General features: G+C 52.8%; 3 protein-coding genes across 5 annotated transcripts; 1 reads left to right on the forward strand and 2 right to left on the reverse strand.

Annotated features, from left to right (window-relative positions):
• The first annotated feature begins 5,878 nt into the window (after positions 1 to 5,878).
• CFAP410 (cilia and flagella associated protein 410) lies at positions 5,879 to 11,538 on the forward strand. 2 transcript variants are annotated; one of them, XM_074189965.1, is made up of 7 exons: positions 5,879 to 6,084; positions 6,419 to 6,437; positions 6,709 to 6,755; positions 7,188 to 7,417; positions 8,691 to 8,865; positions 9,293 to 9,494; positions 10,590 to 11,538. In XM_074189965.1, exons 1-7 carry the CDS (start codon positions 6,008 to 6,010, stop codon positions 10,716 to 10,718), a joined length of 879 nt encoding a protein of 292 aa, XP_074046066.1. In that variant the 5' UTR covers positions 5,879 to 6,007; the 3' UTR covers positions 10,719 to 11,538. The 2 variants fall into 2 exon arrangements, with proteins under 2 accessions (XP_074046066.1, XP_074046067.1); XM_074189966.1 differs by having other exon boundaries at positions 9,293 to 9,383.
• Positions 11,539 to 18,435: 6,897 nt separating this feature from the next.
• LOC141489577 (gamma-crystallin B) lies at positions 18,436 to 20,052 on the reverse strand. The gene is made up of 3 exons (XM_074190133.1): positions 20,016 to 20,052; positions 18,935 to 19,260; positions 18,436 to 18,723 (listed from the first exon to the last, which is right to left on the reverse strand). The coding sequence occupies exons 1-3, from the start codon at positions 20,050 to 20,052 to the stop codon at positions 18,436 to 18,438; spliced, it is 651 nt and encodes a 216-aa protein (XP_074046234.1).
• Positions 20,053 to 22,851: 2,799 nt separating this feature from the next.
• On the reverse strand, positions 22,852 to 43,823 carry PFKL (phosphofructokinase, liver type). 2 transcript variants are annotated; one of them, XM_074189967.1, is made up of 22 exons: positions 43,641 to 43,823; positions 41,371 to 41,444; positions 39,695 to 39,772; positions 38,185 to 38,374; positions 36,834 to 36,999; positions 35,729 to 35,773; positions 34,965 to 35,073; positions 33,867 to 33,962; positions 33,427 to 33,519; positions 32,142 to 32,267; positions 31,841 to 31,905; positions 30,589 to 30,652; positions 29,198 to 29,344; positions 29,020 to 29,090; positions 28,511 to 28,598; positions 27,687 to 27,839; positions 26,736 to 26,900; positions 25,872 to 25,933; positions 25,248 to 25,359; positions 24,645 to 24,744; positions 24,310 to 24,415; positions 22,852 to 23,716 (listed from the first exon to the last, which is right to left on the reverse strand). In XM_074189967.1, the coding sequence occupies exons 1-22, from the start codon at positions 43,747 to 43,749 to the stop codon at positions 23,569 to 23,571; spliced, it is 2,367 nt and encodes a 788-aa protein (XP_074046068.1). In that variant the 5' UTR covers positions 43,750 to 43,823; the 3' UTR covers positions 22,852 to 23,568. The 2 variants fall into 2 exon arrangements, with proteins under 2 accessions (XP_074046068.1, XP_074046069.1); XM_074189968.1 differs by lacking the exon at positions 43,641 to 43,823 and adding an exon at positions 42,960 to 43,144.
• Between the last annotated feature and the right edge of the window lie 6,912 nt (positions 43,824 to 50,735).

Here is a 50,735-nt window from a genome sequence, read left to right on the forward strand (position 1 = left end):
GTGGAGATACTTATATGGGTCTGGGTTAGACCAAGTGGTTTTGGAGGTACCCATACCACCAAATATGGTATAAAAAAGGCCTCAGACTGGTCCTCTACTGTCCAGTCTTTTTCCCCATCATTTCCCATGTGATCAAGGCACTCTCTGTATGGATCCTGACCCTGAACCCTCCCCTGTCCAATAAAGCTTCCTCTAGCCTGTTTTTGGGTGGGTTATGCCAGTGCATGGCAGACTTCCTTAGGTCACTCAGCTGGCCAGGCAGCAACAGCAGGCTCCCCACTTCTTTCCCTAGAACTATTCTGGATGCCCTGGGAACCATCTGTGCCAATAAGGTCATAATCTAAGGAAGAAAAATGAGTACTTCATAACCAGGGATCCCAAAGGGGGCAGTTCATCAGCATAGGCCAGGCCTGGGAAAGCACTGTTGGAGAATGAGTCTGCAGGGCAGGAAAGTATTTCAGAAGCCTGGCTTAGAGAGCCAATACCTATGCCCTTGGGCCTTTTGGAGAAGACTGGCAAGGTTGAGAAGAGAGTGTTCCTTCAGCTGGGCCTCAGCTCCCAATGCTGAAAACTCATCATCCTCTCACTCCATTAGTGGACTGTGTGTGGACCAGAGAACAGGGCCTGCTCTGCTAGTCTCAAGGCGATGATTGAAAGTTCAAAGAAAGGAAAATTAAGCCAGAATGACTCTTTTACAAGTTTCAGAAACACCATAGGGGCCATTATCCTGAGGTCAGGAAGACCTTGGTCAGCACTGGTCAAGGCCTGCTCATGAAAAACGATTAGAACCAGAAGCAGAGTCTGTACCTTCTGGTCATGAATAATAAACAGGAGCCAAAAAAAACCCAAGCTTGCAGAGAAAATAGGAGCTGGGGTGGAGGGAGAAGGAAAGAGGGGGAAGGGGGTCAGCCCAAGGCTACAGAAAGTATGGAAAGAAGTCTCAAGCAGGTAGCCAGGCTGGGCTTTCTTCTCCTACTGACTCCTTCAGGTTCCTGCCAAAAGTTCTCACAAATAGTTCCTCCTTCCCATTCATTTCCAATAATTTACTTTCATGAACACTCAGCAGTATGCTCCTGAAAAGCCTCCAAGGCTACCCAGTCAGGTGTAGAGCCCTTTCCAATGTTTTCTGGCCCAAAGAAGGAGCTTGGGGTCCTAAAGTAGATAGCAGTGTCTCTATTCTTGTAATCATCTCCTGCCAAGAGATGAATGGACTATGTATCAATACAGGTCATCCTCACTTGCCTTCCAGGAATGCATAACTGAACAATTGACAGGCAAGGCACTGGCACCCATCCCAGGAGGGTGGCATCTGTTTTGGTCCTGCTGCCATCACTGACACCCCCTTCATACTCCCACTTCCCTCCACCCCCACACACCTACCTCAAAAGAGGAACAACAGAGACCCACTCAGAAGTCAAGAACTCCAGGATTCATCTGACTGGCAAATAGGGTTTCTGCTGACCATCTCTCCATATGAGGCTGTCCCCAAGTCATCCAGGCTGGTCTCCTACCCCAGAGAAAAGACAAGTCTACACTGGTATATGAATGAAGTATACACCAAGTTCATCATCTCCCATCTCTCCTGCTATTGTGCCTCAAATGCTACCCTTCCAGACTTCCAGCAGTTCTTCCAAAATCACTGCTATATTTTCTAGGTAGTTTGCATATTCCTAGGGAGGTGTGTCTTCCCCATAGATTGTCAGCTCTCTGAGGATAGAGAAGACTTCACTTCTGGTCAAAAGACTCTCCCTGGACTTAGTGAAGAGACAATCACTGCTAAGCCTCTCATGATCTCGCTTTGGAGTAACAGAGGTTAGACTGGTTGCTGATTACAACTACAAAAAGCACTGCCATCCTGGCTTACAGCCTTGGAGTCATCTTCATGTCCCTCATTCAATCTGGTTCCAAGTCCTGTTTGTTCTAACATCTATCTCCCTGATGCAAAGGAAATGTTAAGCAGTATAGCAGAAAGAGAATATGCTAGCAAATGGTTAAATTATGTTGCCTTTCTATGCTGACCTTGTATTACATGATAGAACAAATTGTCTTGCCTCCATAACTAGAAAAACTTGCCTCCCTGTACCAGGATTGATAATTATCTTGGGTACCCTGTACCTTGCCAGCTAGATAGGACATTTGCCCTTGCCCCTGGGAGGACCCTCCAAATTCAATGAGGTAGAGGCCAGAAGCCAACAAATGAGTATCAAGATACATATTGTAACTCAAAATGAGCTAACTGCCCTTGCTTTGACCCTGTCCCTTTTCCAACAGGGACATCATGCCCTTCATGCCCTTTTCCTATATAAGTCACAGTATAACTCCCAATAGCTGCTTGTTCCTTAAGAATTAGCCCGGTTGCAAAAACCTTGCAACTGTGAAATAAAACTGATATGTCCCTCATATTTCTGAGTCTTGAGTCTCTTTGGCAAATTCATTCACCATCTGAACCCTAATTTCATCACCCTCATTATCCAGGACCTCATTACCTTTCATCTAGTGTTTCAGGTAGCATATTGACTTAGATAAGTATAAATTAACATTATCTACATTTTATTGAACATTTTTTCCCATTATATTTTAATTTGGATCTGCCCTAATTCATTCTCCATTATATGCCAAAGGGAGATTGAATGAGCTTTATCAGTCATCTCACCTGGCTCAGAAGTGAGGGCTAATTCTCTCACCTGAATCCCTTTATCAAGTAGGAGCAAGACATATGTTCCTTCTCCCCTCCCCCCACTTCTGACTCAGAAAGGCCTTGATTTCTTTCAAGATTCAATTCAACCATCCCTTTCTATAGAAAGTATTTCCAGATCCCCCTCCCCTCAAACTACTTTCTGTTTTACATTTGTCCTGCATATGCTTTTAGAAGTCCCCATCATCTCAGGAATTGGTTAATTTTTCTCTTTATATCTCCAGTAGGCACTTAGTAAGTCCTTATTATGGTCCTGCCGCAGCTTCCCAATAGTTAAGAGGCACACTACCAAGGGTTAGGTCTGGAGACCTAAGTTCAAATTTGATGTCAGAAACTTGCTAGCTGTATGACTCTGAGCAAGTCCCTTAATTCTGTTTGCCTTAGTTTCCTCATCTGTAAAATGAGTTAGAGAAAGAAATGGCAAACCACTCCAGTATCTCTGCCAAGGAAACCCCAATGGGGATAGTGCAGTGGATAGAGCACAGGCCCTGGAGTCAGGAGGACCCGAGTTCAAATCTGACCTCAGACATTTAATAATTACCTGTGTGACCTTGGGCGAGTCACCTAACCTCATTGGCTTGCAAAAACTAAAAAACAAAACAATGGGATCACAAAGAGGTGAGCTGAATTGAGCAACAAAAATTATATGGTTAACCAAAAAGGATGAGCATTCTTTTTTTTTTTTAGGTTTTTGCAAGGCAAATGGGGTTAAGTGACCTGCCCAAGACCACACCGCTAGGTAATTATTAAGTGTTTGAACCCAGGTACTCCTGACTCCAGGGCTGGTGCTTTATCCACTGCGCCACCTAGCTGCCCGAGGATAAGCATTCTTTTTTGAAGAGGCAAAGAATTGGAAATTGAGGTAATGCCCATCAACTGAGGAACAGCTGAACAAATTATGGCATAAGAATGTGATGGAATACTATTGTTGTGTAAGAAATCAAGGGCAGGTGGACTTCAGAAAAGCCTGGAATGACTTGCATGAATGGATATTGAGTGAAGTGAGCAGAATCAGGGTACCATTGTACACATTAGCAACAACATTGTGAGATCATCAACTATGACACAGTTCAATTCAACAGTTCAGTGATCAATGACAATTCTAAAACACTTATGATAGAAAATGCCACCCACATCCAGAGAAAGTCTGAGTGCAGAGCAAAGCATATTATATTTACTTTTTAAAACTCATTTTATGTTGTTTCTTTCTCCTTTTAGTTCTGATTCTTCTTTAAAACATGGCAAGTGAATAGAGCCCTGGCCTCAGAGTCAGGAGGATGGGAGTTTGAATCCAGTCTCAAACACCTACCATTATCTAGCTGTGTGACCCTGGACAAGTCCCTTAACCCTGATTGCCTTGCATCCAGGGCCATCTCCAATTGTCCTGATTCCTGTCTGGCCACTGGACCCAGGTGACTCTGGAGGAGAAAGAGAGACTGGTGTCTTTGCACATCCAAATCATATGCTTGCCATGGCATCACCTCCCCTGAGGCCATGGTTGAGAATGAGGGACAAACACTGTCAATAGAGTAATATGTTAAATATATTGCACATGTACAACCTATATCAGATGGTTCACTGCCACGAGGAGGAGGGATGGAAGAGGTGATAGAAAAATGTGAAACTCAAAAGCTTATAAAAAGATGAAGATTGAAAATTATCTTTGCATGTAATTGGAAAAAATAATATAACAAAATGAAAAAAATGATGGCCAGGGTTTAGATACAGTTCTCAAGTTTGCAAAGGAAGCTCTCATGGGATCCCCCTCACAGCCCTGGGGAGTGCTCCAGATGAGGAAGCTCTGGGGTCCTACGGCTGGAGGGGTGCAATTCAAACCCAGGCTTTCCTGGCATCAAGACCAGGGATCATCCAAGACGCGAGTTACTGAAGAGGAGCAGAGGGGAGTGGAACAGCGGGGTCGGTCAGTCCACTGGCCCTTCTTATCTGCTTACTGTTTCCCGAGGCGGGGGATGGGGTGCAAGAACCTCAGCAAGACTTGGGCACCGCTTGGGGCCCTACAACTGGCAGGGGAAAGGCCGGATGCAGAGGGGGTGACCTGGGCGCCGGCAAAGGGGCAGAGGTCTGCGCAGGCCCAGTGGAAAGACTTGGGTCGGGTTGCTCGGGCGCCCTGGGGATCAGAGGCAGCAGCTTGGGGGGCTCCTTGGTTGGGCTGCGGCCCCCCGTCCTGGTCCGCTCTCGGCGCCGCTGTGGCCCTGGGGCACCCGGGCCGTTCCGGGCCGGGCCGAGAGGCCGCAGAGGCGGGGGTGCGGCATTGCTTCTCGTCCCCAAGGGGCCACCCGAAGGGCTGCTCTCTGCCTGGCAGTGCCCCCCGGGCCCCCGGGCCCCCGGATCCAGCCTCGGCGCTTCTCCAACTATCCCAGGAGGGGGTTCGGGACTCGGGCAGGCCGCGGCGGGCGGACGGACCAGGCGGGTCCCTAGGGCTCGACCTTGACTTGGGTCGGCGGGGTGTCGGGCCCGTCCCGCGGGGTGACCTGGCGCCCCCTCCGCCACTGGGTGGGGCGCGCGAGGCGGCGGGGGCGGGGCCTGGCACGTGACCCGCAGGACCCGCCAATCCAAGCGAGCCGCGTGGTCCCGCCCCCTGACGCCGCGCGGGCACCGCCCCTGACGCCGCGTGGTCCCGCCCCCTGACGACGCGCGGGCCCCGCCCCCTGACGACGCGCGGGCACCGCCCCCTGACGACGCGCGGGCCCCGCCCCCTGACGACGCGCGGGCCCCGCCCCCTGACGACGCGCGGGCACCGCCCCTGACGCCGCGCGGGCACCGCCCCTGACGCCGCGAGGGCACCGCCCCTGACGCCGCTTGGTCCCGCCCCCTGACGCCGTGTGGTCCCGCCCCCTGACGCCGCGGGGCACCGCCCCTGACGACGCGCGGGCACCGCCCCTGACGCCGCGCGGGCACCGCCCCTGACGCCGCGAGGGCACCGCCCCTGACGCCGCTTGGTCCCGCCCCCTGACGCCGTGTGGTCCCGCCCCCTGACGCCGCGCGGGCACCGCCCCCTGATGCCGCGCGGGCACCGCCCCTGACGCCGTGTGGTCCCGCCCCCTGACGCCGCGGGGCACCGCCCCTGACGCCGCGGGGCACCGCCCCTGACGCCGTGTGGTCCCGCCCCCTGACGCCGTGTGGTCCCGCCCCCTGACGCCGCGCGGGCACCGCCCCTGACGCCGTGTGGTCCCGCCCCTGACGCCGCGCGGGCCCCGCCCGAGGGTGGCGCCGGCCGAGCCGCGGACCCGCGGGTCCGTGGCTTCTTGGCTCGCTCGCTCGCTGGGCCGGCGGCCCGGACCGCGGACGGCCATGAAGCTGACCCGGAAGATGGTGCTGTCCCGGGCCAAGGCCTCGGAGCTGGAGAGCGTGAGGAAGCTAAACTGCTGGTAGGGGCGCGCGCATGCGCCGTTCCCTCGCCCGCCGCCAGCCGGCCTCCCCCTCCCCGGACTGCAGTGCGCCTGCGCCCCGCCTCTGGGGCGGCGAGCGGCGGAAGTGCGCCTGCGCCGGGCCCGGGCCCCCCCCCGGGGGGCGGGGAACGTGGTGGCCCCGCCCCGGCCCTGCCTCAGTTTCCTCCTCTGTCAGTCGGCACTCACCGGCGCTGCGCCGGAGGGGGTGGGCCCCGGCCACACGGGGGGGCCCCGGGGGGCCCAGGATGGGAGGGGCGAAGCTCTTGACGCCCAGTGTTGAACAAACGCCGAGTTTTTCTCCGTTGTGTTCCAGGGGCAGCCGCCTGACCGACGTAAGTGCCCGTGGGGAGGAGGGCAGCTTTGGGGCAGAAGCGCCCCCTCTGCCCCTGCCCGGGACCCCCGAGACCTGAGGCGCCCCCGCCCGGGCGGGCCCTCGCCCCCATGGCATCATGCTCTGAGATCTTCCCTGCGGTGGGGTCCCCGACCTGGGGGCCCGGGTCCGGGTGGGGAGCCCCGAGGGCCGCCTCTGAACGGCCCCTCCCTTGGGTCCTGGGGAAAGGGCGGGGTGATGGGGGTCCTCATGAGCATCCTCCGGGCCCCCAGATCTCCATCTGCCGAAGCTTGCCCAGCATCGAAGTGATCACGTTCAGGTAGGTGCCGGAGCATCCTCCAAGGACCACTGGCACCCCCAGCCCCCCACCGTGTACCCACCAGACACCCCCCCACGTGTGCCGGTCCGTCACTCCAGCAAGCCGGCCTGGTCGGAGAAGTCATTCCCCCTTTTACCTGTCGATTGGAGCTTTGAGGAAATGACCCCACCATAGTATTAGAAATCCTTGGGCCTGGGCCGTGGCCCTGGGGACCCTCTCACAGCCTCCCCTTTGGCTCCAGAGAGGCTCCAGCTACTCTCCAGAGAGGTTAGGCCGGGCCCCTGGGAGCCCAGTGAGGCCTCTAGCCCCCAGTCAGGGAAAGGGTGGCCGGGGGACTCCTGGGGGGCGGGAAGAAGTTGGTGTCCCTGGAGGAAAGAGTCCAGGCCAGAGGGGACTGAGCCTGGGGGCGCCTGGGCCCTTTCCTCTGCCCAGTGCCAACAGCATCTCCAGCCTGGAGCCCATGAGCCACTGCCTGAATCTGAGCGAGCTCTACCTGCGGAAAAACAGCGTCCCCAGCCTGGACCAGCTCTTCTACCTGAAGGACCTGCCCCGCCTGAAGGTCTTGTGGCTGGCGGAGAATCCCTGCTGTGGCCCTGATCCACGGCATTACCGCATGACCGTGCTCCGCAATCTGCCCAGCCTGCAGAAGCTGGACAACCAGAGTACGTAGGACCGGGGGCAGCCCCCCTTCCAGGGCAGCCCCTCCCCTGGGGACCCTGCCCCTCGTGTTTAGTCATTGGCATTGTGTCTGACTCTCTGTGACCCCACGGGGGGTTTTCTTGACCAAAAATACTGGTGTAGTTTGCCATTTCCTTCTTCAGCTCATTTTCCAGATGAAGAAACTGAGGCAAGCAAGGAAAAGTGACTTGCTGCACCAGCTGCCCAGAGAAGGGAAGGGGGTTTGCTCAGGGTCACCCGGCATTTTCCCTACCCTCACCCCAGTTTCTTGGAGGAGCTCCTGAGGGAGAGTTGGCCGTGAAGAGATCCAGGGGCAAGTCACCTGGTAGCAGGGCTGCACTTCCATTCTGGAGACCTTTCCCTGGCAGGCATGTCCCTGAGCCTCAGTTTCCCCATCTGAAAATGGGGACAAAGGGATTGGTTGGCCTTGAGGGTCCCTTTCCAGCTTTGGTTTGAGATCCTGTGATTAGAACTGTCACTACATCAAGGTCTGGGCAGAATTTGGGTGTTTGCATAAACCCAGTTAAACCTGGAAAAAGGAAATAGATCTTGAAGCTTCCTGGGCACTGGGGGGCTTCCCATCCCAGGGTGAGTGGTCTGTATTCCCAGCAAAGATTGGAGCCTTCCCTTGATTCTCATGGTCTGACTGCACCCAGGCTCCTAGGGTAGGCACCTTCCCTGGCTTTGGAGAGCTTGGGGTGCTTGAGGGGAAGATCCTCAATACTATGCTGCTGCTCTGACAGCAACAGAGGGAAGGGTTGAACCTGGGGAGGTAGGAAACCTTAAAGTGCCCTGCCCTTTGGTTCTGGAAGTGGGGGAAGGAAGGGAAGGCCAGGAATGGGGGCTCTTCACAGGGTCAGGGAGCTTACTCGGGCTCATTCGGGGCTCATGGCCTTCCAAGCTCCTGGGAGGCCCTTGGGTGGGGACACCAGGACAGCCGTGGGCCATGTTCCTGCCTTAGGGCCTCCCCCCACCCCCCACCCCCCAAGACATATATCTGCTGACCTTGAGAGAATATTAGACTTAAGACCAGTTCAGGGCCCACCCAAAGATCATTGGGATGACCAGGCAGGTGCCTGGTTTCTCCTTGGTCACCAAGGCAAGGGGGGAAGGACTATGGACACAGAAAAGGACGTGTGGCATCAGGCTGGGTCACTCCTCCAGGAAGGGCCTGTTGGAGGATGGCTTATTCTAAGTGGTATCTGGGCCTGAGACAGGACGGCTCCGAGGACATCCTGTCTCTGCCCATCCCCGCAGCCGTCACCGAAGAAGAACTGTCTCAGGCCTTGATTGAGGGCAAGGAGATCACGGCTGCTCCAGCCAGGCAGACCTCTGAAAATGGTCATCCCGAGCTCTCCTGTGAACTGAACACCATCGAGTCTTCCACGGACATGGAGAGTGACCTGCTTGATGATAGCATGGAGGAGACCAAGTGAGCCTCTCCCTTAGTTCACCTGAGGCCGGGGCACCAGGGAAGGGCTGGCCTGGGAATGGAGAGCACCCCAGGGCCCCCCAGCTCTGCAAGGCCCCACAGGGACCCTTGATCATGGGCATGTGCTCAGGAAAGGTACCTGCGATGTCACAGACATGTAGGGGTACACCAGGTCCCCTTGAGCCCCAGAAACATCAGAGACTTGACCCGCCTCCCTGGGTGCCCCCTCTCCAAGCATGCTCAGCCTAAAAAAGAGTAAAGAGCAGCCTTGGTTCTGGGGGAGGGAGGACCTGGAAGAAAAGAACCTAGATCAGAGGCCTGGAGGGTGGGAGCAGGGGTCAGGGTTTGGGGGGCTTTCCCTGCTCTCCTCACCTCTGAGCTTCCAGACATCCCTGCTACAAACTTTCCATTTTTTCTCTTCCACCAGCAAAATCCGGGAGCAGCTTGGCATGAAACCCCTCCCCAGGGACCGGTTTCCCTCCTCCCCAAGTGCATCCATCAGTAGCCAAAAGAAGAGGGTGAGTGAGCCTGGGAAGGTTCTCCTATGCTCCCAATGCAAGGACCAGCCTGGGGGAGCCCCGGGTCTCCCCACTCATCTGGAGGCTGGACTTCTGGCAGCACCCCCTGAAGTGAGTGAAAAAGCATCTGAGTTCACTGCCACAGCCAGGCCCTATAGGTTGACACCAGGCTGATGGCCATTTGCAGAAGACCATGGCCCAGCGTGGGCCCTCAAGAAGGGGCAGCAAGCAGCAAGGGGGTGGAGAGCCAGGGATGCAGAGTTGGAGGGTCAGGGCGGGGGAGCTGGGAGGCATTTTGGAAAGACTTTCTCCAGAAAGTTAAGAATCATCCAAGTAATAGAGACAGAGCAGCTGCCATTCCTCGGTTCCAACAGGTAAGTCAATTATGGGTGATTGTCCCATGACCTTTTACTGGTCTCAAGTGTCTGTCATGGGTCATCTGTCTTTAAGGATGTATAAAAAGAGAGTTTGTGTCCTGGGGCCAAGGCTTGACTCCCTGGCCCTCTGGTTGCTAGTCAGCCGAGCCTCCCCCCACATCCACAGCCATGCTCTGAGCTAATTTCCGAGAGGCTAGGCACAGTTGAGCCTTAGGGTCAGCAAAGGGAGACGAGAGGCCAGCAGGAGGCTTGCACCTTCCTGGCCAGTCAGTCAGCATTTATTAACCACCTTCTGTGTACTAGAACTGGCCACAAAGAATCCCCATTGGGGCCCCCAGAGCTGTGGGGGAGACCCTGGATCATCACCTACCACCATCTCTGCAGATCTGGGGGCACCTCCATTGGTGCAGATCATCATCCATTCTGAGAGGGTGGCGTTGTCCATGTTTTCTTGTACAGAGGAGGCCACCCCAAAAGTAACTTCCTGTTACAGGAAGTCGGCTTTAGACAGGAGTCCTGATCTGGGATAGGTTGGGCTGGACGGTCACAGCCACGAGCACCATCCCCAGGGCCACTGGGATCCCCAGGGTGCACTGTCTGTCTGGCCTGTGGCTAAAGTCAGAGACCGTAACTTCATGATTGATGAAAAACAGGGCAAGAGCAGTCATCGGCAGTGGAGGAAGGGGACCCTCTTCCCACCCCTGTCCTCTGCATTCATTTGTCCTACAGAACAGTGGTTTGGGCAGAAGGGCCTAGGGATGGCCACAAAGAACCCCTCACAATTGGAGGGGAGGGGAAGGTGTTTTGGTGCCCCTTACTGTTTCCACAGAACAACATCCTGAATGCTGTCCTTCTGCTCCTGAAAGAACTGGACACTAAAGGACTAGAAGTTGTCCAGCAGACAGCTAGCCGTCGACTCCAAGCCCTTCGGAAACTGGAGCTGCCTGAGGAACGCTAAGGTCCCAGCCCACTGTGTCCAGCCAAGATGGAAGGGGCCAGGGCGAGGCTTTCTCCCTTGGACAGGCCTGTATGGTCAGTCTGTCCAGTGGACCTCATGACTGCTTCCCACTCAGTGGCCAGTGGCCCAAAGAGACAGACTGCAGGATGTGAATGTTTGGAATCTGCATTGATGTATTGGCCAGGCTTTGAGAAAAGCTTTCCCTTTGGGTGATAGGAGAGTCATCTGATAATGGGAGCCTTAAAGGTCATTTTTCCTTAGAAAATAATTTTCCAAAGCCAGTCTTCCAAGTCCATAATTTTCCAAATGACAGTAATTGTTTGAAAGTGTCCTTGTATTCAGCATGGCCTTGCCCAACCCATGGTACTGGAGAGACCCCCGGCAAGGACCCTCTCAGAGCCAAGCTTCCAGGGAGAATTCTGGTCACAGGGTTTCAGGTGGGCCCTTGTCCGGGTCCCTTCATCTGCACTGACCCATCCTGCTAGGCTGACTAAGAAAGCAGCAGCACCCTCAGTAGAGTCTCCATGCCCCTAGGCTATCAGGCAGGAAGAGGGACCTTTTCTTTGCCAGAAGGTCTGAAGGTCTCAGAGGCAAAGTCTGTCCTCCAGAGGAAAGGCCCCCAGCCTGAGAGTCTGACCAGGATTTGCCCCTCAATGACTGAGAATTGCCTAGCATTTGATGGGAACAACAGCTAGCCCTCGGACCGTCAGAAAGAGTCACCTTAATAGGGTGGGAGTGGGGAGGCTTACAGTTTTTCCTTTCTGCTGGCTTCTCCCACAATCATCTAAATCTCAGTAAAATAAACCATTTTTCAAACCGATGGGTGGTTGTCATCTCTTTCGTGGTTAAGATTACTTCCCGCAGGACTTCCTGAGCTTAGAGTTCCCACGTGCCCTTTGTCCAATCCTCAGCTTTGCCCTTAATTTGAGGGCATCCATGTGACCTTGGGATTCTGAGGGCAGAGCATGTGTTCCCCTGGCAGAAGGAATAAAACAATGGATATTCTCTCCTCAGAAAATCATCACTTGTATGAATGAGCATTGGTGACTGCAGTTTCCTTGATACCACAACCTTGTCAGACAACCAGAGCCTTCATCAGAAAGGGTGATCAGCTGACCACAGTGAGCTAATGACTGGGAAGGCTCCTCTGTTTTACCTCTAGTAATCCCAGGTTAATTGGTCACCAGCCAAGACAACATGTAGACCCGGACCCCATCAGTAGCCCATCTGACTGGGCAAAATGGGCCAAGAAAGAGGCAGCCAGATAGCTGTTGTCACTGATCCTAGTTGATCCTAGGCATATCTTTCATAATGGGGGGCACCAGGCCCAAAGATGGCACTGCCCAAATTGACCAAAGAATTTGCAATGCAATAGCCATGTTGGTGATGTCTGCAGACAGGAAAAGAGGAACAAAGTCATCGCTGTCCTGGAGATCCATAAGCAGCTTAGGAAGCTAGACTTCAGCTCTCGAGAGTCTCCTAGACTGTCTTGTTAGACACATTAGAGCCCTTGGACTGACCAAGGAGGACCCTGATGTCGGCATGATGTAGGTGTGGATTTCATTATAGCATTTTACCACCTTACTCCTGATAACCTTGTGTAGAGCTGGAGAAAGGACCAGACCCATGATTTCTTAAATCCAAGGTGCCCAAGGACTCACCTATAGAAGTCAGCCTCCAATGTCCAGGGAAGCATCCCCGGTTCCTTGTTTTTATTGGCAGTTTGAATAAAGGTATTGGATGCTACACTTTTACAACAGAGGTTCTCAAATTTTTTGGTCTTAGGTCCAATTACAGGCTTAAAAAATATTGAAGATCCCAAAGACTGTTTGTGTGGGTTATATCTTGATATTTACTATATTAGGAATTAAAATTAATAAAAATTTAAACTATTCATGTAAAATTCTAAATCTGTTACATTAACAAATAATTTCTAAAATAGTGAGATACCATTTCACATTTTGCAAATCTCACCAATGTCTGGTTTCATCAAAGACAGATTTTAAATTTTTTTCATATAAAGAAAAGTCAGGCCCACTGAGACATATGTTTGGCAAGGGAAGAAGTAAATCCATCAGATCATGGACTCCTAGGATTTACATTAAAATTCATCTTTCACTTTGAAATGATCTTTCACCCACAGGTCATACTTGGGTCATTTCGTGTCTTGTTCATTTGGAAACTGAGTTCACTGAGTTTCATAGATCTTCCAAATGCTGAACCATTTCAGGGGGAGAAATTTGTTAATTTGTTAATAACAGCACAATCGGGAAACTCTTTCCTGATTGGAAGCTTAGGAGTACAATGGCAAATGCAGATTTTCCAAAGTTCTAATTTTCATTTGAAAGTTCCAATTTTATCATTGATAACAAATAGGGTCAGTTGTTTTCCCTGAAGTAACAGACTCACTTGGTTCATTTTGCAGAAGATGTCTGCCAAATACTGAGACTAACCATAGTTTTTCCATCAAGTAAAAATGATGTCTCACCACAAAAAAAAAAGTGTGCCTTTTTTCTTTGTTAGCAGAAGAGATCTTCCCACAGCTCCCATTCCTCCCACAAATGAGTTAAGGCTTAGAAGAGTATATCACTTCCATTGCCCAATCAAAAACATTTCTTTTTTTGGCAGGGGGTGGGGAACAAGGTTGTGGGGTTAAGTGACTTGCCCGTTAGGTAATATTAAGTGTGAGGTCAAATTTGAACTCAGGTCCTCCTGATTCCAGGGCCAATGCTCTAGCCACTGTGCCACCTAGCTGCCCCTAACCAAGGACATTCTTAAGTAAAACTGGAATTTGGGTTTTTTCTGGGACTGTGTTTGGTGCCCCTGCCTTGACTGGTGGGAGGGCAGCCCCAGCAGCTTGATGTACCATCAGGCACTGAATGTACCATTCAACACTGACTAGTTTGACTCCCTTGGTATTTGTCAGACATAGCTGAAGATGGGTTCATTTGTTAAGACCACAGAACCATTCTTTAAATAAAAGGTTTGCTCAGTCTTCATATTAGTAACCAGTTGTTCATTCCCAGCTTATGTTGCCTCTGAGAGGATGAGGACAAAAAGGGCAAATGGAGTTTTAGGAAAATAGTTTTGAACTCAAGGACGCCCTGAAACAGGTTCTCCCAGGGGTCCAAGGGCCAAACTTCGAAGAAATGACATCACTACATTTGAGAAATGACAGTGTGTCCGACTGTCGCTGATCAGACAAAAACAAGCTAGGAATGTTCTACCCCAGGTAGGGCACAAATAGTCCATGTGAACCCCTGGGTGCGTCCTCTAAACTTACGCATGGTCATGTTTCCTTTGAGCTGCTTCCATTCTGCCTTCTTCATAGAGAACAGCCCCCTCACTGATGAGGGCACGCCATGCTGGGCAGTGCCAGGCCACTTCTTCTGACCCCCCTTGTGAGTGTTTGCCCTGGGTGAGTTCTCCATAAAATAATCTCTTGGCAAGCGTATGCCTGGCATTCTAACAACATGCTCAGCACATCAAGACTGCACTCTTTGGAGTTGTGGATGATAAATGAGAGCTAAAACAGTCTCCCAACAAAGGTGGGGGGGTGTTATTTCCTGTATTTGGGTCAGAGAATCAGTTTCCCATGTAGAGAGCGGGGCTTGGTAGCTGTCTCAATAGCAATCCCTGCTCTGAAGAAGAAGGTCTGAGGGGACAGAACGAGGCTCAAGCTCTCTGAGTCTACAATGTATGATATAGATAGCCAGATAGCCAATGGGATTTTAGGCTTCATTAAGAGAGGCAGAAGACCTCGTCTCCTATTCAGACCCCACCTAGTGTATGGTGTTCTGTCCTTCCTCCCCATTTTAGGAAAGACATAGACAAAAATGAATACTCCCTCTCCCTCTCCTCCTCCCTCCCTCCCTGTCTCCCTCCTCCTCCCTCCTTCTCTTCCTCCCCCTCCCACATTCCTTCCTTTCCCTGCTTGCCTCCTTCCCTCCTTTCCTTTTTCTCCTTTCTCATTCCTGCTTCCTCCCTCTCCTCTCTTCTCTCTTCCCCCCACCCCATCTCTGTCTTATTCTGCCTCTCTCCTCTCTGCCTCTTCCCCTCCCTCTCTGTCTCTGTCTCTCTTCATGGTAGATGAAGAATCAGACCCTAAGAGGTGGTTACTCGACTGTAAGTGTCTGAGGCAACCCAGGATGTCTCCACCTCCTGCACACTCTTGTACCTAAGGCTCAGGACTGTCGCAAGACACAGGCCATTCAGTAATTTCCATTGACTGCTTGGTTGGAAGGTCTTCAGACTGAGTGCCCCAACCCTTTCAGCCCACGTCCCCCCATTAGCTTGGGAGCTCCTGGAGAGTAGGGACCATCTATTTTTTTCTGTTTTCGCAGCACTTAGCCAGGGTCCACCCAACACATAAAAGGTGTTTCATAAATGAGAACTGAAGTGAACTGAATTGAATTGAGAGGCCAGAGGGCTGTGTCTAGTGTCTGAAGAACCCCAGGGGGGTTGGAGTGGTTCCCTCCGTGCAGGTCTCTAAGCAGAGTCCCGGGACCCCTGAGGATATAGCAGGGACTCTCTGGGAGACATGAGGAATAGACAGAGGCCAGCTCCAAGCTCCTCTGGAAAATCTCTGGATGTTCTTGGCAAACCACCCAGTCTGGTGGAATCTTCCTCAGAAATACTGACATTTCCCCACAAGTACAGAAGAGAAAATCTTTGGAGAGAAGACAATTCTCTGAAGTGGTGGTAGATGGCAACATGGCCATTCATCTGAAGTTGGGGTCTCCAGGAAAGTAACCTCCAGGAACTCTAATGTCCAGGGTCTTTGGCTCCCATCCACACCCTGAGCTGGGGGAGGCATGAAGTCCATCCTAGTTCAGCCATCACTGCAACCTGGATTAGGTATCGAGCAAGGCAGCAAAGGGCAAAAGACTGAAGAATTCTTTGGAAAAACTGCCCTCACAGAAATAAATTCTAGAATAATGGAGACGTGAGGAACAGAACTCTGCCTCTCTGGAGAAAATTATTTCATAGGACAATAACTAAGAAAGGGCCAACCCTCTCCCCATCTCCTGCCCCAACCCAGTATGGGAATTCCCTCCACCAGTTCAGATCACTGGACTGACCAGGGTCCTGGGTGGCAAATGGATTGTCTGTGATTTCACAAATAGATTTGGGTCAGAGGTTGGGCTGGAACCCAGGTCTTTCTGGCACCCTCCACCCTCTGCTTGCCATAGTCTCTGCTATGCTTTAGGAAGGTACCTCTGAGGGGGAAATTGAGGCTTGAGATGGAATCCCACAACTTTTAGGGTGGGGTGGGCTCCCTTCATGCCCATTGCTATCTGCCAAGGACCCTAGCAATGCTTCCCAAACTTGATGATCATTTGAGAGTGAGGAACCAGATGTTTTAATGTTCTTCATAATAATACCAGATGTATTGTAGATATCATCGGGTACTTAAGGAAAAATCATTTCAGGGGATTCCAGGACCAGGGCTGGCATCCTTGCTGTTTTCCTGTTGCCTCTAAGATAAATGACAAAGTCTCTGTCTGACATTTTTTGTTGTTCAATTGCTTTTCAGCTGTGTCTGACTTTTTATAACCCCATTTGGGGTTTTCTTGGCAAAGATACTGGGCAGAGGGGTTTGTTTTTTCCTTCTCCAGCTCATTTCACAGATGAGGAAACCAGGGCAAACAGGGCAAAATGACTTGCCCAGAGTCACACAGCCAGTAAGAGTTGTGACACGATTTGCACTCAGGAAGTTGAGTCTTTCCACCCCCATGCCAAGTGCTCTAACCAATGAAACACCAGACATTTAAGGCCTCCCAGTCTGACTTCCCACTCTTTCCAGGGCTGTTTTCCATGGCCTCCACACTCCAGTCAAACTGGCCTGCAGACCCTCCCCAACATTGACATTGTGTGCTAGTCGTAGACTGTCCCTGAAGTCTGCAATGCCTTCCCTCCTCCCTTTCAGGAAGACTCTGCTCCATTTGGTGTGGACACTCTTCTCAAATGACTTGATGTGCTCCACTCATCTTTCCAAGAAGTTTATTAACTCCCCGAGGTATCAACCAACAACCTACAGAAAACAAACTTATTATGGGGACTTCTTCAGCTTCTGTTAGGCCTGGCTCTCCTGCTTGACTCTGTGGTAAAGTGCTTGTGCCATCATCATCACTAAAGGAAAGCAGGAAAAGGCCAGGCTCCCCAAGAAGACCCTCTTCTTTTACCTCTTTCCCTATCTGATCCTCTATGCAAGCGAAGACCCATATCTTGTGGTGGACCTGAGAGAGCCAAAGGAATAGCCACATGCCCTCAGGGTGACCATGCCTCTGATCAGACTATCTCCCCCTTCTCTCCGAGTCCAAGTAAAATATCCCCAGCTGTGGCTGACACAAGGGAACTGGGAGGGAAGGCTATCTGACGATGTGAGTTCATGGGAGAATGGGAGGTATCATGTAATTTTGTGCAGTTAGTTCACTTTTTGGTCTGCTTCTATGACTCCACTGATGTCAGGAGCCCTCTGTCAGCACAAATAGCACCTCCTCTGGGTCTAGGGTCTAGAGTGCTGAAGCTCTCCCAACTCCTCAGTTAGCTTTCCATTGACCACCATAATGCCTCCTCCACATGACATATTCCGATTGAGTTACTATTGAGTCAATCAGACAACTCGTGACTGAACAAGGAGAGGTCTTCATTCCAGAAAACCAACAATCATTTGGCTGTGCAAAGGGTCATCCTCACATTTACCTGCTGAGTGACTTTGGGTGTCCAGGGAACATGTCTTCTCCAAGGGACCCTTGACCAGGATGTCTGAAGCTCAACCTGAACGCAGTGCTGGCCAGGTCTGTCCTGGGGGCCATTGGACACTCTCCACAGCCTGGGCCATGGGTTGGCAAATTCACAACTATGAAGTGATTTTTATTGATATCTCTAAGATTTCCTATGAACTGCTCCTGATCCTTGAAAGCAGAAAGCCCTACCTAGAGAAGGATTCCCATATTCAACCCAACAAAATGTTTCCTATGTGACTAGTTGGGACCTACCAAGCCCTGTGAGGTCCTGGTTAGACAAGAAGAGGAAGCAGATCCTGACATCCTCCCAAGGACATTCAGTAGAATTCATCCTGGGGAAGGGGAGAGCCTGCAGGAATATTCAAAGGGTATAACAGGGCAACAGGGCAAGGGAGTGGGAGTCAGATGGTGCCACAGAACATGACTTGATCAAACCTCTCTGCCTCAGGAAAATTGTTTTGAGCCTCAAAATATGACCAAACCAAAGGAAAGAAACCAATTGGGGAACTTCTAATAAACCAGGTCAGATGGAGGAGTGGGTGTGGTGAAGTCTGGAAAATCTGGATTATATTGTAAACTGCCAAACATTAAAGAGATGTTGGAGGCAACCTTTTTACAGATGAGTCTGAGGCCTAGCTCTTGGAAGGGATTTGCCTAGTCACACAGTTCTCATGGGGCACTTTCTCAGGTGGATCATACCCTTACCCCAGGCTCTATCACTAATTTCTAGTAGGACAGAGGAAAGTCATTTGCCCTTTGCTGCCTCAGTTCACCCTTTTGTAATTTCAGGAAAACTACTCCTGAGTTGGGATATGCAAAATAGTACACAGTATCTTCTGCACAGCTTTTGGCCCCATTATCCTTAATCAAATGCTCTACAGGGGACTAGTTAATGATATTGAAATGAGAGTCCCAGGTCAGCAAGAAATACCTTTATTGAATCTGGAAAGAACTGAGCTGAGAAGAGCTCAAACAGGCACCTCGCTGCTGTCAGTGGCCCTCTGGAAGGAGCCTAGGACTGCGGTACCAGCCCCCCATTCGCTGGGCCGCCGGTACTCACCAGGTCGCAGAAAGTACTGCCGGCCCTGGTAGTTGGGCTGCTCAAAGAGGACCCAGTAACCATCCATGACATTACAAGAAAGGACATCCCTCTGGTGGAAGCGATCATGGACAGATGGACAGTCCTCGGTGAACTCCATCATCTGCCCCAAACAGTTCTCCCTCTCATAAATCCTCATGCGGAAAGAGCCTTCATGCTGCCAGGGAAGAAAGTGGAGGCCTTGAGCTAGAGGTTGGAGGGAGTGCCAGGGCCACCAGAAATCAAGTCCCCTCCTTTGGGAAGAATCACTCAGAGGGAGTCGAATGCCCATAGACATGGACAGGGCTTGGTAACTGCCAACATAGGGACCATCCCCCTTCTTCCTGAGACTCTACCCCAGGACAGCAGAGGGACCCTGGTGAACTCACCCTGGGCACCAAGCGACAGGAGCGAATGGAGTCATTTGTGCCCATCCACTGACGGTAGTCTGAGTAGTCGCCACGCCTCAGGAAGTACTGGGAGCCTTTATAGCTGGGCTGTTCATACAGGACCCAGGAGCCACTATCCACCCGCACCGAGTTGCAGCGACTGAAGTAAGCCTGCAGGTCGGCACAGTCACCACTGCACTCATAGCAGCGGCCTTGGAAATGGCGGTCTTCATAAAAGGTGATCTGGGGAAAAAAGCAGGGCCGGGACCAAGATGGGTGCTGCCGCCATCCCTGGCCCTGGACCCCCTCCCCAGGTCCTGGAGTCACTCATCAGGATGGAAGCAATGTAAGGAGCCTCTGAACTCTCCCATCCAGAGAGGGAAATGGGGGCCCTGAGAGATAATGTGACAGCCAGGACAGCCCTGCCTCCTAAGCTTGATCCATTGCTTGGTGTCTGAAGTTCGGGTTGGGTCAGGGAAGTCCCTGAATGGGCCATTTTCCTGACTGTCCCACGAGACCAGGGTCACCCGACTAGCTCCTGGGCCTCACCTGGAAGACTGGAGCAGAGCTAGGCTATCCCACTTCTCCCCCTGGGCTAGAAGGCCAGGTCACCCCAGGACTCCCCTCTCCCAATGCCCAGGCCACACTGATTACCTTGCCCATTTTGTAGGAGTGTTCAGGGCAATAGCAGGTGACCCCAACTGCCTGGGCCACCCTTCTTTATAGCCCCACCCCACCCCCAACACTCTAGGTCAGCATCCTTTCATTGGGGGATTTGCAACAGCCCCAAGTCAGCAGTCAATAGCTCACGCCCCTTGGGGCTTTGCTGAGTCTAGCACTTTCTTTGTGTGGAGAGTGTTGGGACCCCCCAAAGGGCATGTTTTCTACACTGAGCATTTTACTTTGGGGAAACCAAAGCCTTTTCATTGACGGATGACTGAGCTGAAATGACCCGGAACAGGGACTCTCAGAAAGAATCCAGTCAATCCAGTGGCTTCCCCACTCCCCCCCTTCTCCCCACCCTCTGACACTCTGGCCCTGGTCCACATGGCCTGAGAACAAGGCCTCCTCTAAGACCCACCTCCTACGCAGGTGCCACTGGAAGGCTTCTGGTCCATGTGTCAGAAGCAGACAAAGGGAGGGGAAGCTCTCTAGCCTACCCTTGCTAGCACCTCCCCCAGGTCACATCTCAGCCCATTCTGCCAGCCCTGGCTCCCCCACCCTGCCCCACCACTGTTTACTTTCCCTACTCTCCACTCCTTGCCCAGAGCTTTGAGGGAGGAAATCCCAGGACATCCCTTTTAGGCCCATCTGGCAGCTCAACATGACTTTCTTTACCCTCCTCTGGGCACCCTCCTACCTCTCCCTCGTCCTCAAAAAACCCTTCCTTGATTCCTCTCTTGCCGAATGTAGCTAAACCTAAAGAGACTTTAGAGTGATATCTCTCCGTAAGATGTATGTACAACGGGGATGTCCACCGTCTCCTCTCACTCTCTTCCTAATCCTTTACACTGGCTTCCTGCCTCACTGTTCCACTCAAACTGCCCCCCATGATCTCTTAGTGGCCATGTCCAGGGCCCTTTCTCAGTCCTCATTCTCCTCGATCTCTCCCCAGCCTTGGACGCTGTGAGCCACTTTCTTCTGAGATCTTCTTGGCCTTCGAGGTTTTAGGGTCACCTCGCTAGCTCTCCTTTCTCTGACTGCCCCTTGTCTCTTCTGTTGGATCCTCCTCCCAAGTGACTAATAGTATCTTCATTCCCAAACCCAATGGCATTTTCTCAGTCTTCATTATCCTTGAAATTTGTAGCTTTAGACACTACTCCTGGAAACACGCTTTCCTCTGTTTTGGGGTCACCCCACTCTTGATTCTCCTCCCTCTCTGACGATTCTGTCTTCTCTGCTGGACCCTCCAGATCATGTCCTCTAATGTAGGTGTCTCAGGATTCCATCTTGGGTCTCTTCTCTCTTCCTTCCCTATTTCACCTGTTGATCTCATCAGCTTCCCTGGACTGAATGATCATTCCCTAATTCTCAGATCTACCTTTCCTGCCCTAAACTCTCTGCCTTTCCAATTGCCTTTCAAATATCTCAAACTGGATTCCAGTAGAATCTGCCATGTTGGCCAAAAAAGAATTCATCTTTCTCCCTTAAAACCTCCTCCTTCCACCTCCCACCTTTCCTTACCACCATAGGGGCCAATCTCTCAGGCTCACAATCTAGCAGTCCTGAATCCCTCACTCTGTCTCATCCCCAAGACCCAGGCTGTTGTCAAGGTCTGCCATGTTTCTGAATCTCTCCTGATTTCACCTCTGCAGCCTCCCTTGTTCATTTTTTTTTTTTTTAGGTTTTTGCAAGGCAAATGGGATTAAATGACTTGCCCAAGGCCACACAGCTAGGTAAGTATTAAGTGTCTGAGGTTGAATTTGAACTCAAGTCCTCCTCACTCCAGGGCCAGTGCTTTAACCACCGTGCCTCCTAGTTGCCCCTTCTCTTGTCCATTTTACCTTTGACCTTCTCTCCTCTGCTCACTTTGAACTTCACCTCTTCAGCATCTCTATCTGCCCCTTCTCTCCTGATATTGAGCCCCCCTCCCCTGCACTCTGGGGCAGTCAGTCCCTGATCACCTCACCGCTGGACTATTGCAGTAACTGCTGGGGTGGGCATGGAGTTGTTTGCCTTCACTCTAATCCATTCTCCACTCAACCAAAGTGATTTTTCCTGACTATGGCAACCTCTTACTCAAACTCAGGGTTCCCTACTACCTTCAGCAACAAATAATGTCGTTTGGCAGTCAAAACCCTTCATAACCTAGCCCCCCTCCTCCCTTTCCAGACTTCTTACACCTTACTTGCGGACACAGACTCCTTGTCAATCCAGCTGTGCCCATCTCTTGGCTCTGGGCATTTTCTCTGGCATCACCTAGGCCTGGAATGTTCTTCCTTTGTTGCAGTTATTAACTTCCCGGGGTTCAAGTCAGAATGGAAACCCCATCCTTCTACAGGAAGCCTTCCCTACATTCCCTTTTTATCCTGTCTAGAACTTGCATGTCAACTGCTCCGGCAATAAGAGCTCCGGGAGGGCAGGAGCCTTTGGCCTTTTCGTATCCCCAGCTCCTCTAACACCTAGTAAGGATGTAACGTTTCCAGCTTGGAGAACGGAAGACCCTGAAGAGGACATATTAGGAGCCGGATGCTAGGGGAACAATGAAGGGGGGGTGCCCAGGGGACAATTTGGACTGTCTGTGAGAGGGAATGGGTTCCCCATTATTTTAAGTCTTTAAGCAAAGACCAGGAAGTAGAGGGGCTCTCTGTTTAATTGGCTGGGACCCCCACAGTTCCCCCTGGCCAGGTGCCTTCTTCTCCACTGACCAGTCCTGACCAGAAGACATGAGCTTCTTCCCCCTAAAGAGACAGGTGGCCACCTGCTGTACCATCACCCCTCTTCAATGCTCCCACCCCCTTGTGCTCCAAACCTGCTTCCCCTTCCCCCCTCCACAGAGACGAGCCAGGAGTGCCATGGGGAACAAGAAGTCAGAGCTGAGGCCTGGGGGAGGTACATTTGACAGATGAACAGGACAAGAGGAAGTGCCTGAATAAGGATTCTGAGCCTTGACTCCAGGGAAGAGGGGATGCAGGATGAGGAAAGCCGGTTTGCTGACTCTCTGATACTGTAATTCACTCTAGCCCACACTGGCAGGTGGCACCAAGCTGGCTGATGGGATCTGGGGGGCTTTAGGGCTGGCCAGCATGCCCATATGGCTGTTGCCAAAATGCCCTCAGCCTGCAGAGGGGGCAGCAGCAGGCAGGGTGATACTCTAGTCTTCACCCAACCCCCAATCTTCTGGTTCAGCCAGGATGACCTCCCCAATATCCCCTCCTCAGTTCTGATCTGGTCCCAGAGCCTCAATCACACCACAGTTTGCTCCATCAGTAGGTTTTTAATCTACACAGACATGGCATGATCACAGTAGGAATGTTTGCACAGCTTGAGGTCCTGGCCCTAGGTGGCCGGCTCACCGCACAAGTGGCAGAGCCCCCTACCTGCCCTGAACCCAGCAGGCCCCAGGCTTTCTGGGGGAGGGAAAAGTGGTCCTCCCTCATGCTGGCGTGGACAACAGGCCCGGGGAGAAGCAGTGTGGACAAAGGCCAAGCCTTTCCTTGACTGAATGACAGGTAACAGTCACTTCCTCCTTCATACCAGTGGAATTGGGTAACAACCCTAACATAGATGAATGTTATTCCACTGCATGACTCAGTTTCCCTATCCATAAAACAAGGTGCTCTACCTTCAGGGTCTCTAAGGTCCCTCCCAGCTTCAATGAAAGGTCACTTCCCCACTCCAAGTTCATAACATGGTACTAAGCTAGAAGATCCTTCTAACTCTGGCAGTCTGAGTCTATGCTACCCAAACACAGAGTACCTGGTTTTGGTCATTTTCTTCAAATACTAAGATGCCAAGGACTGGGGATAGTGGATGACCCTCCCTTTGATGCAGCGAGGAAGTGACATCCCCAAGGGGTCACTGTCTACACACTAGGTCGCCTCCAGGCAGCGTGCCCACTGTGGAGGTTGTGAGGAAGGCATGGGGAAGGTGAGGCCGAAGAGGAAGCCGCAGGGAGGGGGTGGCGCCACTGCTCAGAAGCCCTTCTCGATGCTTAGGGTGCGCAAGGTGACGTGCTCCATCTTCCCAGAGACGTACTCCGTCAAGCTGATCTGGTAGTTGGCCAGCATCTTGAGCATCAGCCGCAGATCCAACCACCACTGGTCCTTGGGCATGCGGTGCCTGGACCATGCAGAGCACAGAAAGCAAACTCAGCACTCTGGATGTCCTGTATCTCTCTTCCCATCCCTCTGCCTCTTTCCCAATCTCCCCTTCTCTTCTCTCCCGATGGTTGGGTGCCCCCAAGACCCAGGGCCACTCCCCACCTTGGAGGTTAACAGGAGGCCGATGGCAGTTCCTCAGACTCCTGCTTCTCACCTGTCCCCCTCCCTACTGCCGGGCCCACTTGAAGCCAGTGAGGGCAAGATAAGAAACCCCAAATCTTTGGAAATGACCCAAGAGAAGGACCACAGGCAGTCCTCTACTCTCATTTGAGAAAAGATCAAGTGCATGTGACTGATGAATGGAGCCTGATGGGGCCTCAGGCTGAGGAGGCTGGTGTGGCAAGGAGTTGGCAGCCCCTCAATGTCAGAGACAGGACTCAGGTCTTTCTTGGCCCTCATGGTTCAACCACATCACCTCCCTCTGGTCACCCGGGGCAGGGGAAGGGTGTGACAGGAGCCTGCTGGGCTTTGGGATCAGAAGGATTTTTTCCAGAGATGGGCACAAACCCCAGACTTGCTAATCCTCAGGACTGACAATCAAGTCAGACTCACTCAAAATCCGTGACCTTCTTGAGTTCAGTGACTGGGCTGAAAGCCACCACCTTCTTCCTCAGGCCAATCACACAGGCCGAGTCTGCAGAGTTGGCAAAAATGCGCCCTGGAGAGAGAAGCACAGAATGAGAGGCTGGAGGGGGAAGGAGGAGAAAGGAGGAAGAGAGGATGAATGAGAGAAAGAAGGGAGAAAAAGTAAAGAGAAGGAAGCAAGCCATGACCTGACTGTCCAGGGGCAGTGGCCTCCTGCTCCCCCAGGGAAGGGGGATGCCCATAGTTCTCCTCGCTTTCGGGAGGCTGGGGGCATTGAGGGGGAGGGGAGTCCCAGAACACACCCTTACGATAGGCATCTCGCAACTTGTCCGACATCCAGAGCATGGCCTTCACCCCAAGCTTGGTGCCATAGTTTCGGTCAAAGGGGGTGGGGGCTCCTCCCTGCAAACAGAGCCGGGCAATGAATGGTTAAGAAGTGGATGGGACAGAGCCAGAGAGACCCAGGCAGGACCAGGGTCCAGGCAGGACAGAGCTCAGGCACCCACCCAGAGGCTGGACCCAGGAGCTTGGGGCCACAGAATCCAGAGGCCCCAGCTGAAATTGGGTCTCCTCAGGGCCTGAGAACCCAAAGGCCTGGGTTCTAATCCCAGATGATCCCTGGGTCTCTTCCCATTCTGGAATGCTGTGATGCTAGCTGGGTAAATCACTTAACCTCTGAACCTCAGCTTGTTTGTCTACAAAATGGAAACTAGTTGAATTTATTCATCCCTTTGTGAATAGGATGGAAAATCCCCAGGAATGCGGGTAGTGGGGGGCCCCACTGTCCTTCCTCGACACAGGAGCAAACTGAGGTCCAGAGAAAAGAGAAGATGTCCCTAATGAAGGCAGGACATGAGCCCAGGGCTCCCCAGGCTCTTCCCACTGAGAACAGCTGCTGCCTGCACCTGCTGCAGGTGTCCCAGAACATTGGTCCTGCAGTCAAAGATGCCCTTCCCCTCGGATGAGTACAAGTTATACAGGAACTCGGTGGTGTAGTGCTCATGGGACTTCTCGTTCCTGGGAACAAATGCCAACGAGTCACCGGCTAGCATGCTCCTCCCCAAGAGGATCACCCATGATCTGATTCCATTCTACCTTCACCTGTCAAACTGGTCTGACATGCCATCTCCCAACTCCATGCCTTTGCCTGAGCTGTTCCCTATGCCTCAGATGCTCCCCCCTCCTTACTTCCACCTCTTAACATCCTCGGCTTCCTTCCAGGGTCATTGTCCCCACTCATCACCCCAATTTCACCAACTTTATTATCATGACATAACAGGGCACATGAAACCTGCCCACTCCACTCTCCCTGCCACCAGAGGAACTCTAGGAGCCTTTAAGGCAGAGCCAGTCTTTCCTCCCCAGGGGGCTGACCAAGGCCTCACCCACAGTAGGTGGTTTATGTTTGCTGAACAGAATTGTTGATGGTTGGGCCAGACCTCTCACCTCCTGTCCACTGCCTGACTCACCCTGGGCCTGCACCTGCTCTGGAGGCCCCCGTTGGAGGATTCTGGGGAGGAGCGACTCACCGTAGCACCAGGCCCCGCTGGATGTCTGTCTTCATCTTGTCCGTCAGATGTTCAACATTGGCCTGAAGGAAGCAGGAGGGAGCTGTGCCCCAGGAGGTGACCTTCCCAGAAGGCCTCCCTCGCCCCAACCTTGGCAGCCCAAGCCCACCCAGATCACAGTCTCCCCAGAGACCACCATTCCCTTTCTTCATGAGCTGCAGGCCTGTCCCTTTCCCTCTCTGTGATTCAGTTTCCATATCTGTTAATCAGAGTTGTTTCTAGGATGGCCACTCATAATTAGTGTGGACCCTGGGGACGTCAGGGCTGTCCAGCCGGGCCTCCCTTCTGGGCTATTCACTCTTCCCAGGCCCCAGAGCCTGCCCCAGGGCTCCCTCACTGCCAATCCTGCTGGAACAAGTTCAGGAAGCTTCTATCAAGAGCACATCCCAACTGAGACGTGTAGCAGAAGAAATCACAACCCTGCCCTCCAAGACTTACTAGGCTAGGGTGCCATAAGACCAGGGCCCAAAATACAAGAAAGGACCAACTGAGGCAGCAAGAGATTAACAGGACCCAAACTCCGTTCTGTGGACCTTCCTATCCACTGGCTGGACAGCCCTTAGATCTCTACCCTGACCAGGACCACAATGAGGGCCTTTGAAACACGCACTCACACCCCAGGAGGAATCCTAACTCCTAACAGGCAGAAGACCTGAGTTCAAATCATGCTGGGTGGTCCTGCTTCCACTCCCAGCCGCCTCCTTAGTAACCCATGGTGCCCCAGGCCGAAGAATGAGGGGAGCTGCCTGAGGTTCCCCAATTCCCTCCTGGGATCCCTTTTCTCATCATCCTTGGTGGGTTCTCCACCAATGACTTCCATCACACCTTCAGGTCGTGGATGGTGAAAGGGTCTTCAAATACATAGGCAGCATCAGCTCCCACTGCGATGCCTGCCACGGTGGCCAGATACCCACAGTAGCCTCCCATAGTCTCCACGATGAACACCCGCCTCTTAGTGCCAGAAGCCGATTGCTTGATGCGGTCGCAGCTCTGCGGAGGTGAGAGGAAAGGGCTAGGAAAGGGACTGGACGCTCACTCCACACCCTCCCTCTCAGAGGCAGCAAAGGTTTCCACACCCACCATTGTAGCAACAAGACTGATGAAAATGCAAGTCAAGAGATCCGAAGTCAGGGAGGCATCTCCTACCGACCTTATGGGAGTCACGGGCCCTGGGCCCTATATACCCCATCAGTAAGAAAAGTGAGACTGCCCCAAGGTCTGTACCCCAAAGAGATCAAGGAAAGAGGCAAGGCTTACACCAAAATATTGATAGCAGCTCTTTTTGAGATAGCAAACCATTGGAATCAGAGATGCCCACCAGGTGAGGAAGAATTGCTGTAGTGGAGGCCTGGGACTACGGGGGTTACTCCCAGAAAGATCTGCTTTTCTGGGCTGCTGGAGGAGTGGCTGAGGGCTGCTCCATGCTGATGGGGCTTTTTTCCTCTTCTTATTTTTCCAAACCGATTTTGCCCATGCTGAGGTCTACTTCCCCATGGGGATATTAGAATGTTTTAAATAAAGAGTTGCTTATTTGATCCCTGGGCCTCTGAGGGGCCCATCGAGCCAGGATGGCCTTGGCATCAGGAGTTTAAACAATGTTACAATGAGAGCCAGAACCCCAGGCCCCCACTTGGTCCTGCAAAAGCAGAGGGAAGTAGCAGAGCCAGAGAGGGAAGGGTCCAGGTTGCCGCACACCCCGCCCTCAGCCCTCCCTGCCTTTCCCCCAAACCTCCCGGCTCCTCCCGGCTCCTCCCTGCTCACCCTGCCCGCCCTCACCTCCATGGTGGCATTGACAGCCGTGTCGGTGCCTAGGCTGAAGTCAGTGCCCGGGACATTGTTGCTAATGGTGGCAGGGATGACACACATGACCAAGCAGAGCTCTTCATACCGACCTCGTGCCTCCACCAGCTGCAGCACACCCTCATAGGCCTAGGAAAGAAGAGGCCAGTCGTGACTCCCCTATCCCCACGACCCCTCATGCTGTGATGTGCCCGAGTCTCTGTGACTAGCCTGGGACTGGGGCCCAGAGGATCTGAGGCTGACCAACCTCAGGCCAGCGCCTGTCCTTCTGGGAGCCCAGAGTTGGGCACAGGGCAAATATTTAAAGTTTTATGCATTTGTCCATCCATCCATCTGTATCTCATCGAAGAGTAGCTATACAATAAGAGCATGGTCAAGCACAAGTGAATCTGAAAGACTAGGGAAACATCCTCAGTGAAGAGGCCCGATGGCCCAGTGTGGGATCCTCTTCCCATGGGTTTTTCAGCAATAAACGTCACCAACTCTTCCTCCCCCGTCACCTGCCCTCATAGAGTCCTCTTGCCTTTTAGTTCCTGAGGGGGAGGAGGGATGGCCGGGGCAGTCTGGACATTCAGGAACAGCACACAGGCTACTCTTGGCCAGCTTAGAGGTTGGTGCCAGGTCTAGAGGATACCCTCAGGCCTAGCTACAAACCTGAGCCCAGGACCTGGCTCAGTATTCATTCACTGGGGTGTGTGGACCACCTGCCCCTGGTCCTCTGGTCCCCTCAGGATCTCCTGATTTGGGGAGGGTCTCGACAGGAGCAGCTGCCAGGAAGAAACTTGTCTGTTGGCACTCACCTCAAAGCCCCCGATGACCAGCAGGGCCTGGATGTTGTAAGTTCGCACATTTTCCACAATTTTCTCCAGGCAAGTTTTAGGCAGAGTCCTGTAACCAGAGACTAGTCCACCCACAGGCCGTTGGATGGAGTTGAGGACCCCTGGCTGTCCCCCAACCCCAATATCTCCCTGATGAAGCACCATCCTGAGGCCAGAAAGAACACTGGCATCATCTCCCCACACCCTCCACCATTTAGCAGGTCATTCACATGCCTGACTGTTGGAGGGGAGTTGAACTTAGACCCCCCTGACCCAGGGGAGATTCTGCTTCTCCCATGGACCAATGGGGAGAATTTCCTCCTGACTCTGAGAGAGGACCCAAAGAGGCTCAAACTGCCTGGGAGGTGGTGAGCTCGCTGTCACGGGAGGCCTCCACATACAAGCAGATGACCCTCTCTTTCTCGATGTCTGCAAGGTCCCTCCCTCTCGAGCCCCTCCTGGGTGCTGAGGCTTCCCAAGTGCTGACTGACCTCTTAGTTCCGAGCATGGATCCTCCTCGCCCCAGCCAGCCAGCGACATCATGCCAACTCACCTCACGCACCTACCAGGAGGGGACAGCTCTGAGAAGTGGAGGCTGGGTCGTCTCTGCCGCTCACTAGGAGGTGGTCACAGCCCAGCCCCCACAACCAGCCTCCTCCACAGACATACCTGCCCCTTCGCCAAGCCTTCGAAGCCATCATGAATAACATAGACCTTGTGTCCCTGGGAAATGCCAGTTCGTACCGCAGACCTGACAGCGGCATTCATGCCAGCAGCTGGAGCCCCCACGTTCAGAATGGCGACAGAGAAGTTACTCTGGGAAGAAGGGAGAAAGACCAGGAGCCTGAGGTCCAGCGACAGCATTCCCCAATCTTTACCCCTCTAGGCCAAGGCTGCTCCAAGGGGAAGGTGTGCCCTGTCTGTCTGAGGGAGGATCCTGAGAGAACCGTGCGATACCCAGGAGACCATGTCTGGGACGTGGGAGTTACTGGCCATGTGACCCTGAGCAAGAATGCTAAGGGGGTGCCACCAGCATCAGCAAAGGACTTGGTACACCCAGAGTTCTCCAACCCTAGTGAAATAAAAATAACTGGGCCCAACCCTGGGGCTCTCTACCTCCCACATCCTCAACATATTTCCACCTAGGCAGGAACATTCCCAAATAGCTTTTGATCCATCCCCAGGACAGAAAGAGGAGGCTGTACTGCAGCCCTTGGGAGGCTGAGTCCCACCCAAATGAAGAATATCTTGGAGACCCTGCTAAATGGAACCACCTTCGACTGCCCCCCACCCCAAAGGCAACTAGCTCCAACCCAGATGGGTCTGGTCCCACCCTCACTTCCCGACTGCTCCTGGAGCAAAACAAACAAGTCTTACCCCTTTTCCACAGGGCAGACTTTGGGACACAAAAACAGATCTGGACCAGCCAGGTCCCTATGAGCCATACAAAGCCTCAGTGGCACCCAACCCAGACCACGGCCTCTGGAGGATGTTTGCCAGAGCAGAGGATAGTGGGCTGACTTCAGTGGCCACCTCACTCCACCACCCCATCAGCCATCAGGATTCCCTCTTCCTTGGAAAGCTGGGTTTTTGTGCCCACATTTATTTCTCCTGCCACTGTGCCAGCTGGGTCCATATGTGGGCACCCCACTGGAGATTTGAGCTATACCAGTCAATCAGACTGAACCCATCTAAGTATATTCTCATCTAACTGCTCCACAAGAAGAGGATGTGATGGGAAATCAAGAGCTAAACCCCTCCCCATCCTTCTCAAAGCCTGTACTTTGCTTAAGAAGTAACGGTGCAACCCCTGGATGTGGGATCAAATCCCAGTTGTGGCGAAGCCTGTCCCCAGGAGTGTCAAGGAAGGTTCCTCACTCAGGAGCTTAAAATGAAAGGCAGACAGGGGCAGCAAGAGTGGGCCCTCAGGTCACACTTGCCTCGCAGACTCCCCAGCAGGTCCTCTGGCACAGGGCTTCACCCCAGCCCCTTCTGCCCTCTGACCTCTACCCCAAGCTCTATTAAATGAGGTCCCTATCCAGCCTGCAAGAGCACCTCACCTTCTCCTGGGAGATCTTCTGATGGGCCAGCATCTTGTAAATGTTCCAGTTGTTTTCAAAACTCCTACAAAGGAAAAAGACGGTCAAGCAGCTCAGGGTCAGATGCCCAGGTCTGGCTTCTAATCATCAACCAGACCCCCATGAGCAATCAAGGGCACCAGCTCCTGGAGGATGCTGCAGGGAGAACAGAGCAGGGAGGAGGACAAGCTGGAACCTGATCTGGGGTCTTAGGGGGGAAAAGAGTAGGAGAAAGAGCAGAAATGGTAGGGAGAGAAGAGGGGAGCTATAGAAAGGGGTGAGGTGGGAGAGAGACAGCAGAGATGGTGATATATTGGGGGGGGGAGGAAAGACAGATAGTTGGTGGGGTTGGGGTGGGAGGGAAGAAAGAGCTGTGAGACTTTGGGCAAATCACTGTCCTGCTCCAACCTCTGTTTCCCATCCACAAAGTAGGGTTGGGAACACTTTGACCACCTTCTTCACTGGTTTCTTGAGGATGTCATCTTACTTGGGCTAGAGCCAATGGTTATCATACCCGTTTCATAGATGAAGGAGATTTTGGGTATTCAGGCTCTAGCACTCAGCCATGGGTTCTCATTCTGAGCTGCCTCCCCGTCTAGACTCCATCTGGGGCAGAGACTTGGAGGAGGGGCAAAGAGCCCCAGGGAAGAGGGATAAATGGCTTATACGTCAATCTGCCAGGAAGGCACCCATGAACTGAGAGCCGAGGCATGTGGTCAACTTTTTTTTTGGGGGGGGTTGATTTTTGCAAGATAATGGGGTTAAGTGACTTCCCAAGGTCATACAGGTAATTATTGTCTGAGGCTGTATTTGAACTCAGGTTCTCCTGACTCCAGGGCCTGGTGCCCTATCCACTACACCACCTAGTTGTCCATGTGGCCATCTTCTAATGGTGCACCTCATCCCCCCACAGAAAACAAGAGACATTCCAAATTCAGAGCAGCCTTGTCAGTGATGGGCTTTGACCCAGTCAGGGATCCTATGCACTTACAACTAGTATGACTTGGGCCTAGTTACTTCCCCTCCCTGGCCAGTTACCCCCCATGTAAAATGAGGGAGCATGAATGCGGTGGCTTCTGAAGGACTTTCTGGTCAATGAGCAGATGAGGTTCACCAGCAGTCAGTGTATAACCCCAGTCCATGCCACCCAGGCCCCCACCATCTAGGTCCATGTTACTTCCATGACACAGAAGCCCACACCACCCAGGCCCCATGAGTTCATCTTGCCTCTCACCTCCCCCGCAGCTGGATGGCTTCATCAAACCTTTGCTCATCCATGGCCTTCTGCACATCCTTTGTCTTTAAAGAGAGAGAAAGCACAGAAGGGGGTGAGGCACCAAACATGCCCTCTTCCCCTGTTTCCCTCACACATCACACCCAATGAGATAAGTGGAATTGAAGTGAGAGAACCACTGTATCCCCCAACTCTGCACTGCAACAAGACCCATAGTGCACCCTAACCTGTTGGGAGGACTCCAAGTCCCTGCCTCTGTGCCCCTCCCCAGCTCCAACATCTTGGGCCACAAGCTACTCACCACCTGGACACACTCCATCAGCGGCAGCCGAACAGATTGGTTCCCGGAGAGGCTCACGACACAGGCAGGGGTGTCTGGTGTGGCCTCCAACAAGGCCATCACAGCCTCCATGCCCATCTTGCTGCTCTGGTAAGGACATAATGGCCATGTTGATGCCAAAATGCCCTCCCCCACCCCAATTTCTTCCCTTCTCCTTGGTATGGACAGCTTGCAAGGATGTGCCCTGGTCACAGACCTGGGCAGCAAACCTCACAGAAAGAATGCTCTTTCCTGAGACTTCCAAGTACCACTGCACTAGGAGGCCCTCCCTGTTATAAATCTAACTGAATTCCAGGTCAAATGGGAGGACCAGAATGTCTACCAGTGGAAGGTGTGACTGGTTTTCTAAGAGCCAATAGAGATCCCCAAGCCTCCATAAAGTAGGGCTAATCCTAGGCCAAGGCCGGGAATGCCTAAGGCCACTAAAGCCCCCATGAAGAGCCCCCAACAGAGTCAGAGAATTTGATGGGACAGTGCCAATTGCCCAGTCTCTGGCCCTTGGGCTCTCAGATGGACCTATGGAGTAATGATCCCCTGCCAGTTTCCCAGGTGATGTGTTCAAAGGTTTGATATTTCCCTACCATAACCCCACACTGTCTACTTTCTCTCTGGCTCTTCATGAGCTTTGGCTCCCTCCTGTACCACCTCTCAAGAAAAGCAATCAAACCCTCCTCCTCCTCCACAACCCCCCATAAAAGAACAAACTCCCAGCTCAAGTGGCTTCCTTTCCTCTTCGAGGCTCGTCAGCATAACCACTTATTATGCTCCACTACTGTGCTCACATCCCCCAGCTAGGTCTTCCAACCCTCCAATAGGTTTCTCCAGATACTTCCTCCTTCCCCAAAGCCCTCCAAGCAGTTATGCCTGCTCCCTCCATCCAACCCCGAGTCTTTCAAGGAGAGGCATGTGCCCCTTTACCACCCTACATCTCTAGCACAAAACCATGGAGGCTGAATGAAGGCCTGGGAGCCACTGATACCCTGAAGGATGCTAGCTGAACAACCTCTGTGGCCCAATCCTTTTCTGGGGCTCAAACTTTCACAACCAGCTACAGAGCTCTTGATGGACCTCTGGGAGGCTCCACAACCTCCACACACTACTTGCTGCACTGAGGTCTGGCATGGGCCTCTTGAGGGGTTAGAAAGGGGGTGGGATGGGGAAGGGAGGCTAAAGTTGCCAGTGCCAGGGTCAGGAATCTGGCCTCCTTGGGTTCAGTCTCTTTTCACACACAAGCACACAAACTCACCAAGACTCGGTCAAATGCAGAAGGCGTCCCTCCCCGCTGCACATGGCCCAGAACAGTCACTCGAGTGTCAAATCCCAGACGCTGAACCACCAACTATCAAGGAAAAGAGAAGTCCCAGTCAGGCCCCAGGCCCTCACTCTGGATTCACTTGGGGTTTTGGAAGAAGTCAAATACTGGTCGGCTGCTTTGGTCCCAGGTCTGAGCTGCCTGAGACCAGGAGGGTGGGCTGGGGGGACAAGGATGGGCAGGCCACCACAGCCCAGTGGAACCAGGAGCAGCCTGGTCAGTGAGACAATGAGCCACTAGGGAGTGGGCAATTGTGCTGAGGCCAGATTTGAACTCAGGTCCTCCTGACTCCAGTTCTGGGTTTGTAGAACACACAGACCTTTATCAAAGAGGTCTCAGAGGACCACAATGGCTTGCCCCAACCAGGTACTCACATCTTTCACATAAGAAGACGTGATGGGCTTCCCATGTCGATCAATGGCGCCTTCTGCAAGGATGATAATGTTCAGCCTGGATCCCCTGCTCCGAGTCTGGAAGGAAATGAGGACCCTCACTCACCTGGCCTGGAATATAGGTGGATGGGCCCCCTTCACAGATACAGAGGCTGAGGCTTAGAGGGTAAGCGATCTTTCCAAGATCATACAGGCCCAGGCCTCTGATTTGTTGGGTAGGTGTCTGTGGGTTAGTCCCTTCCCTGAGACTATAACTTAGTTTCCTCCCGGCTTTGTGATGCAAGGGAGCTGGACAGGATTCGACCTCTGAGATTGTCTATTCTGTCAGCATTGGACTGGGCTGCCCAGTAGTTAGTCCTGAACATTGCCTTGAATCCAGGACCAGCTGAAAGTCACCAACAGGATGTCTCTTTGGTCAGGTCTTCCCTGAACCTGGTCTTGGCAGAGACTGGTGAACATGTGTCCCAGGGAGTGCCCATCACTGTGCAGGGTTCTGAAATGTGGCTCCTATCCTTGAGGCCAGAGTGGGGTTCTTCACCAATAGAAAAGGCTACTCAGTGGAAGCACTGGGCCTATCAGGCAGGCTCACTACCTATTAGAGGCTGCTCTCTGGATACTGGAAACCCAGGAGGCCGTCAGGAAAACAGGGCAAAAGGAAGAACTCCAGGGTGCACAATGAGAGGGGCAGGGACAGAGCCTAGAGAGCTACTGAGGGGCCCAGGATGCTTGGTGTGCCCCAGGGGTCAGGGAGAGGGCAGGGTTCTGACCCCGTGGTGTGGCTTGATCCGATGCTGACCATCCTTTGCGTCTCAGGCCAAGCAGTCCCATGTTTTACCAGCTTGGTCAGAGGGAATTGGCTAAGCTTTGGATTCAGAGTAAAACTGTCATGGAATTCAAATCCAGACCAGCCTAACTCCAAGCCCACTGCTAGTCGAAGGCCACTCGAGGCCAGATGTGGGCAGCAGGGACTATGAAGGTGGGCAGGACATCCAGCTGCTTCTGCCTCCATGCCAGAGCAGCAGGCCATTGATGGGTCTGCCAGGCAGTCCCCAGAGTGGGGGGGCAGAGGGTGGCACTCACCTCCCCGAGTCTCTCACACATGAAGTTCTCCCAGCCATCCTCAGGGGGGGCTTCGGGGATAAAGAGCCAGTCAGCACCTGATGCCAAAGCTGACACCAAGGCCAAGTACCTGAGAAATCAGGGGTGGAAGGTGAGGGCTGGGGGGGTACAGGAAGCAGTGGGGGGCAAGACTTTTATCCATCCCTGGAAACTCTGCCTTCCTCACCAGGCCCAGGGCTCCAAGAGAGCCTCATAGATTCCTCTCCTAGGACAGCCTCTGGCCCTTGAGATCCCTACCAGAATCTCTAGTTTTCCAAGGAAATCCACTAAGGTTCTGCTACCTTTCCTCCTCACTCTAGAGTATGGGGGAACATAGGCTGACTATGGGGGCAGAGCACCTAAATAGAGATCTTCCTCTTACCACTGTATGTGCCCTTAGGCAAGTGTTTAACTATTCCCTGCCTCAGTTTCCTCTACTGTAAAATGAGGAGGCTGGACTAGACAGTACAAGAAGGGCTCTCCACCTCTAGATCTGGGATCTCCAGAATGTCATACTCCACTCTTCCTTCCTAACAAGTTGAGTCAATTCTAAGAAAATCGATTTCCTGACTCCCTGTTCCCCCAGACTATCCACACACCCATACCACCCATGCCATTCATGGAGAGCATCCCTCAGACATGTCTCGCCTTGGCTGCTTCCTCGTGGGAAGGACCCAGGGCATCCCTCCCCAGGCTGTTCTTTGGCCCACCTTCCCTCCCCCGTGGTGGGAAAGGTTCCCCCTTACCCACAGTGCCGGCCCATGACCTCCAGCACAAACGTCCTCTGGTGACTACAAGAAGGAGAACAGAGATGAGGCATCTTGAGCTGCCCGAGTCGTGCCTCTCAGCCATGCCCACCCCTTCCCACCAAAGGCTTTGATGCCACCTCTTGACCAAAGCTGGTGTCAAATGGATAGGGAGGAGGCTGCCACCCCTACTCAACTGATGAGAGGTACAGTCTTTCAATGACAGACCCAGGACTCCCAGCTAATCAAAGATAGATTCAAGTAATAAAAGCGGATCCTGGGGAGAAGCAACAGATGCCATTTTGTGCCAGATTTTCTGATTCTATTTCTTTGGTTTTCTTAGTAACACACAGAACCCTGCAGGTCTCCTGGCTCTGTCCTGCTTTTCCATTCATTATGAAAGAAAACCTACAGGTACAGTCCAGAAGCTCAACCATGGCCCTTTTGCCACCTAAAAAGGCCACAGAAAGAGTTTAAGAAAGGCCAGTTGGTTGACAATGACTCTGCTGAAGGCCTTGGGCTTTTGGATCCTGTGACCCCTCCTCTATGGGTCTCATCCAACCCAAATTCTGGGCCACCCAGGTTGGGAGAACATTAGCAACCTGGTGACACTCCCATGTCACTTCTGTACTAATAGGGCATGGCCCTCCCCCTCCCCCTGGAAAGAATATGGGTTGTGGCAGGCAATGACAAAAGAGATGGCAGCTGAGAAACCAGAAGGGCTGGCACCAGCAAACCAGTTTGCCCAGAATGGAGAAGAGAGCAAAGGCTGCCAACCAAGGTGCTGTCCAAGGTGCTGGTCCATCCTTAATATGTGTGTGTGGCGGGGGGTGGGGGGGGGGGAGTTGGTGGACAGTGTCCCAGAAATAAAAAAGAACCTTGGCATCCAAAGACTGGATTTGAACCTTGTATCATTTGTTGGACAGGTCACTTCCTATCCCTGGGCCCGATTGATTTGCAAATTGAAAAGGTATCCTAACTCCCAGGGACACTTGAGCCAAGTTTTGGGGGACAGTGATGATGATAGCCCTGTAGGCATCAGCCCCTACCCTGCCCAGTCACACTGGGGTCTGGAGGAAGGAGCATCTTGGGGGGGCCCTCTCACCTCTGGGCAGTGGTAGTGATGGCATCAATCACCTCCATGATGCGATGCAGGGCTGAGTCAGTACCAATGGTCATGTCTGTCCCGCAGAAGTCATTGTCAATGGAGCCCACCAGCCCGACGATGTTGAGGTGGGAATAAGTCTGGGCCACATCTTCGGTGATCTTTCCTGAGGCCAAAGCAAGAGGGACAAAAGGGAAAGCCAGAAAGGTTTGAGAGGGACAGCCAAAGCAGCCAAGACAAGGTGTTCTGGCCCTCCAGTGCTCTGCATCTCCAGCCCCAAAAGACTGTTGGACCGCTGAACTCTGCACAGACCCAGTCCTAGCCCAAGTGCCAAGGGCCTCTGCACCCAAGGAGGCTGTTTGTTAAAACTGTAAGTTTCTCCCTACTGAGAAAGGAAGTCCTGTACACAGAAGTCACCTGAGAAACATTTGCTGACTGACTAAATCGGGTTTGATCCTGCTTCTGCTCCCCTAACCCCAGTCATGTAACCTGGGATCCTGGAGGAGCATCAGTCCCCTTATTTTATGGAAACTGGGGCCACAGCTAGTCAGTAGCAAAGCTGGTTCTGATACATCCTGGCTGTGCCATCCTGGACCTTCACCTCTTTCTTCCATGAACCTCTTTGTTAAGGGGGACTGCTAGGGGTGACCTTCTATTGTCTAGAGGTCAGTTCTGGGGGAGGTGTATGTGGCCAAGGGCATCTGTTCTTTGATGGCCCCTGAGCTCCAAAGCTTAAATGTTTACTGGGTCACCATGATCACTACCTAGCTAAAACTCTCTGATTCTGACTTGGTCCCCTTCCTTCTCTCTCTCTTCCTTTCTTTCTCTCTCCCTTCCTTCCTTCCTTCCTTCCTTCCTTCCTTCCTTCCTTCCTTCCTTCCTTCCTTCCTTCCTTCATGCTCCTCCCAAAGCTGCTGGCTAAGAGGGGAGTTCACTGTGGGTCCCCACAGTCTGAGAAAGGGGCTGAGAGGAACCCAAAGCAGCCAACATCGGCTGGGCAAAGCAGTCCCACGAGCACCATCAGGGAAGGGGCTGCCTTCTCACTGAGCTTGGACTGGATAGGCCTGAATTCTACTACCAGGTCCCCTCCCCTCTTGGCTGGTTGTCCTTGGGCCAACCTCTACTTCCTCAGGGCTCCAGGGAGCTTGTTAAAACCTCAAGTGGGAATCACTTTTGGGTGAGGTTATCCCAGATGGAAACAGAGATCTGGATTTTCCAGAGGAACTAGGCTCCACCCAGGCCTCTGATAAGTTCAGAAGTGAGAGCTGGGGAGGGGTCAGGGTAAATCAGACCGGCAGGAAGCTGCCTAGCCCCCATAGGCTTCTCCCAGGCCTAGTCCAGCCCCTCTGACCTTCCTTCACCAGCTGCTGCAGGAGGCTTCCCCACTCTGTCCGGAAGATGTTGGCACCCGTCAGGCTCCCGTCCCCACCGATGACACACAGGTTGGTGATGCCATGCTGAACCAGGTTGTAGGCAGCAGCCAGGCGGCCCTCCCTGGTTGTAAACGCCTTGCAGCGGGCACTGCCAATGATGGTACCTCCCTAAGAGGACAGGACAAGTCAGGGGAAGCAAAGGCAGTGCCAACCAACAGAAGATAATCTCAAGCAATGATCTCTGCCAGCTCTTCTGCCCACTTCTCATGCTGAGAACCATGTGACCTTCCCCAGCAGGCCCAAGGGCAGGCTATCTGCCTGGACTGCCAGAGTTGAGCTCCCTGAACTCTCCCAGCACACATGAAGCCAGGGTCAAAGGCCCTAACTGGTCAAATTGACCGCTACCAACTCCCACATCTGGCTTGCCCCCCAACTGGTCTGCCCGGATTTGCTCTGGCCATCTGTCTGCTAATTCTGTCTTCTCTACACTTAGCTCCAGGCCTCCAGCCTCTCCCTGCCTTTGTGGATATATTTGGTACTAGGTTCTTCCCCCACTGGCCCAGGCCATTCCCTCCTAGATGTCTGGGCTGTGAGCTTGGTTCACCCCCCAGCCCAGCTGCTGCCCTACTCTGGAAGCAGTCCACATGGGCAGTGAAGACTAGGTCAAGAGGAGGAGAATCTCCAAGAAAACCCCAATAGGACCCTATGACCTGAAGAGGGAAACTGTGAGCTCAGCAGCTCCCGAGGGGGTGGGGTGGGAAGGGGAAGGAGAGTGTGTGTGTGAGGGGGATGGGCAGATGGACAGAGGCCCAAGCAGACAAGAGCAAGGGCCACCCAGGCTTTAGAGCCCTGGAGGCTTTAGGCCCCTCCTCCTAGGTGTATGATGACCAGAAGCTAGCCCTGAAAGCCCAGGATCCAGGGATGATGATTGTCTCCCAAAAGCCAAACCAGACTAACAGCCAAGGCTGGGGGGGTAAGACCACCAAGTGCATGCCACCTCCTCCAGAAGGTCTCCTTGGGTTGATGAGAGCTACACTCAGGGAAGGCTGAAGGGAGAGGGGCCAAGCCCTGTGGCCTCTCAGCTCTAGCAGGTCCTAGCTCCCTTGACCACTTAGTGATTGGGTGGCTTGGAACCAGCTAGGCCATCTGGTCTGGCTTTCTTTACTAGGGCAAGATGCTTCACCATTGAAAGAAGGCAGGGGCCAGGGGCCTTCTGAGAGTTCCCAGCAGCCTCCAGTCTGGATTAGTGACCTCAGAGTCCTAGTGTGGGGAAAGGGGGTGTGTGGCAGCTAACCGCAGCCTAGGAGCACCCAAGGCCAGAAAGCTGGATCATCCTCCCTAGGCTGGCAGCAGGCGAAGATCAGGGACCCTGAAGTACAAGGGGGTTGGGCTGGGCATTGCCACAGAACCGGCAGTAGGTTGCATCACAGCCCCAGGAGTCTGTCCCCAACTGCTTGACCTGAACCAACCCCCACAGGCCTCACTCACCATCTGAATGATGTTGGAGACGCTCAACCATGTGGCTTGCACGATATTCTCGCCTCCTTCCACCAAGCCCTCATAGCCCTGTGTTTGGGAGGGGAGAAAAACAGGCAGAGGTGAGTGAGGGAGCGGAGAGAACAAAACCCACAACCAGCCTGTTTGGAGATGTGAAATCCTCAGGAAGTGAGGCGGACCCAGATGCTCAGGGCTGGGGAGGTCATGAGGTTCTTAAGTGGTGGCAGATATCCCACCCGCTCTCACAGGACCACACCAAGGAGCCCAGAATCCAGGCTTGGGTAGAAGAATTCAGAACCCTTGAGCCCACCTTGGACCCTCCAACTTACATCAGGGAAGGCCAGGCAATCCCTCCTCTTTCCACAGCTGATTAAGAATATCCATGTCCACACACATAGGCATGGAATGAATGTGTGGACAATCAGGAAGGTGGGTTTAGACAATTTACCTTGGTCTCTAGGCCCTGCCCTCCAGGAGACGCCAGTCTGGCCTCAGAGAATGCATCAACCTGGGGCCTGGCCTAAGAGGAGCTGAGCTTACTGGGGAGTCCCCACCTCAGAGAAGGGAAGCCCTGCAAGGGCATATTTCCTTCTGCTCTGGGCATCCCCAGCCTCAGGAGACACAGGGACTGGGCAGGCCGGAGGGAGTGACCTGCCTACTCATGTCCCATCATGGGTTCAACTGGTGAGGAGGAAGGAGGAAAAGCTGGATCTTAGGGCCCTCCCTTCTCAGCCAGCTCAGTCCTCCCACCCACACATTCCCACACCTAGAGGGCTGTGGTCATGGGACCCGGTGACTGGCAGATGAGCCCTGTGTGCCAGTCAGACAGGCCCACAGAACCTCAGTGGTCCCATGCCTGACCCAAGAGTCCTGGAATAGCCCATGCATGTTTGTATGTTGGCAAATCATCCAATGAGCTCTTTTTACAGCTGGAGGCACTGAGTCACAGAGGGGCAGGCCTCCCAATAGCGGGAGGTCTCTGGACCCCTGGGCCTCCTCTCTTCCCTGCTGGCCCTTACAGTCTAAGGTTCCTGGGCAGCCCTCCTGCTTCCCCACCTCCCCCATCACGGACATGAGGGTCACCCCAGATATTAGTCCTGCCCCCCCCCCCGTGACCAGCATGACAACTCCAATGTGAGGGAGATGCATCTGGTCCAGGGGTCAATCTCCTCCCCATTCAAGGCAGAAGCCAGAAGCCCTGGGAGTCACCCTGACAAACACCCTCTCATCCTGCCAAAGGTCAGAGCTCCTATGAATCTGGGGTGATGAGCTGGGTTCTGAGCAGGAGATGAGAGCATTCTGAAGACGACATCTCTTTTCAAAAGGACTTCCCCAAATCTGCCGAAAGAATGACTGGGTTCCCTGTCCTGGGGAGGGAGGGGATCTCCCTGGTCAGTGAAGGATGCCCCAAGCTCCTCTACAGTAGGACTGGGCTGGCTAAGATCAAGTAAAGCCTGAGGGAGAGAGGTGACCTCAGGGATACCCTATCCCAGAACCCCATCTTCCTAGCAGAGCTCCTCTGGCCTGGCCACCCCTCCAGAGACCAGAGCAAGAGAAGGTCCAGGCCCCTGGGACAGTGGCCATCATTTCCCACCTTCCCGTCCCTGCCTGCCAGCCTGATAGAAGGGTCTCCCCTATAAGGAAGGTATTAGCGCAGCTTCACCTACCTCATAGATGAGGAAGACTTTGGCCCCAACATAAATGCCCATGCGGGTCACGGCCCGGACAGCCGCATTCATACCTGCAAGGTAATACCTCAGTGAGCAGGGCACGAGGGGGCAAGTGCCACTCAAGGTTTACTCCAGATAGAAATAGTTGTAGAAAACCAGAGCCCAAAGTGTGGACATGGGTCTTCTGAGTCATCACTAACCATCCCCAGCTGGTGGCCAGCGCCCTCACCTTGAGCATGCGACCCCTCCAACCCAAGGCAGCTGGGGTAGTAAGCAGTTCTTCCTCAGGGTTTCCTGAGGATACTTGAGGAGAGCTGGCAGCTCCTGCAGCCTCTATCCGTAGGGGTCATGTAGCTGGCCTCCCCTCAGCTGCCAGCCCCAGTTCTGAAGCAGGCTTCCTACTGCCTGTGGGTTATTACCTGGATCAGCTGGGTTGGGAGGTCAGGGGCCTAGGACATAACTCCACACACGTACCCCCTCAATGTCATCAGAGTTGTGGAGTAAAAGGACCCAGGGAGCATTCACAGCATGACCTTAGGAGGGTGCAACCCCGCTTCTAGCCTCAGTTTCCCCATATCTGTAGAGTTTATCTTCCAGGTCTAATCTGACATCTTTTTATCAGGATACAAAACCGGCAGAATCCACATTAAGGAAAACAGATGTGGATGGGAAGCAGCCAGGGGAGAGGGTGCAGCAGCAAGGGGCAGAAGGGTTTTGGGTTTGGCAAGGAGCCCATCTGTAAAATGGGTACAAAGATCCCTAATCTAACCCTCCTGGGGAGGGAGGGAGCTGGCCCAACTTCAGAGATCATGACCGTTGCCTTTGTCCTGCTTTCCAGGTTTCAGACCAAGAGCAATCAGTGGGGCCAGCCTGGAGGGCAACAGGCTCTTATCAGGGTGGGGGAGGCTCAGTGGAGCCTTGGGGCTGGGCCCTCCCCTGCTGCCCAGCCCCCCCCCCCCAGTGCCTATGTGTCTGTCTCTGAGGAAAGGGGAGAGAGGAGCAAGGAGGGGGGATGCCAGTCCAGAACAGGGGCCCCTCTAGGGGACAATGTGGAGTACAGAAAAGGAGAGAAATCTCTCCATCCACCATTCATTCAACAAGCTTGATGCCATCAACATTCACCAGTCACTTGGCTAGGGCAGCTTCCTCCACAGCCCCAGGGAGCCTGGTGGTGCCCAGTTTACAGAGGAGGCACCTGAGGCTTAGAGACCTGGTGGCATTACAGAGTACTGAGCATTGGGCCTGGAGTCAGAAAGACCTGAGTTCAAATCCAGGTTCAGGTACTGAACTGCCTGGGCAGTTTCCTCCACTGTAAAATGGGACTAATGAGGGCAGCACCTGGCAGCTGGCATCCCCTGGAGGGTGGCTGTGAAGATCCCAAGGCGTGACCCACTGTGGGTGCTTGCTCGATCACAGTCCCTCATCCCTGTTTTACAGACTGCACCCAGAGGCCCCTTCGGGTGGCAGTGCCGTAAAAGCTGGGCTCCCTTCCTGCCTCGGTCGCTTAGCAACAGGACCCTGGGCAGCAGGCCAAGCCTTTTACCTCCAGGCCTCAGTTTCCCAGTCTGTTAAAGGGGCTAACAGACCTGATTCAATTCATAACACAACTGATGGGAGTTACAGGGGAGGCGCCAAACTCCTTTCAAGCCTCAGTTTCCCCATCTATAACACGGGGGCGACAAGAATCGAGGTCAGTTCTGTCTCTGAGCCAGGCGTAGTGGGTAATTCCCATGCCAAGCCTGCCAGCCCCAGCCTGCCTCAGTTTCCCAGTCTGGCCCATGGGAGGCTGACACCCCCACCCCACTGAAGGTCAAGGCTCCACGGGGGCTCCCGCCCAAACCCGGCCGGTGCCGTGTGGACACGCACGTCCGCAGCCGCCCCTCCCCCTCCCGCGCTCCCCGCCCACTCGAGACCAGGCACATGCGCAGTCAGACCTGGCGGGGAGGGGATGGCGGCCCCTCCCCGTGCGCGGCTCGGGCTCCCCGGTTTCCGCGGCCACCCTAAGGGCACGGATTGTGGGCGCGCCCTCCCCGGCCGCCGCCCTCCCGCCAGGGGCGCCCCGCCGCCCCAGGCCCGTTCCCTGCAGCCTCAGCCCGCCTCCCGGAGTGGGCCGCGCCCTCCTCCAGCCCAGATTGCCAGTCCCACACCCCGGGGAGCCCCAGGCCGGGCTCCAGCCCGGGCCCCCTCGGCTCCGCGCCCGCGCGCCCTGCTCCGAGGCCCCGCCGGCCCGGCCCCGGCCCGCCTCGCCACCCCCGGCCCCCCTTGACCTTGGGCGTCCCCGCCGCTCGTGAGCACGGCCAGCGCCCGGCCCGCCCCGGCCCCGCAGATCCGCAGCTGCTCCAGGCCCCCCAGGGCCGCGGCCGCCGGACTCGCCATGCTGGGGGCCTCTCGGGGGTCTGTCCTGGGTCGTCCTGCGGCGGCTGCTCCGCCCGGCAGCCCCGGACGAGTGGGAGGAGCCTCCGCCGGGCCCGCCCCGGCCGTGGGGACCCCGCCCCGGCCCTGGGGGCCCCGCCCCGGCCGTGGGGACCCCGCCCCGGAGGGGGAGCGGCCGGGCCCAGGCTGGCGGGGAGGCCCCCGGGGCGCCACTACGGCCTCCACCTAGAGGCCAGAGGCTAGAGGGGTGGTAGGGGCCCGGGGGGTGGGTCACCCCCGAGTAAAGGGCCCCGCAGCCCCTCCCACGCCCACCTTGGCACCCTGGCGCTGGAAGCTAAACTCTCCCATCCCCCTCACTATTAGAATAAGCTCCATGCTCCCCCTCTCTAAACCCCGTGGCTCCCCAGTGCCCCCCGTGCAGAGCCGGGTCCCGGCCGCCAAATCGGGCGCCTCGTTCCACGTCTTGAATTTCGTTAGTCAAAGGGCCCGAGCAGCCGCCCCAAGGCCAACTGTCCGGGCTCCCCAGGGCCCCGAGCCGAGTGTCTCGGACTTCCCTCCCCTGCCTTAGCTCAGGCGCCCCGTCCCCAGGAAGCTCAGCCCCTTCCCCAACCTCCCTGTCCTTGAACGGCCCACTTCGGATCTCTGTGTCTCGACTTCGGATCCTCTTTGTGGCTACTTTGTGTCTCGGTGTGTTTACATTGTATCTCCCCAGTATCTCCATTGCCCCCCCATGCCATGGCCTGTCTCTCTCCATCCAGTTCCATCCGGAGGGCTGGGTGAGCAGGCCCTCTACAGGAATCCTGGCTGCCATCCCACCTTCTTCAGCACGTCCCCCCCTCATTCAGCTTCAGTGTCTTCCCTCCTCCGCACCTCCCCAAGTATATGGACTGTTGGGTGGGACGAACTAAGGTTTGGGGGACCCTGCCGTCCACCTTGGGCATTCATCTGCACCTGATTCTCACCTGTGACTCCAAGAAGCTGTAGCACGAGCAGAGGCCACATCCCAGGAAAACCATGGGGCCAGGGAGGCCAAGCGCAGCTGAGGGGACCCCACAGAACAGGTGCAAGGGGGAGGGAGGGTGTCTACCCCCCCAGCAGAATGGGCAGATAATCATTTTCCCCATCCTCATGAAGGTGGCGAGGCAGGAAGAGTTAGAACTGGTGTGGCCAAAGTCATCCTCTGTATCCCAGGCCAGGTCATTCTGACCATTGTCCTGCCACTGGCCTTTGATGCCCCTGGAGGAGAGTGAGGTGGATGAGTGGGCAGCTCTGCCCTGTGATGTTACTGATCCTCTTCCAAATGAGACAAGAAAGGCAGCTTTTCTGCTCCCTGCACACGTGCCCTTGTCTCCTCCATCCTTAAAAACCACTCTGGACTCCTCTATTCAGTCCATCTTCTCATCTCTCTCCTCCTCATGGCCAAATCCCTTGGGGAATCAATCTTCCACGGCCTCAGGTAGCAAGGCCTCCCTTCCCTCCTGGGGTCTAGTTTCCCATCCCTGTTCAAGGCCCTTCCCTCCCAATTTACCAGATCTGACCTTTCCTTTCTTGCCCCCCACCCTCAGTGCCATCTTTCCAGCTTTGGTTACCAATCTTTGCCATCTCTGGATCTGGACAGTCAGGCAACCTCAGGCCCCCTCCTCACTGCCTTGGGTGGCTCCAGTAACCTGCTCCTCTCCTGGCCAGTCTCCAGCACTCTGGAAGTCACTTAGCCAAGCCTTTCCTGTTCCCCACCCTGTCCAGTGGGTTTTCCCTGTTGCCCACACCTCTCCCCACTTTCCTTCTGAGATCCTCTATGTTATCAGGACTGCACCTGGATGGGCAGAATGTGCTCTCCTCCTAGACCTCCCCCTCCTCCCTTAGCCTGAGCTCCTGAACTTCAGAAGATCTTGTTGGTCTCCCCATTGAGCAGTCCAGACCTGGCACAGAGCAGGCTCCCATAAGTGGCCCCATGGATGGAGAGAGGTTGCAGATTCCTTTGGGCCAGGGCTCCAACACCTTCTGTCTTGTTTCTTCAGCATTTAGCCCAGGGAATGGTCCCTTACTCTCAATTCTGCAGGGCTCAAAAAAGAGGCAAACCCAAGGCCAAAGGGGATAGAGTAGAATGGATTCAATCTGAGATTCCATTGGTGGGAGGTGCTCCTGAGGGGAAAAATCCCTTTACCCACCCAGGTAGTCAGTCACCTTCCCATTCTACCACCTGCAATGGATAGAGCATTAGTCCTGGAGTCAGAAAGTCCTGAGTTCAAATACAGCCTTAGACACTTATTAGCTGTAGGATTCTAGACAAATGACTTCATTCTGTTTGCCTCAGTTTCCTCTTCTGTAAAATGAACTGGAGAAGGAATTTGCAAACCACTCCAGGTTCTCTGCCAAGAAAACTCCAAATGAGGTCACAAAGAGTAAATCCATGTGCCATGGGTATTCTGGGTGGGGGTGTGGAGAGAAGTCAGGTACATCTCTCCCCTCAGGGTCCTGGGGTATCTTGGAGAGGTTGGGTCTGCTCAAGCACACATTCCAGTGTGACCTTCCCTCTGCTGACCACTGTGGCTAGTACATTCCTTCCAATTACCCAATTAAAGTTAATTAACTTTCATAAAGGTGCTTTGACAGCAAAAACAGAACTAAGAACATTGCCTTGACACCTGGAGACCCCCTGCGTCTCTGGGAAGAGTTGGCTCACGCTACTCAGATTCTGTGTGGCCTTGGTTCCACCAGCCAAAGGCAATAGTGCACTACCAATGGGCATCCATTCCAGGGAGGCTGCAAAACCCATCAAGGACAGGACTCTCAGACTCACCTGGAGGCTCACTGCCCTGACCTTTCCTGACTCATCAGGCCAATCTACAAGGTTGTTCCCCAGAGTCAATCATTCAGTTTTCAGTGCGAGCATTACCCTTTGGAAATGGGGCTGGATTTGTTGTTTTGTTCTTTGTCTAGAAAATTGTAATGGAAAAAATGTTGGTGCAGATTCCAGGAAAGGAGTGGGATCCTCATTCCCCTCCCTCCCCCCCAGCACAAGGGGTGCTTTCTCTCAGGTCACATGGGCGGGGCGGGTGGGAGTCAATGATTTCACTAGATCTTGGACACCTGGAAGGAGATAGCAGCAAGAAGAAAGGGAGGAAGCCTGCTGGCCTTTGAAATTCTTCTCTCCTCCTCCCCTAGCCCTGAGCTCAAGGATCTCAGCTCAGTCAGTCTACAAGCACACATCTGCCTTATCAGTTCATTGGCCCAAAGTCCTCAGAAATTCTTCCAAATCTTTCAGCCCTCCTCCATCAACCCAGGCTTTTCTCTTCCCCCAACCCTTTCAGCTGAGAATTCTAAGGACTTCTGTTTTACACAAAACTTGGAGGCCATTGCCTCCAACTCCCTCTTCTACTGCCCCATCTCTCTCACAACCCCTGCCCCTCTCCTCTCTCCTGGAGTTGGGCTCAGATTTCTTAGAAAGAATTGGGGCTGCAGAGCCCAGGTTCACTGAGTAAGTTATTTTATAGAACAAGATAAAGAAAATTTGGGAACTCAACGTCGGGCAATGGGAATTTCAGTCAGCTTCTATCAGCTCATTACCCACAAGGACCAAACTGGTTTGGGACTCCATCTTTCCCCTCCAGCTACCTCTGCAATGACCAGTGATCTTAGTGATCAGGTCCGATGGCCTTGTCTCAGGGCTCGTTCTCCTAACTCTCTGCAGTTTAGGATGCTGTGGGTCACTCTCTCCTCCTACATACTCTCTTCTCTAGGTTTTTGGATCACTGCTCTCTCCTGGTTCTTCTCTTACTACTCTGACCACTTCTTTGTCTCCTTGGCTGCATTCTCTTCACAGCCTCTAGCCACAAGTGTCCAATAGGGTCTGTCCTGGATTCTCTTCTCCCTCCTTGCTCCCACCCTTTCCTGCCCCAAACTATCAGCTGACCTCCCACCTCTCATTTACAGTTGCCTTTCAGACAGCTTAAACTGGATGTCCACTTGGCAGTTTACTCTCAAACTGGTTCAAATGGAATATATTATCTGTCCCCCTAAACACCACCTCACTTCTTACCTCTTACTCAAGAAGGCAACAACCTGCTCCTAGGTCCTAGGCTCACAACCTAGGAGACATCCTGGACTCCTCACTCTCTTTCACGACCTCCATATCCAATATGGTACCAAGATCTTTCAATTTCCCCTTTGCATCATTTCTAGTTTTCACCTCTGCAGAAGACTCCCTCTTTTCCACTGACACAGCCCCATACTCTGATGCAGGTTCCTCATCTCTTCATACCTGAACTATAGCAGTAGCTGCTGGGGGGGCGGGGTGCCTGCTTCAGGTCTTTTCCTACTCCATTTCACTCTCCATTCAGCCACTAAAGTGATTTTCCTAAATGCAGAGCTGACCATCACCCCCTACTCAATAAACTCCAGGAGTTCCTTCTTCTCTCCAGGAGCAAATACTAAATGCTTTGCTTGGCCTTCAAAGCCCTTTTTGACCTGATTCACTTCTTTCTTTCCCATCTTCTTCCAACTAACTCCCCAACATGAAGCCAGTGACCTCAAAACAAAAGCATCCATCTCTCTGTCCTGGGGATTTTCTCTCCAAGTCTGGAATGCTCTCCCACCTCTGTTCAGACTCCAGACTTCTTTGGCTTCTTCAAGTCCCATCTCTAATCCTACTTCTCTTCTTTTATTTTTTTAGGTTTTTGCAAGGCAAATGGAATTAAGTGACTTACCCAAGGTCACACAGCTAGGTAATCATTAAGTGTCCGAGGTCACATTTGAACTCAGGTCCTACTGACTCCAGGGTCAGTGCTCTATCCACTGTGCCACCTAGCTGCCTCCCTCCCCCCATTAGATCTTTAGGAGCTCCTTGAAGGCAAGGCCTGACTTTGTATCCCTAATATCACTTCAGACCTATCAGATTGGCTAAGATGACAAAAAAAGGAAAGTGATCAGTATGGGAGAAGACATGGGGAAATTGGTACATAATACACAGATGGACTGCTTCTTAGGTTAGACAGGAGGAGATGGAACAGGCTATCCTGACTAGGTGATAAGAAGATAGTCATGAAAGATGATCTAGAGGTGCAAAAATAATTGGGACTTCCTTACAGTTGAGCCACCTCTGCTTGGTCATCAAGACAAGTAAAAACAAGGGTGGAGGCTCTTATCTAGCCTGTGGTTGTGCAAGTGTTCTTACCATCTGCAATCCATAGCTCTGCCACCCTATATACAGTTATGAACTGATTCAACCATTCTGGAGAATGATTTGGAACTATGCCCAAAGGGCAATAAAACTGTGCATATCTTTGATCCAGCAATATCATTACCCAGAGAAAGCAACAAAAAAGGGGGAAAGTTCTCACACATTCAAAAATATTTATAGCAGTTCTTTCTATAGTGGCAAAAAATTGGAAATTGAGAGGATGCCCATCAATTAATCATAATGTTTTTGTCCCTCATTTTTATAGAAGACCACAAAATCAGGGAGGTGATGCCATGACAATCACATGAATTGGATTTGAGTGAAAGGGTGCTGTGCTAAGTCACCAGTCTCACTTTCTCCTCCAGAACCATCTAGGTCTAATGGTCACATATGAATCAGGACTACTGGAATTAGCTCTGGATGAGAGGCAATCAGGGTTAAATGATTTGCCCAAGTTCATACAGCTAGTAAGAGTCAAGTGTCTGAGGCTGAATTCAATTTGAACTCCCATCCTCCTGATTCCAAGGCCTGTGCTCTATCCACTGCGCCATCTATGTTATGGAGTACTATTGTTCTTTAAAAAATAGTGTGTGAGGGCAGCTAGGTGCTGCAGTGGATAAAGCACCAGCCCTGGAGTCAGAAGGACCTGAGTTCAAATCTAGCCTCAGACACTTAATAATTGCTTAGCTATGTGACCTTGGGCAAGTCACTTAACCCCATTGCCATGAATAAAAAATAAATTTTAAAAATTTTAAAAAGAAATCATGTGAGGTCAGACTTTAGAGAAGTTTGGAAAGACTGGCATAAATTAATGCTGAATGAAATGAACAGAACCAAGAGAACATTGTTCACATTAATAACAACATTGTGAGTTGATCAATTAAGAAAGGACAAAGCCCCCCTCAGCAGTTCGGTGAACAAGGATAATCCTGAGAGATCTGTAATGGACAATACCATCCTCATCCAGAGAAATAACTATGGACTGAAAGAAGAGCAAACCACTTCTTTTATGTTTTTTCTTTCTTACTTAGTTTGAATTCTTCTTTCATAATGGGATTACTATTAACCTGATTGTACATGTAAAACTTTTACCATATTGTTCACTGTCATGGGGAGGGGGAAGGGAGGGTGGTAGAAAAATGTGGAAGTCATGAATTTTCAAATGGATGAATGCTGAAATTACTTTTGCATGTAATTGAAAAATAAAGTAAAATTTTAAAAAGTAGATCATCCTCCCAATAATCATTTAGTCAGTGGAGATATCCCATGCTTCACCCAGTCTATGACCCTCCCCCCATATGTCATTTTTGAACCTCAAGAGCAAAATCTATCAACCAATAAGATTCTGTATTTACCATGCCTCTTTTGCATGTGGCATCAAACTCTAAAACCTGAGATCCCAGAGAAGGGAACAATCTCAGATTGTGAGGAAGATCTCTCCTTTCACCCTATCCCTCCTCATGAGTAATTTGTTTTTGAACCCCACCTGCCTCAACCTTTCCTCCCTTTCTACCACCAACGCCTTCCCCTTTCCCCTCCCATTTTCTTGTGGAATAAGATAAATTTCCAAAGTTAATTGGAAATGTATATTATTCCCTCTTAAAGCCCAATCCATTGAGAGTAAGATTCAATCAATGCTCACACTCTTCCTTATTTATCTCTATTATAAAAAAGATCTCTATTATAAAAAGATCCTTTGTGCCTCTTCATGTGACTTCTCCCAGTATTTTGCTTTTTAAAAAATATCACATCATAATCAATTTATATCTCCATACCTCTAAGTATTTTACTTTCAACTGTCCTTATATAC

The sequence above is a fragment of the Macrotis lagotis genome, chromosome 5, assembly GCF_037893015.1.
Source record: "Macrotis lagotis isolate mMagLag1 chromosome 5, bilby.v1.9.chrom.fasta, whole genome shotgun sequence".
NCBI classification, from domain to species: domain Eukaryota; kingdom Metazoa; phylum Chordata; class Mammalia; order Peramelemorphia; family Peramelidae; genus Macrotis; species Macrotis lagotis.

Coding starts and splice junctions, on each gene's coding strand:
- CFAP410 (XM_074189965.1), top strand. CDS start 6,008: ATGAAGCTGACCCGGAAGATGGTGCTGTCCCGGGCCAAGGCCTCGGAG. Junction 7,418..8,690: donor GCAGAAGCTGGACAACCAGA/GTACGTAGGACC, acceptor CCATCCCCGCAG/CCGTCACCGAAGAAGAACTG. Junction 9,495..10,589: donor TTCTGGCAGCACCCCCTGAA/GTGAGTGAAAAA, acceptor CTGTTTCCACAG/AACAACATCCTGAATGCTGT.
- LOC141489577 (XM_074190133.1), bottom strand. CDS start 20,052: ATGGACCAGAAGCCTTCCAGTGGCACCTGCGTAGGAG. Junction 19,261..20,015: donor CAGTGGCACCTGCGTAGGAG/GTGGGTCTTAGA, acceptor CATCCTGATGAG/TGACTCCAGGACCTGGGGAG. Junction 18,724..18,934: donor CCTGTCGCTTGGTGCCCAGG/GTGAGTTCACCA, acceptor CTTCCCTGGCAG/CATGAAGGCTCTTTCCGCAT.
- PFKL (XM_074189967.1), bottom strand. CDS start 43,749: ATGGCGAGTCCGGCGGCCGCGGCCCTGGGGGGCCTGGAGCAGCTGCGG. Junction 38,375..39,694: donor TCTCCAACATCATTCAGATG/GTGAGTGAGGCC, acceptor CTGTCCTCTTAG/GGAGGTACCATCATTGGCAG. Junction 29,345..30,588: donor AGAAGATCTCCCAGGAGAAG/GTGAGGTGCTCT, acceptor CCTTCTTCCCAG/AGTAACTTCTCTGTCGCCAT.